Source organism: Miscanthus floridulus, chromosome 19 (assembly GCF_019320115.1).
Source record: "Miscanthus floridulus cultivar M001 chromosome 19, ASM1932011v1, whole genome shotgun sequence".
NCBI classification, from domain to species: Eukaryota; Viridiplantae; Streptophyta; class Magnoliopsida; order Poales; family Poaceae; genus Miscanthus; species Miscanthus floridulus.
Window position 1 is genome coordinate 15,981,301 of NC_089598.1, and position 72,089 is coordinate 16,053,389.

Here is a 72,089-nt window from a genome sequence, read left to right on the forward strand (position 1 = left end):
TATGCAAAAAGTGTTGATGGCCTCATTCTGAGCGTTCAACAGGTACACTCTCTACAAGTACATTTTCTTTTCTAGTTTCAACTCAGTCTAATTTTTTGAGTAGTAGTATATCATTATAACTAAATTTAATTTCATGAACAGGCCTTTCAAAATTTCAATATTATTCTCTCGTTGGTAGCCGACGCTTTGGAGAAGCTTGGTTCATGGAGGAACAACTAGACCTCGGATTAGTAGTTGCACAATTAGACTTCTTTGGTATTTAGGCAAATATGGATGTATGCATGAGACATTTTATCTTGATCGAACAAATAGTACTCTATCTTTACATCTCCTTTCTTTTTCATGTGCACACCCCGCATTGCTACTGTTCTCTTTGTCGAGGAGCCATGGCCATGGATGACTCATCCTCTGGCTTCGAGAGCCCACCTCCTCGTCCTCCTTGGAGGGTCCTGCGTCATCCTCTGACTCCTCCGTCATGACCAGCGACGTCCTACGGCATAGCTCGACGGACTTCGGCGGCACGACGTCCTGTGACGTAGATCGACGGACCGCCATGACGTCCTCCGCCACGATGTCCTGTGGCATGATGGCCTCCATGCGTCGCTTCATGGCCTCCATGTGCAGCACAAGCTCTCTCTCTCCATAGAGCCAAGCAACAGACTCTCTCTCTCATGCGTGGCGCAAGCGAATTAAGGGACGACAGCAAGTGAGGAGGCGCAATTAAATGTATCCTTGGGACTAGGCGATGCCGTGGCGGGCCAGGATACGAAACGGTGGGGGTAATCCCATCCAAAACTCTCTCCATGCGCCCAAAACGACTTCATTAGTGAAAACCACTCCACCCCCTAAAACGACATGATTTCTGAGTACGGAGGGAGTATGAGTCGTCGATGGCGTATAGTATATCTTACAAAGGGAAAAGTCAAATACAGTATTAGCTAGTCATCACACGTATATATATGATTTACCCATGCTATGGAAATCAAAAGTAACTTAAGATAGTAGCATGCTTAGACCTAAAAGCAAAGGCGGAGCTACCCATGTGGTAGGGTGGGGCAGCCACCCCACCTACTACCGGAGTAGCACCACTACTAGCCCCCATGTCTTCCTCCCTTCCGGCCAGGCAGCCAGCATAGTGGCGTGAATGGTGTCTGTCGCGACGAGCGACGAGCGACGAGACCTGCAGCCAGCCGCCCAGCTACAATGAAAAATGGCCCAATAAGCCCAGCCTGGCAACCGGCCAAGTGGAAGGGTGTGTCCCCAACCCTAAATCCCTAATTCCCAATCGGCAATTGTCCCAGCTTGATGGCTCCTCCATTCGCGCTGCTCCGCGCGGCTGTAAGGAAAATGGACCCTAAGCCCATTTACTTTGAATTTTGGTGTTTGATGACCAACACAACCAAATTGGACTAATAAATTTGCAAGTACATTTTGTAGTCCAACAGGGTGCAAGACATGACTTGGACGAAGGCGACGTGATGATCCAATGATCAACACCTTAAGCAAGACATTAGGAGCACAAGAAAAGACCCAAGATATCAAACAAAGTCCAAGCATGAAGATAGAAACCAAGCCGTACGCAAGATCGCAAAGAAACGGGCTCGCAGAGGCGACCGGACGCTGGACCGGTGGCTCGGTAGACAGGCGACCGAATGCGAGGACCGGACACTAGCGGCAATCGACCGGACGCAGAAATGCACCGTCCGATCGAGTACAGAGAGGTTCTAGGCGCACGAAACTACGACCGGATGCGTCCGATGGCAGGCGACCGGACGCTGGCAGTGTCCGATCGATGGTTCATGGCTGCAACGGTCAGGACGACCGGACGTGTCCGGTCAGGACGATTCAGCGTCTGGTCAGTAGCAGATTTGCGGGAGTTCGACCCCAACGGCTACTTTCTCAGCGGGGCTTATAAATACAACCCCCAACCGGCCATTTGAGGTGTGTGGAGCTGAGGAAACATACCAAGGGTGTTGATACACCATTTTATTGATCTCCACATGCATAGTGCTTAGTGTTTTATTAGGTTATTAGCATAAGTGCTTTGCGAAGTGCTTAGGTTGATTAGGCCACCACTCATGCGCTTGCTCTAGGTGTTTGCCTAGTGTTTAGTGAGGTTTGCATACCTCTTACCACCCCGTGCTTGCGAGCACAAGTGTTGTACATCGGTGGGGCTTGAAGTCTTGCGAGATCACACCAACCGTGTTTGTGGTGTGGCCGCCACCGTGTACCGGAGGGAACAAGGCCCACGGCATTTTGGCCGGAAGCTTGATAGTGAAGACGGCGGGGAGCATCCGGGAGAGGCTTATCGAGAGGCACATCGGAGACCCACTTACACGTGGGGAAGGCCCGAGGCTATCCATGGAGTTACCCAACCGGGAGCTTGGCCCTTGCGAGGGATTCCTTGCGAGGGGCTCCAACAAGGACTAGGGGAAGCTTGCACGCTTCTCGATACCTCGGTAAAAATACCGGAGTCGTCGACGGGAGTTTGCATATCTCTACCTTGCTCTTTAGCTTCCGCATTTACATTGATTACTTTACTACGTTTGTGGTAGAGATAGCAATACATTAGCAAAATCATAGTTGCACATCTAGATAGCTTATCTATTGCATATGTTTTGCTAGGGTTAGAAAAAGAGGCCATAGTTTAGAGTTATAATTTTAAGTTGCCTAATTCACCCCCCCTCTTAGGCGTCATGGTCCTTTCAATTGGTATCAGAGCCGGTTGGCTCATATTTGGACCTTTGGCTTAACCGCCGTTGAGCCGACGCTATTGTAGAGTGGTTGGGATGGATACCGCTAGGCCTCCACAATTTGACGGCACTAACTTCCCATACTATAAAGCTAGAATGGCTTGCCACCTTGTGGCGGTTGATTTGGGTGTATGGAGAGTCACTCGTGACGGGATGAAACCCATCAAGAATCCTAAAAAACCCATAAAGAGTGATGAAAAAGAAATGCATTTCAATGCTAGAGCTAAAAATTGCTTGTTTGAATCCTTTAGTATGGATGTGTTTAACCAAGTATTCACCTTAAATACGGCACATGAAATTTGGTTAAAACTCCAAGAGCTCCATGACGGCACAAGTAATATCCGTGAGCAAAAACATTATCTAGCTAAGCAAAATTATAATTCCTTTGCTATGAATGATGATGAGCTTGTTCGTGATATGTATTCTCGATTGAATCTAATTATCAATGAGCTCCATTCAATAGGATTATTAAAGCTAGATGATGCGGACATCGTAAGGAAGATCATCTCCGTTCTACCATAAAAGAAATATGCAAGCATCATCACCATCCTTCACAACATGGAGAACTTGAGCACCATGACCCCAGGCATTGTCATTGGCAAGCTAGTGGCATTTGAAATGTCATGTAAGATGGGTCAAGGAGAAGCATCTTCATCAAGCAAAGGCAAAGCTCTCGCTTGTAGCGAGAAGAAAAAGATGAAGGGCAAGAAAGTTGAGTCAAGCTCAAGCTCAAGCTCCTCAAGTGAAGAAGAAGATGAGGATGAGGATGATGATGAACAAGAATCAAGTGATGATGATCAATCTTCCTCCTCCACCTCCGACCTTGATGAAGAATCAATCAAATTAATCAACAAGGTGGAGAAGATGATCCAAAGGCTCAATGTCAAGGGTGTGCCCATCCAAATTCAAGACCTCGTTTTCACTAATCAAAGAAACGAGCAAAGAAAGAGGGGATGCTATGGATGCGGCGAGTTGGGGCACTTTGTGGAAGTTTGTCCAAACAAGTCCACACCCAAGACAAAGAAGAAGGTATGCAAGAACAAAGCCCTCACATCAATAAGGTCATGGGATGATTCTTCAAGTGAAGAAGATCATCACAAGAGGCAAGGGCGCAAGCACTCATCATCAAGCTCTTCTCGTGTGTGCCTTATGGCACGAGGTAATGAAAGCTCATCCTCTAGTGAGAGCGATAGTGATGACGATTTGCCTTCTTATAATACAATTGTGCAACAAAATCTTAAATATGCTAAAGTTTGCACTAGTCAATAAAAGAAGCTCAAATCTTTAAAAGAAGAGCTAGGTAGTTCACAAGAAGCATACAAGAATTTGCTTGAACAATATGAAAACTTTGCAAATCTCAATGTTGAACTATCTACTAAAATTGAGCAACTTGAGGCTAGTGCAACAACAAGTGCATGCACAATTAATGATAAGCAACTTGAAAAGAAAAATGAAAAATTAAAAGAAAAGTTAGCTAGCTCACAAAATGATTATCAAAGTTTGCTTGCTAAAATAGAAATCATGTGCAAACATTGTGATGAGCTAACAAATAAAGTTGCTAATCTTGAGGCCGTAAAAAATACCCCCACCAAGGCATCTAAAAGAAATGACATAATTAAAAAGGATGCATCTACCTCTTGCAATGATTTATGTTTAGACTCACCTTTGTGCAACCAAGCTTGTGTTGAGAAAGTGATTGTAGATACATGCACACATGAGGTTGCAAAAGAGAATGAGCAACTCAAGCAAGAAGTAGCTCGCCTCACCAAGGACTTGACTCAAGAGAAAGGCAAGGCGAAGCAAACCCAACTTCATCAAGATAACACCGTTAAGGGAGTGAAGAAGCTTGATGAAGGACAAACCGTGGTTTGCTACGTGTGCCACAAAGAAGACCACAAGTCCTATGAGTGCAAGGTGAAGAATGGGGAAGAAGGGGAAAAAGCAAACAAGCAAGCTCTCCAACACCTACACCAATAAGGTGGACAAGAAGGCCTCCACACCTTATCTCTTGAAGAAGAAAAATGATAAGGTGGTGGCCATCAAGGTGAACAAGTAAGCAAACAATGGGGTCAAACGCTTTTGGGTGCCAAAGGAAATTATTTCCAACATGAAGAGCACCAAGAAGGTTTGGATCCTGAAAGGGAAGTGAGAAGTCCGTCGGACCACGGGGAATTAGGAGACTTGGCAAAGTTTGGGTGCATTACATGTGGTGCATCATGAAGGACAAGGTCATTGCAAAGTAGGTTAGTGAATACTATAGACCCAAATTCCCCTTCCCATGTTAGGTAACTATATGTCATTACTTTCAATTAGCAGTTATTTCAATTGGTATTGTCTTTCAATTGGTATACTCTTAAAGCATCTAGTTATCTTTTATGCCTAATGTTTGCATTCACATGCTTAAATATTTTGTCATGCATTCAATAGGTATATCATATGGTAGACTTGATCGGTTTCATTATCAACCCTTGGAGCAAACCTACATGGTTTAAAATTGTTTAGGAGCACGGCACACAGCTTCTTTTACAATTAATTATCTAATATGTGCCAAAGTCCAAATTGTAGATAATCTCTCCCAAATATCATCTTTCAAATGGTATTTTGATACTTAAATCAATGTGCATAAATTTTACAAGTATTCAACACTTGTGTGCACAAATTTAGGGGGAACTTAATCTATAACTTGGATGCTTTGAGACTAACACTTTTTCAAATGGTATCAATTTTTCAAACCTATGTGTAGTAGTCTCATTGTAAGGAAATTGGAGTCCCCGGAGTTAAGCATCATTCCTTAATTGGCATCATCATGTTGTTTTCATTTCATATTTATATGCTTTCTCCATGCATTATATAGATTAAACTCTCTTGTGCAATAAGTTGCTAATTATGCATATGCTTTGCTTTCTACCATATGTATGCATACATTTAGGGGGAGCTTAGTCTATATAATGTGAGAGTCAAATTTTGTGATCCATTTCATTCTCTACACAAAGGATCACGAAATTTGACCCTCCCTTGTGCTACTAATGTCTTCCTTTTTGGTGTTTGATGCCAAAGGGGGAGAATTTGAAGGACCAAAGTCAAGCATCAAGTTGATGTCTACAAGCGGTAATGGTCCAAGAAATGGAGGAAAGTGGATTATGGATTAGACTAAGTAATGATAAAATTTGTAGGAATCCATAATGACACATAGGGACTTTTGTAAGGGCAAGATGGTCTTCGATTGGTATCTGAGTAGGATTTTCTAGCATCATATAACATTGCCCTTTGCATTGCATCCTAGCAAGTAGGTAGTTTTTAAATTTCAAAATCTCTATCATTTGTTTGCTTTGGTCGTGTTGTTATCAATCACCAAAAAGGGGGAGATTGTAAGGAAAATGGACCCTAAGCCCATTTACTTTAAATTTTGGTGTTTGATGACCAACACAACCAAATTGGACTAATGAATTTGCAAGTACGTTTTGTAGTCCAACAGGGTGCAAGACGTGACTTAGACGAAAGTGACGTGATGATCTAATGATCAACACCTTAAGCAAGACCTTAGGAGCACAAGAAAAGACCCAAGATATCAAGCAAACTCCAAGCATGAAGATAGGAACCAAGCCGTACGCAAGATCGCGAAGAAACGGGCTCGCAGAGGCGACCGGACGCTGGACCGGTGGCTCGGCAGACAGGCGACCGAACGCGAGGACCGGACGCTGGCGGCAATCAACCGGATGCAGAAACGCACCGTCCGATCGAGTACAGAGAGGTTCCAGGCGCGCGAAACTACAACCGGACGCGTCCGGTGGCAGGCGACCGGACGCTGACAGCGTCCGATCGGTGGTTCGTGGCTGCAACGGTCGGGACGACCGGACGCATCCGGTCAGGACGATTCAGCGTCCGGTCAGTAGCAGATTTGCGAGAGTTCGACCCCAACGGCTACTTTCTCAGTGGGGCTTATAAATACAACCCCCAACCGGCCATTTGAGGTGTGTGGAGCTGAGGAAACATACCAAGGGTGTTGATACACTATTTTAGTGATCTCCACATGCATAGTGCTTAGTGTTTTATAGGTGTTTAGCATAAGTGCTTTGCGAAGTGCTTAGGTTGATTAGGCCACCACTCATGCGCTTGCTCTAGGTGTTTGCCTAGTGTTTAGTGAGGTTTGCATACCTCTTGCCACCCCGTGCTTGCGAGCACAAGTGTTGTACATCGGAGGGGCTTGAAGTCTTGCGAGATCACACCAACCACGTTTGTGGTGTGGCCGCCACCATGTACCGGAGGGAACAAGGCCCGCGGCGTTTCGGCCGGAAGCTTGATAGTGAAGACGACGGGGAGCATCCGGGAGAGGCTTGCCGAGAGGCACATCGGAGACCCACTTGCGCGTGGGGAAGGCCCGAGGCTATCCACGGAGTTACCCGATTGGGAGCTTGGCCCTTGCGAGGGATTCCTTGCGAGGGGCTCCAACGAGGACTAGGGGGAAGCTTGCGCGCTTCTCGATACCTCGGTAAAAATACCGGAGTCGTCGACGGGAGTTTGCATATCTCTACCTTGCTCTTTAGCTTCCGCATTTACATTGATTACTTTACTACGTTTGCGGTAGAGATAGCAACACATTAGCAAAACCATAGTTGCACATCTAGATAGCTTATCTATTGCATAGGTTTTGCTAGGGTTAGAAAAAGAGGCCATAGTTTAGAGTTATAATTTTAAGTTGCCTAATTCACCCCCCCTCTTAGGCGTCACGGTCCTTTCAGCGGCGCTCGCTCACACAGTCACGCCGCGCCGCTCGGCCGCTCACTGCAGCCACCCGGCGCCCGCTCGCCCCGGCCACTGGCTGACCGGCCCCGAGGTGCGCCGCGCCGCCGCTCCCGGCCTCCCGCTCGGCGCTCGGCCTCTCGCTGCAGCCGGCCAGCCGCCCGGCGCCCACCCGCCCCGTGGCCCCCGGGTGACTGGCCCCGAGCTGCGCGCCTGCGCCGCTCCTGCTCGGCTCTTGGCCGCTCGCTACAGCCGCCCGACGCCCGCAGATCCCACGGCCCCGGCCCCCGACTGACCGGCCCCAAGCCGCGCAACAGCCGCGTAGGCGCGGGCGCGCAGCCACGCAGGCACCGGGGAGGCTGCTCTGATGGAGAAGGAGTTGCATGAGGATTTGGCCGGCGAGCAGATGACAGGCGCAGGCCACGGGCGTGGCCGTGGCCAGGGAGAAGCTGAAGGAGAGCGAGAGGGAGGAGCAGGTTGAGGTCGAGGCCGAGGAGCAGGCGGCCCCAACACCAACAGTCCTGCACTCTTCATAACTTTATTATTGCATTATAATTCATATATTACACACTAAGTCACTAACTGATTTTCTCTTCAAATTTACAAGTTTCTTAGCTCTTGGAATGTTGGATTTTGGTCTTTAATTTAGACACTTATTCTTGTTTGGTTGGTCTTTGTTGAATTAATGGACTACTATCTTCAAATTAGAGGTACCATCATCAATCGCTATTTAAATTTACCATAGATTAGCTGTTGATGTGCGTCCTTGTGTTGTCACTAAAAAGTTGTGTCTGCCATACGCCCCCACACCTAAATTTTTGTCGAGCTCCAGCACTGCCTAAACGGCCGCACAGGCACAGACGACGACTGACAAGTGATTAACTCGAATGGACGACTGGCGCCAGCGAAACCGTAACTTGACACGAAGATGAACCAGTGCTTTCGTCATGCTCTGAAAGTTGAAACCACCGACAAAGCTTAGGAGAGTACTACGTCTACGTGCACACAGGACAGAAACAACGTTCACGTAGAATTATTGAGTGAGCTAAGCCATACGCAGATGACGCCCAGGAGTACACTATACTGCTACTAGTAGTAAGTAGTGAGACTACACGTCGCTGCAGAGCCGGCGGACGCCGTCGGTTACGCCAGTATCTTGAGCCGCTCCACCGACCTCACAAAGACCCTGCAAGCAGCAAATCAACGCCGTTTCAAGTTTGCTGCATAATTGGATTGGGTTGTTGCCGTCGCACCATCGGTACAGACAGTTGTAATGACTGATCCTTACTCCCACGGCACATCATCTCCGACGAGCAACCAGTCCCCTTCGCCGTCCTCGTAGGTGACCACGTAAGGATGGCGACGGCGGCGCTCGTGCGAGTCCACCTCCTCCTCTTCTTCTGCATGATCTGCATCTGCACCTGCACCTGCCCGTGGTTACAGGAGTGCGACCAAGTTAATTAGCTGCGACCGAATGGGAAGCTACAGCGACAGCGAGGGCGCGTGTCGGGACCAGATCGACGGCGGCGGATGGTTACAAATTAGTTAAAGAAAGGCATCCGCAGCGCCGCCGGTCGCCGGCCGGCGGCCGGCTCGCCGCGGGAACGGGAACGGGAACGCACCTTGTTGGTTAGCCGAGGGGAACATGCGCTCGAGTGTGCGGAGGAGCTCCTGATACGAACCGTGGAGGGACACGTCCACCTTCCGCCCGATGGCCACCCCTTCCATCTTGACCTTCACGTACCCGCCGCCGCAGCTCCGCCTGCGCGCGTACTTCACCGGCGGCCACCCCACCAGCCTCTTCTTCCTGCGTACACACACGACGGATTTCGATGATAAGAAAAGAAGACCCGCGCGCGCAAAGAAAACGTATATATATTCTACTACTAAACGACAAGATCTCGGGTGTACGGACGTGGTAGTAGTCTAGTAGATTATGAACCACTGCACGCTACTCACTTGTTGCTTGGATCATGGTCGACGCCGTCGCGGTCGCCGCCGCCTCCGTCACCATCCTCGGGCACGAAGAGCGGAAGAAGCGTGGCCTTGGAGGCCCCGAACGCGTCGCCGAACACCCTCTTCTTCCCGCACGCGCCCGCCGAGCCGGCCAGCGGCTGGTGCGGGTTCGGCAGCGCGAGCCCGAGCTCCAGCTCCATCCGATCGATCACTTTCCCTTGATCAGCTCCGCGCTGCGTGCGCTCATATGCGTGGTCACCGCGAAGCTGACACTGACACACCCACTTCGATCGCTCGATCGATCCAGCTAGTAGTGTGAGACAGACGGGAAGGCACACGGAGAGGGAGAGCACGCACGGCACAGCAGAGCAAAGTCCTGCTAGGCTAGCTAGAGCATGAGCTAGTGCTACCCGTAACGCGATCGATTGATGAGATGACGATGGGTATATATACGTGCAGCGGCGCACATGCGGATGTGCGTGGGGATCGATCGATCCGGGCGGCGCCGTCGGCAGTGGGGGCAGATGAGATCTGGGGAGGAAACGAGGAATAAACAAGGGGCCGACAGGGTGTTGGGTGTCCAGGGGACCGAGGCGCGGGCGCGCTGTCCGCCTGCCGCCGCGCGGCGCGGCAGCGCGGACCGACACGGGCACACGGCCCCGTTCGCTGCCGGCCCCCCCGGCTCGCCCGCGCGCGCACCCCGGCCGGGACGGGGTGTTCGCTGCCGGGGGATGTTGCCGTGGAGAGTGGGCACACCGCGCTCGTTTGCTTTGCCGATCCAGCGCGGTTTTTCGGTGCGGACTTGGGTTTGTAGTGCCCTTCGTGCACGCGCGTGGGGCCAGCGAGCCTGAAATAAAAAGCGCCCTGCGGCCCTGCCTGCCTGGTGTACCCCGTAAGGTTCATGTCCAGTAGGACTGTAGGAGCGGTTTTCATGCACCGTCGCATATGATTGCCACTCCTACCTTTTTAGATGTATGATTGGGCATGTTAACCCTTGTGCGTCATCCGTCATGCCTACGTAGTAGTTCATAGCTGTAGGCGTCTCGATACTGTAGCAATACCTACACAGAGTATGGTCTTGATAAGGTGGTTTTCGATCCCAAAGAGATTTTTGAAATCCGATTTTCAAAATCTATCTATGAGCTAGATTTTTAGAATCTATGCAAAATCTGACCTATTTGTATGAGATTCTAAGATCATGAGATTACTAAATTCTCAAATCTCCGTCAATCCAAACGGGTACAAATTTGTGTTCATAGATAAGGACAAGACGTACCATATATACCAACTAGTTAGTAATACTTTCGTCCCATTTTTAACTAGAGCATAATTATTGACAGCATTAGAAATGAACAAAGTGAATAACCAACAATATTATGGTTTTGTTTAGACTACTCCAACTTCAAACTAACGTATTGTTTGGGTCCCTTGGTCTAAAGTTTAGTAGCTAAATTTTAGACCACTTTAGCACTTAAGGCTCAATAGGAGTTCTAAAATATTGGGTCTGTTCACTTGGAGGAATTTGGAGGAATTCGGATAAATTTGGAGGAATTTGTGAGAGGGTGAACAGTGATTTTCAGCCTCCAACAGTGAAATCTGGCTGAATTCTTCACCAGCCGAACAGCCTCATTGTCTAAAGCTTTAGCCAACCTCACAAAAACTTTGGACCATAAAATTGAGCTAAAGTGATCTAAAGTTTCAAACAAAACTTTGACATGCTAAACTTTAGACTAAAGGATCAAACAAGCACTAAGAGCTTTACCAGCACTCCATGCTTGCTTGTAGCCTCACATAGCCATGTAGATCAGATTTCAACTGGTAGTAAAGTAGTTGCCTCAAATGGTGTCAGAGATATCTCTGCAAGCTATAGAGGCTTGGGCATAAATGTGAGACCACAGGGAAGAAAAAAGCAGCTTATCTGTGGATCTATGAAACTACCGTGGGTTGAAGAGTTCTTGGTTTCAATTCGTCCATACCTAACTGGTACACTGTTTTTTTTTCTTCTGAAGCCAACATCTGGTAGCCGCCCACGTTGGCCTTGCCCTAAGTAGTTCGAATCACCTAAACTCTATAGTTTTCTACACGTAACATTATGTACCAACAAGACAACTTTATGTACCAACAAGACAAGTCTCGTAATTTATTTTTGTGGAGTAGTCCATAAAACATTAATGGATTTATGATAGCTTCAAACAACCGAAATTTTGTCGAACAAATGTTGGGACTTACTCCTGTAGGGAAAAATCGTTTCAGCACAACTTCTTCCTGTTAGAAAAGTACAAAGGAGTACTCAAACTCATAATCTATCCACTATCCAGCATTTGTGGAGTACTGGAGTGTGGACAGCGTTTGACATACTCCGTACGAAGAACTATTTGCCCCTAGTCTGGAGTAGACATACGCAGGCGGGCTACGCAGAGGCATGTGGGCGCGCTGCTGTTCCCTGTGAGTGCTGGGATTCCTGTGATGGCCACGCTTCCCCTCCAGGCGGTCCCCCTGCACACTGCTCTGTTGGATCTGCCACTCGCTGTGTCCATGCCCTGCAGTGCATCGCGATCTGCACGCATGGGCACCGCGCTTCTCCATGCCTCGGCGCGCCCGCTGCCGGCCCGGCTCTGTTCTGGACCTTCTGGTACACGCCGCAGTAAATTTCTCTGCAGATTTTCAGCGCCCAAACGATCGCTCGCACCTGTGATTTTTCTATCCTTCCGTCGTGTGCATACCCGGAGAGACACGTAGACGGTCTCCGGGCTTGTAGCTGCAGGGGACAAGGATTAAACGGATGTCAAAAAGTTTGGGCGTCACGGCTCCACTAGAAAAAAAAAAGTCGAGTGGTGTCGGATGCTGCCCGCATCCTCCGCGAGCCGTACGTACGTTTCCTGCGATGGGACTGGGAGCAGCAGTTTCCGTGCTGGTGCTGCACAGGCCACTGTCCTTTCCAGCTCGCAGACACGAGCCGGAGCCGGCGACACGACGGGATCTCTCCCTCGGCGCTGCCGGCTGCCGGCGATGGAAACATGGTGGCGTGGCGTGACGACGAGCCGATGAGTGACGGCCGACGACGACAGGCGACTCGTGTTCTCGGTTCGGCAGCCGCCCGGTTACGTGCCTTGGCGAGGTGGTTCATCCGCGTCACGTCGCGCAACTTTTAGCTTTGGATCAAAGAGCCACGGCGCCGGTGTGGTTTTTCCTTGTACGTACTGGACCATACAGCAAAACAAAACAAGCAATGTCGCGTCGGTTCAAGCAGCAGGAAATCTGCGCATTAACAAAGGTTACTCCTGCAGAGTGTCCGGGAACTCTGCTTTGACCTGGACGGCTGATCTGTGCTCTGCATCCGGTCCCTGGAACCCTGCTCTTGGCCGGAGAGGGTTCAGTGCTTGACTGCCTGGAGTCCATGCCTCAGTCTTTCAGACCACCGAACACGCGATACGCGTTCACGCAGTACAATGAACTCACGCCCGAAACCTATCCGGCTATCCCTGTCCGTCCGTCCGGGAGAGGAAGAACGGCCCGGCGGCCCGTTCTCTCGGGAACCAGCGTGTCCCTTGGACGTTTGGAAACAGGTCGCGGTCGCGGTGGCTCTGGCATCCCGAGTCCCGAGTGGGTCATTGTCCCAGCTATCCTCTGCACGATGCGATGCCGATGCACTGAACCTTGGGAGCGCAGACTAGCTCGTCGGGTCGCGGTGCGTGACAAGTGTCGACCCGCCCGTGCTCCGCTCGCCCGGTACCGCTAGCTAGCTTTGGTTTTTTTTGCTGGCGTGCAGCTGCGCCACACGAGATATTCGTGCCACGCGTACAGCCACAGTCCACAGTACTACTCCTAGTTTCCTACTCCTACAGTACCTTGCAAACAAGTTGCTGCTCTGCTGGATATGTGGAGGCGTTCATGGACTCGGAACAGGAGGGGCGCGAGAAAAAGAAGGGTGCCGTACCGGCAAGACCCCCTCGCAGGGCTGGATCTCCGGAACTGGCTTGCTCATCAGCTCGACAGCTCCTGCCCAATGTCCCATTGCCTGTTGTAAAAAAAAATGTCGCGTTGCTGTTATAACTATCAGTCTGTTTGCTTGCTAGTTTCACCCAGAATTTATCAGGCTTGATATAGTATTTTTCTCTCACGACGAACCAGTACCCGCTGGGCTTATCAGTTCAGAAACTGGCTAGCGGGGCTCTATTACTGCTCACCGTGTCAAAAAAAAACAATTTCTAGGACCTGACACGGATACCAAGGAGTGATGTCAAATTACGTAAATGCCCCTGTAAATATCAGTCCAGCTCAATCCCCTCCCTTGTTGTCCAACCGATCTTCCTGAAGCTTCGTCGGTCCCAAATTCCTCGATCTCTCTCCCGCCCCACGGCACTCGCGCCTGATTCATGGACCTCCCACGCTTTCGCGCCCCGCCGCCCTTCACGCGTCTCTCCACCGCTCTCGTCGTGCCTCCATGCGCCGCCGGCACCCACATCTTCATGGCTCCACCGTGTGGATTCCGGCACGACGAACCGGGGGAGGAGCACCGAAGAGGAAGGGGAACGAGGGCAGAGCCCTGTATTGGGGACGTCGTGGGGGAGAAGCATCGGATGGAGAAGGGGGAGCGAGGGCGGAGCTTTGGACGAGGGACGAGCCGAACCCGGCCACACCTCGTCGTACCCAGGTCAGGACCAGCGGCAGCGCTACAGCTGTCGCGTGTGTGCTCTGATAGTCTGATGTGGGCGGAGGAGGTATGGCAGGCCGATGGAAGTGCGAGGCAAGAGGCCGCTGTTGGGCGGTGGCAGATCTAGACGCAACACCAAGGGAGTAGGGCATGCCACCGGCGGCGGCCATGCAAGCGACATGGACGACACCTGGAAGGGGAAGAGGAACAGGGAAGCAGACGTGAGCGGGGATGAGGCGCTCTTGGTTGGATCTTTGGTGGATGGAAGGAGAAAGTTCGCTGGCGAAGGAGGTTGTGCATGAGCGTTCTGGAAGGAACGACGAGCGAGTGGACGGGAGAGCAAGTAGCCTCTGTTTGTGAAGGTTGTGGCCGATTTTTTTATTCGAGTGTTGTTTTGTTCTTGGGGGTCCCATGTTAGTTGTGGTCAACGTGTGCACTTTTTATGAGACAAATTTTGAATGATAGGATTGTGTGTTTTTTTTTTTGGGACGGAGAGAATACATGATGAGATTACATGGTCCCGACAACGTCATGCCGGTGTGGCACTCATCATATGTCGCCCATGTTCTACGAGCTGTACTTACAATCAAGCAAAAAAAAAAAATCTAGTAATATACTAGAGGTACACCTTTCTAGAGCAAGTGAAGACACGAGGAACCTTATATAGTTAGATACAATACGACCTTTACACAACCATCTCCGAAATCACTTCATAGGGCAAATTTAAACTCCACAGAACAAATGGGAACAAAAGCTTTCTTTAGGAAAAAATAATGGACAACAAAGTTGAGCAGAACAATAAGGACCTCTTTGTAGGGCTCCGACTTCTTACAACTCCTCGCATGGAGCCATGCTAAATGGGCGTATAAGAAACGGCTCCTTGCGAGGAGCCTCGAGAAGCTGGAACCCGTACAGAGGAGCCGAAGCTAAAAAAGAGCTTTTCCTTACTCCTCATAAACATAATACAAAATATTATAAAATTATCATTAGAGCCGTTTTTTTCAAACGTTTTCTAAAATGGATTTAGCTCCACTAAAGAAGCTGCTCCGCATAAGGAGCTAGAGCAAGAGCCCATTTATATGGTGCCGGAGCCCTACCAAACGGGCCCTGATATAATAACTTGCAGCCCATAGAGAAATGGGAGGGAGAAACACAATTAGTGACGAGTAACGGTTAGAAACAAGAATAAAATGAAAGTACTGCTTGAGTGGTTTTACACAATTAGAAACGGAGGGCTATCTGCTGTCGTTCTTATAAGCCATCAGATGCCAAGTTTTTATCACGAAAAGCATCCTCACTCCTTTTGTGGGGTTGGTCCTCTATTAGGTCCTAATTTCCAGTGGCAAAGCCAAAACTTGAGATTAGGGGAAAGGGGGCACTTTATCTTAAAACTGCTGCCCGTTATATACAGTACAACTCAATGCCAGTGAAAGTCTGCAAGTAGTTGTTAAATTGACACAATTCTCTATATTTCAGCGTGTGAAAGCTATTAGTAGAGCATGAATGTTGTTCCTTCGTGAGTGTGAAAGTTACCGCTGCTTGCAAAAGGCTACATAATTTATATGGCATATTTGATAACAACACTATGCAACGATTTAATGATATTACTAGCCTATGAAACTATGTATCGAGAGGGACTATTTCATTCATAAATCTAAATCCATAAAGCTAATGTAGTACTCTATTTGATCTTATTTTCGTAATGGGAATTTGGATTCTAGACTAAAAAATGAGTGTTGTTTGAATCCTAGATTATTATTAATTATATTTGCATAGAAACTCACCCTGTTCGCTGATGCTGAAATTTAGTTTATGCTGATGCTTATGCTGAAATATTGTAAGAGGAAAAACACTGTTCCATGGCTGAAAATTAGTTCTGAATAACCAAGCGAACAAGGCAACTATCTCCCGGTAGGATTTTGGCAGATAGTTGAATAAAAAAACTGTCCCTAGAATCTAATATTTGGATTTATTTATTACAGTATTTCTCTACCTCAGTTTTGTCTCCCAGTATTATTTCTCTACCTCATTGGTAGAGCTCAAACAAGGACCTTGCTCGGCCTCGTAACCACATTTTCTTATGATCATGATACACATCTACGATCAAGAAAATCAATACGACTAGATCTTGGATCCTGCAGGTACTATGAAAAGACCTTCACTAATCTCTATAAATGTGCTATAATAGATAACATTATTTTAGGCTATGAATTTAACTTGTCACCTTTTACAAGTTGCAATTTACTAAACCGTATCATAACCAAATGGAGGTGATAACATCATTGAACTGTATAATGTTTTAAATAATGTCTATTTGGAGGTGATGTCAACAATTGAACATGAGTTTATCTTAAAATATTACATTACATATGTTGAAATCATCATTATGTTCTTTCGTTTACACAATGTTCTTGTTCTAGCACTTTTACCACAGTTCGGCTGGGAGAGAACTGGCTGGCTGCCGGGCCTTCGCGACGTTGAAGAAGAAAAAATCAAGGGCCTTCGCGTCGTTTGCGACATAGATGAAAAGGGCCGGGACTGTGAAACTGGGCCTTCGAAGAAAAATTGTAAAACGTGGATGAAAAGGTCCGGGACTGAAACTGGGCCTTCAAAGAAAAAATGTAAATAAAAAGGGCCGGGACTTTGAAACTGGGCCTTCGAAGAAAAATTGTAAAACGTGCATGAAAAGGTCCGGGACTGAAACTGGGCCTTCAAAGGATTTTTTTTTAAAAAAAAAATACGAAATGCGAAATGGAGATGCAGGGTATCCATCCCCGTACCTCTCGCATAATAAGCGAGCGCTCTACCATCGCCTTCGAAGAAAAGTTGTAAAACGTGGATGAAAAGGTCCGGGACTGAAACTGGGCCTTCAAAGAAAAATTGTAAATGAAAAGGCCTAGGACTGTGAAACTTGCAGCGTGTTTAGTTGGTTGAAGTTTGGAATTTGGGCGGTAGTATTTTCGTTTTTATTTGGCAATTAGTGTGTAATCATAGACTAATTAGGCTCAAAACGTTCGTCTCGTAATTTTTAACCAAACTGTGTAATTATTTTTTTTTTATCTATATTTAATGCTTCATGCACGTACTTTTTTTGGAATTTTGATGGGAAATGAACACGGCCTTGGCCTTCGAAGAAAAATTGTAAAACGTTCATGAAAAAGCACTTGACCTTCAAAGGATTTTTTTTTAAAACAATACGAAATGAGAAATGGAGATGCGGGGTATCGATCCCCGTACCTCTCGCATGCTAAGCGAGCGCTCTACCATCTGAGCTACATCCCCATGGTGTTTAGTGGCATTAAACTGTTTATTTATTTGACTTTGGAAGGTGCAGATTCGTACTCGGATCGGCTGGGCTCTCGGCCTGGCGTAGAACCCATCAAAATCTTGCCCATTGGGTTGCGACGCAGTTTCGGCAAATGCACCAGATTTTGGTGGAGTGAACTTTTGGATCCAAACGATCTCAAAATCAATCCGGGACAGCTGACGGCGACGGAGAACGTGTGATCCATTTTCTTCCAAACACAAAGATCAAGGGCCACTTCAGTATGACTCTACCTCCTCTTAAGGCTTCCTTCGTTAGAAGCTAGGAATAGCCTGGAACTATTCCAGACCCGGAACAGTTCGAAGAGGAACTAATCCTGGCCTTGAATGGCCGGGAATGCCAAACCGAACGGCGCCTAAAAGAGATCTGACTCTTGCTGCTCTCGTGGAGTAACTTTTGTGATAGAGCTAAAACTGTTTGAAAAAATTGGCAAAAACAGTTTCAATTGTAATTTTTTTATAGTTTATAGTACCAAATTTATGATGAAGAGTTAGGAGAAGTCATATTTTTATGACCCCTTTGCCCAGTAAAAAAATGGCCCTAACTCCTTTGGAATTTATCACTCAAGTCATTTCTTGAATAGCTGTTTAGCAGAACTTTAATTGGATCTGGAGCTAGAGCAAGAGCCACCCCCGAAACCTTGCCAAACGAGCTAAAAAATCCACAGACCTAAAGAGGCCAACTGTCTACCGCAACATAAGCAGGCAAATGCAATCACAGCTCTAAAAAGCACCTAAATAAAAACACCAAAAAGGAAATGGTTGGCAACGGACCCAAAAGGACCGATTAAAGACCCCTATCAAATGCAGCACTACTTGCTACATCGAATTTATTCGCGTTGATTTTTCAGTCCCTGGTAGATTCCTCTACATGTCCTTGATGCCAGGTATGGGTGCAGGTGAACAAAGCCTAGCCGTACCTGCGTCCTCCCACTGATTGCTGTGGAAAACCGAAACATCTCGGATGCAATCCACGCGGAAAACCTTTCGGAATCCCCTCCGCGTACCAGACGGCCGGCCCTAGTGATCGTTGTGGTCGTTGCCCGTGTCCGTGTAACCACCACCACCACCACCACCTCCAGCTCCAGGGTTTGCACCGCACGGCAAGCAGCGGCGTGGGCTGCCGAACCCTAAGTCTGCGAACACAAGGTTGACAAGTACCCTTGTGTGTTCGTTTTGTGATGAGTGATTGTCAATGTGATCCACGAAGTAGGTTGAGTGGTGACTAATCCTACCATGGCGAAAGCTATGTGTGCGACATGTCTTTTGGCTTGTGTTGTGCAGGTGTGGAGCTCGGATGTGGTGGTCGACGACGAGGTGAAGGTCAAGGAGGACGTGCCGTGCCGACAGACCGGGAGCGGTGAAGGACGGACGTGAGGCTTGGACCGAGGGACCCAGAGGCCGGGTGACTAGCCACGGTGGCTGACACTTGGGACATCGACAAGTGCAAAAAGACATGGAGTGACCGTGTTGACCGGGTCAAGACGGCGGACGCGTGAGTCGAGCGAGGCTCAGGAGGACTTGGCGGGCCGGCCGGTCGAGGACGGCGGTGACACGCGTCGGATGGCGGGGGACGCGTATGGAGTACGCTACTCGCGGACGGTTTGATGGTTTGGACCTCAAAACCATCGGATGGACGGTTTACGGGTTTGGGCCTCAAAACCCGGGCGGAGGTTCCGAGGAGGGACGGACGACACGTGGCGGCATCGGGGAGTTCGCGTCGAGGCGAAGCTACCGGTGAGAAGGCGCGGTGGCCGTCGGATCAAGATTACACCGGGTTGGACAACAACGCCCTTGGGCTTAGCGGTTCAACTCATTTGTATCCAGGGGCAAAACTGGGAATGTGTAATAGCCCTGTTAAATAGGATGAGGGAGCCCCCATCTCCCTCACCTCCTCCAGTTTTCATTTTCTCCTTTAGGGTTTCTTCCTCTAGTTTGCTTCCATGTATGAGAGAGGTCCACAACTCAAATTGTGACTTGGTTTTGAAGGAATCGGTGGCCGTAACCACCGTATGTCCTCCGAGATTCATGATTTAGTTGTGTTCTTGATGTGATTTTGGTGTTCTTCACGAGCTCCTTTTGTCCCTTCTTGTTTCCCCTCTCGTTTCTTCGATTTGGGACGGTTTTGGTTCGTTCTTGTTGCCTTGGATCGATCAGTGACATGAGTAGAAGCTTTCCACCGAAGGAAATCCACTAATTCCTCACGAGATCGCAGATCCGGGCAATTTTAGTTCTTGACCTATTTCTTGGGGGTTTTCTTCAATTCCTTCGATTCACGGAGTTAGAGTTTGTCTCGGGCTATGATCTTTTAGAGGTTGCCTTTCTACTCGCTTGTGAACTCTTGTGCAAAATTTCAAGTCATTTGGAGTTGATTTGATCAAGTTATGGCTTGATTTAATTTTTCCCGAGAAACTGCTCGTTCATACCGGACGTGTCCGATATCATACCGGACGTGTCCAATATTTCTCACTTTGGAGTTTTGAGCTGAAATTTTGTGGAGACCTTACCTTGGTGTCTAAAGAGCTATGGTTAAAATTTCATGATTTTTGGACACCGTTTGATGGGGTTTTGGATTTTTCTCCTTTGGTCAGCTTGCTGCTGAAAATCCCGGACGTGTCCGATATCATACCGGACGTGTCCGGAAAATACCGGACGTGTCCGATATAATACCGGACGTGTCCGATATTTGCAGGAGCAGTGCTGTTTTCTTTTGGGAGTTTGCTCGTTCGGGCTTTGATCTGTGTTCCGTTTGCTCTGTGGTGACCCGCTGTGTTCTGAGGGAGCATCCACCCTTCTCTAGGGTCGTGGTCATCAAGTCTTTCATGTATGCTTTTTGGGGATTGATGTTGGGACAGTGGTCAAAGATTTCGAAAGAAATTTGAGGCTCCCATTCACCCCCCCCTCTGGTCGCCGTTTTCGGTCCTTCAATTGGTATCAGAGCCGGTTAAGGATCATTCCACCTTAATCGGTCCGTGATCCACGAAGGCGACATGGAGCGTGGGTCTGGCAAACCACCGTACTTCGATGGGTCAAACTATCCTTATTGGAAGATCCGCATGTCTGCGCATCTCCAGGGGATTGATTGGCTCGTCTGGGAAATTTGCGAGGATGCTACTTACGTTGTGCTCCCTACCGCGGCCCGTACCACCCAGGATCACAAGGATCGGCACAACGCAAATAGCAAAGCTCGCAGTGTGCTTTTCTCGAGTCTTTCGCTTTCTGAGTTCGAGCGTGTCTCCGATTGTACTACAGCTCGAGAGATCTGGGTGAGGCTTCAGAGCTATCACGAGGGGACCGCACAGGTCAAGACCAGACTCTACGAGACGTACAAGCGCGAGTACGAGAACTTCTCTCAGCTTGATGGCGAGTCCATCGATGCCATGTTTTCCCGCTTTCAGACTATCGTCAACAAAATGAAAGCGAACAAGGCCAACCTACCTTATAGTGATCATGAGAGGGCGCTCAAGCTTCTCTATGCCCTTGATCGAAAGGTATGGGATGTGAAGGTGTCGACGATCATCGAGTCCGCCAACTACGACACCCTCACTGTTGACGAGCTTTTCAGCAAGCTCAAGTCCACAGAGATCGACTACCAAACCCAAGCCAAGCTCAAGAATCCCTCTGCACCAACCATGGCTTTGGTCTCAGGTAGTGGTTCAAGTTCATTGACTAACCCTTCACAAGCTTCTTTCTCTTTGTCGTGCTTGATGTCAGTCACAGAGGAGCAGCTGGAGTCTCTTGGGGATGATGAGTTGGCACTCGTCATCAGTCGGTTCTCTCGGTTTCACAACAACCGTTTGAATCGCCGACGCAGTGGTGGCCCGAAGGAGGGATGCTATGGATGTGGAGATCCGGACCACTTCGTCGCGCACTGCCCCAAGAAGAAGCCCTTCATCAACAAGTACGACTCCGGCAAGCGCAAGGATAAGCGCGACTACACCTCTGGCAAGCACAAGGCCAAGGGCGGTTTCGACAAGGAGGCGATCAAGAAGGCGTACTGCAGGAAGGCCAAAGCTCAAGAACGCGCCTTCCTCGCCTCCCTCAGCGACCTCGACGACGACTCCGACGATGATCACTCTTCTTGTCCCTCGACCGATGATGAGTCCGAGAAGAAGCGCGAGGACAAGCTCAACGGTCTCTGCTTTGTCGCCGGTGCAAACCGTGGTGGGTTTTGCACTATGGCGGTTGACGGTGGAGCAAAGCTCAAAAAGGACGTCGACGTCGACGACGACGAAAACGAGGTACCGCCCACACTTGACTCACTTATGCTTGAGCTTGATACTATGAATGATACATTGATGAGTCAAGATAAGTTGCTTAAGCGTGCTGCCCGCGAGAGAAAAGAGTTTAAGGACCAGCTAGAGGTTGCTTTGAAGGAGTTGGAGCTTGCCAAGAGTGGTGTAGTGGTGTCAGAGGAGGAGGAGTGCGATGAGTGCGCTATACACATGTCTAACCTCTCTGACTTGCAATCCAAGTATGCTGTTTTGCTTGATGAATGTGATGAGTTGAAGTCTCGTTCTGGGTTGCTCGGTGCGTGCAAGTCCTGCTCAGGCTTGCAATCTGAGTTGGCAGAGAAGGTTGCCAAACTTGCTAAGTTTGAGAAGGCCAACTTAGATAGCATCACCACTACATGTGTTCGATGTGAAGCTTTGGTGTTGGAGCTTGAGTCCTGCAGGCACGACAAGATGGGAACCGAGGAAGAAAACACACAACTTCGATCCATCTTGAGCTGGGTGTCGTGCAGTGAGCCCTAGTTGGGCATGATGGTGAGCCAGTTCAGGCGAGGAACTGACTCATCGGGAGTAGGCTTTGCTATAGGTGGGAAGGGTGAGCATGTCTATGGCAAGGTTGGTGAACATAGCGGTTTGAACCCAAGTGAGAAACCCACCAACACTCCCAAATTGATCAGGATCCCTCCACCAGAGTCTACTAAGCCTATGATCAAAGATGGTGTGTTTGAAGAACCACCAAAAGCTCCACCATCCAAGCAAGTTTGGGTTCCCAAACCGAACCACTTTCGGAACTCACTCGATACTCTACCCAACATCTCTAGTGCACCCCTTCCTAAAGCCAAAAAGCCTCAGAGAGTAAACCACATCCACAAGAGAGTGAGTCAACCACCATCCAAGAGAGAGGTGAGGTACCACTGTGACTATTGCCATAGAGATGGTCATTTGGCTGAGTTTTGCTTTAGGAGGAAGAGAGATGAGCGGCGTGAGTACGAGTTGAACAACCGGAACATGTACCGTCCTCCCCATGGCGTACATGTACCGCCTGTTCAGAGGCACAGTGTTAGGCCTAGAGGTGCAATGCCTCAAGGTGCTAGGCCTCAGGTGGCGAGACCACGTGGTGGTCGTGCCCGGCGTGGCCCAAGTCATGATCTATATGACTCTGGACCTCGTGACCGTGGCTTTCAGTCCCACACTCCTAGCGGACCACGTTTTCCCCCACGTGGTGATCGCTTCTCTCTAATGGGACATGGCATGTATGGTGTTTTTCCTAACACTTTTCCAGGGCAAATGACTCAACACTGGTATTCTCCTCATTTCACTAACCCCAGTGTTGTGCCATTTGCTCACCCCCTGTCTTTCTATTGATGCAGAGCGGAGGCCTGGAGAACACGTGGCTTGTTGATTCCGGCTGTTCGCGCCACATGACCGGAAGTTCCAAATGGTTCTCCAGCCTCGACCCCATGCAATACAAGGAGTACATCACATTTGGGGACAATAGCAAAGGTAAGGTGCTGTCTCGTGGGACCATTCGGGTCAATGAGTCTTTTATCTTGAAGGACGTTGCTTTGGTTTCAAGCCTGCATTTTAATTTGCTCTCTGTTTCGCAACTCCTTCAAGATGGGTTTGAGGTGCGCTTTAAGACTGGACTTTCTCGTGTGCTCAATTCTCAGGGACATCTAGTTTATCAGATCGTTCCTTTTGGCCGAGTTTTCAGAGCTGATTTCTCTCAGTCTTTCGGTTCTTCTCGCTGTTTGGTTGCCGGATCTTCTTCTGATTTGTGGAAGTGGCATAGGAGACTTGGTCACTTGAGCTTTGATCTCCTAGTGAGGTTGAGTTCTCTTGACATGATCCGAGGATTGCCCAAACTTAAGTTTGAGAAGGATCTGGTATGCCATCCCTGTCGCCACGGAAAGATGGTGGCTGCTTCCCATCCTCCAGTGACTCAGGTCATGACCACGAGACCCGGTGAGCTACTCCATATGGACACTGTTGGTCCGGCTCGGGTTCGGTCAGAGGGAGGGAAGTGGTACGTTCTAGTGATCGTGGATGATTTTTCTCGTTATTCTTGGGTGTTTTTCATGGAGGGCAAGGACGAAGCGTTTTCTCATGCTCGTGACTTGATCTTGAGGTTGCAAACTGAGTTACCAAAGAATGCCATACGAGCTATCCGCAGTGACAATGGCACTGAGTTCAAAAACTCTCAGTTTGACACCTTTTGTGCTTCCTTGGGTCTTGAACATCAGTTTTCTTCGCCCTATGTCCCTCAGCAGAATGGTGTTGTTGAGCGCAAAAATCGGACTTTGGTCGAAATGGCCAGGACGATGCTCGATGAGCATAGGACTCCTAGGCGTTACTGGGCCGAAGCCATCAACACCGCCTGCCATGTTTCAAACCGTATTTTTCTTCGTGCTTTCTTAAAAAAGACATCCTACGAATTGCGGTTTGGGCGTCCACCCAAGGTGAGTCATTTTCGAGTCTTCGGTTGTAGGTGCTTCATTCTTAAGCAAGGTAATCTTGACAAGTTTGAATCTAGATCTTCGAACGGTATATTTCTCGGTTACGCTTCTCATTCACATGCGTACCGTGTGCTTAATCTTGAGACTAACCGTGTCATGGAGACTTGTGAAGTCACCTTCGACGAAACCATGCCCTCTTCTATTTTGGTCTTTGAACGTGCAGGTGATGAAGAGATGGGTGATAGCATTTTTGTTGAGGATGACGATGACGTCGATTGGGATGATCCCAAGCCATCTCAACCGGCTGCCCCGATCGAGCCAGCTTCGACCACTTCGGCTCACGGCCCCGAGCCCTCCACCTCTACTTCATGGGGTCCGTGCGAGCCGCTTCCTCAATCGACTGAGGAGGCCCCAGCTGTGGATGAGGGGGAGGCGAGCCATCCTCCTCAGACCATGATTGGCGACATCGACGAAAGGGTAACGTGTTCCAAGTCTTATCATATTTCCCATTTCGCTCATTCTGCTTTCGTAGCTTCTTTTGAGCCTCGAGATATTGGACACGCACTATCTAATGCCGATTGGGTTAATGCTATGCACGAGGAGTTAGAGAACTTTGAGCGGAACCAAGTGTGGGTTTTAGTTCCACCTCCACCAGAGTGCCACCCCATAGGTACAAAGTGGGTTTACAAGAATAAGCAGAGTGAGGATGGGGTGGTGGTGAGAAACAAGGCGAGATTAGTGGCTCAGGGTTTTTGCCAAAAAGAGGGAATAGACTATGAAGAAACCTTTGCTCCTGTTGCCCGTCTAGAAGCCATTAGGATTCTTTTAGCATTTGCAGCTTCGAAAGGGTTCAAGCTGTATCAGATGGATGTAAAGAGTGCCTTCTTGAATGGGTACATAGAGGAAGAGGTTTATGTGAGGCAACCCCCTGGCTTTGAAAATCCAAAGTACCCCAACCATGTTTTTAAACTCCACAAAGCCTTGTATGGTTTGAAACAAGCCCCGAGAGCCTGGTATGAGCGTTTGAAAGCTTTCTTGCTTGATAAGGGTTTTAGGATGGGTTCCGTAGATAAGACTCTGTTCCTCCTCAAGCAAGGCACAGACATCCTTTTGGTTCAGATATACGTGGATGATATAATCTTTGGTGGCTCTTCTCATGCTCTTGTTGCCAAGTTTTCAGATACTATGAGCAGGGAATTTGAGATGAGCATGATGGGCGAATTGACTTTCTTCCTTGGGCTGCAAATCAAGCAAACTCGTGAGGGGACGTTCGTGCACCAAGGCAAGTACACCAAGGACGTGCTCAAGAAATTTGATATGGGTGAGGCCAAGCCTCTTTCGACGCCCATGTCAACCACGACGGCCCTGGATGAGGACAAGGAGGGAGAAGCAATGGACCAGAAGGAATACCGAAGCATGATCGGGTCCCTGCTGTACCTAACGGCGACGAGACCGGACATCCAATTTGCAGTCTGCTTGTGCGCGCGTTTTCAGTCTTCTCCGCGCACGTCTCATCGTCAAGCCATCAAGCGGATCCTCAGGTACCTTCGTTTCACACCCGAGTTTGGTCTTTGGTTTTCAGCTTCCTCCTCCCTTTCTCTTTGTGGGTATTCTGATGCGGATTATGCTGGTTGTCGTGTTGAGAGGAAGTCCACTTCGGGGACTTGTCAGTTTCTTGGATCTTCTCTTGTGTCTTGGTCTTCTCGCAAGTAGTCTAGCGTTGCCCAATCCACCACAGAAGCTGAGTATGTTGCTGCTGCTGCTTGTTGTTCCCAGTTGCTTTGGATGATAGCTACTCTGAGAGACTTTGGGTTAGAGTTTAGGCGAGTGCCTTTGTATTGTGACAGCACCAGCGCCATAAGTGTAGCCAAAAACCCAGTCCTTCACTCAAAGACAAAGCACATAGAAGTTCGCTTTCACTTCTTGCGTGACCACTATGAGAAAGGTGATATTGATCTGCACCACATTAATACCCAAAACCAGCTCGCAGATATCTTCACCAAACCACTTGACCAAGCCCAGTTTGCTTGCTTGCGAGGGGAGCTTGGAGTTTGTTTCCCTTTTTAGAGGAGGGGAACTTTGGTTGTTGTATTCTAGTTTTGCTTTTCTTTGTAGTTTAGTCTTTGTTTTTGTTTTTATATCATACTTGCATATCATATCATCACGTATCATATTGCATCCTGAGCTTCATCCTTATAGTAGCTAGATTGACACTATGCTCTTGTTGGGGATGTTTATGGATATACATGATGTGCTTTTGGCTTAGGCTCCTCTTGATCAATTGATGCATGTTATGAGCTAAGCTTATTTTCCAAACTGTGAACTTGATTAAAACTTGTTGAAACATGAAATATGTTCACCACTACTTGTGGCACTAGCATGTGTAGAATGTGTTGAGATCTTTTTCTTGCTTCATGTATATGCTTAGTTGCTACGGCTCATACTTTGAGTTACACACTTGCTTGAGAAACTTGAATTTGTGCTAAAACTTGAAAATCAAACTAAGTGAATTGAAAAGATCGGGATGGGTCTGTACTATCCTATGTCAGAGTATCGAGACAGCTCTAAATTGCACTTATTGGTGAACTTGAGCTCTGTAATGGATACCGAGATCATTGTCTTAAGCTTCTGATTGCTTTTGGCATAGGCTTGACATGGTCGCTAAGTCAGGTTTTGGTGGCACAGATAACCTCCCGCACACACTTGTCTGACAAACTTTGGTAATAAGCTGCATAACTCTGATAAATTTCAATTGGTGTCTAAAATTTGATCAAACCACAAGTTTGTCTCATGATATGATGTGTGAACCTTGTTTGGGGTAGTTCACTTTGCATACATGTGTAGCACAAGGTCGATCTCCTGTCTATTTTTGCTATGTGCTCCTTTGGTGGTGAACCCTCTTTTAAAATTGCTCAAACTTGATCAAAATTGCTTAAATGTCATATTTTGTCTCATTTGGTCACTTTGAGCATTTGCTAGCACTTGTATGTGTTGCTATATATACATGACAGCATCAACTAGAGCCTCTTTTCAATCTACTTACTATAATCTTGAAGCTTCTGCATTCGTGCATTTCTGCATTCATAGCATAATTTGAGGGGAAGATGCAATCTTTGGGCTCTAGCTTGATAAGTGCATGTGTCAACAAGGGGGAGAAGTTTCCACACTCACAATGTCACCTAAAGTTGAGCGATATGCATTCATTTGAGAGAGATTGCACTTGTTCAGGGGGAGTTACATTTGAGGTGTTTTGCTAGATGTGTTGAGCTTTTGCCTCTTCTGGAGGGTCTAGCAGTTTTGCATTTGAGGTGTGTTGCTAGATGTGTTGAGCCTTTGCCTCTTTTGGAGGGTCTAGCAGTTTTTCGGTTTTTCGAGCTTTGCTAGTGGTGTTGAGCCCGTTGCCTCTTCTTGAGGGCTAGTTTTGTTTTACTTGGTTGCGTCGAGCCGTTGCCCATGTCTTTGGGGACCAAGTTTTGCTCACCTTCAAATAACCCAGTTTTTGGCTTTTCTTTGGCTTTTGGTCATTTGGGTGAGTTCTTTCTTTTCTCTTCTTCTTCTTTTTCTTTTGCTCAAGTTGTTCGTGTATTGGTGTTGACAATGCACTCATCAAGGGGGAGATTGCGAACACAAGGTTGACAAGTACCCTTGTGTGTTCGTTTTGTGATGAGTGATTGTCAATGTGATCCACGAAGTAGGTTGAGTGGTGACTAATCCTACCATGACGAAAGCTATGTGTGCGACATGTCTTTTGGCTTGTGTTGTGCAGGTGTGGAGCTCGGATGTGGTGGTCGACGGCGAGGTGAAGGTCAAGGAGGACGTGCCGTGCCGACAGACCGGGAGCGGTGAAGGACGGACGTGAGGCTTGGACCGAGGGACCCAGAGGCCGGGTGACTAGCCACGGTGGCTGACACTTGGGACATCGACAAGTGCAAGAAGACATGGAGTGACCGTGTTGACCGGGTCAAGACGGCGGACGCGTGAGTCGAGCAAGGCTCAGGAGGACTTGGCGGGCCGGCCGGTCGAGGACGGCGGTGACACGCGTCGGATGGCGGGGGACGCGTATGGAGTACGCTACTCGCGGACGGTTTGATGGTTTGGACCTCAAAACCATCGGATGGACGGTTTACGGGTTTGGGCCTCAAAACCCGGGCGGAGGTTCCGAGGAGGGACGGACGGCACGTGGCGGCATCGGGGAGTTCGCGTCGAGGCGAAGCTACCGGTGAGAAGGCGCGGTGGTCGTCGGATCAAGATTACACCGGGTTGGACAACAACGCCCTTGGGCTTAGCGGTTCAACTCATTTGTATCCAGGGGCAAAACTGGGAATGTGTAATAGCCCTGTTAAATAGGATGAGGGAGCCCCCATCTCCCTCACCTCCTCCAGTTTTCATTTTCTCCTTTAGGGTTTCTTCCTCTAGTTTGCTTCCATGTATGAGAGAGGTCCACAACTCAAATTGTGACTTGGTTTTGAAGGAATCGGTGGCCGTAACCATCGTATGTCCTCCGGGATTCATGATTTAGTTGTGTTCTTGATGTGATTTTGGTGTTCTTCACGAGCTCCTTTTGTCCCTTCTTGTTTCCCCTCTCGTTTCTTCGATTTGGGACGGTTTTGGTTCGTTCTTGTTGCCTTGGATCGATCAGTGACATGAGTAGAAGCTTTCCACCGAAGAAAATCCACTAATTCCTCACGAGATCGCAGATCCGGGCAATTTTAGTTCTTGACCTATTTCTTGGGGGTTTTCTTCAATTCCTTCGATTCACGGAGTTAGAGTTTGTCTCGGGCTATGATCTTTTAGAGGTTGCCTTTCTACTCGCTTGTGAACTCTTGTGCAAAATTTCAAGTCATTTGGAGTTGATTTGATCAAGTTATGGCTTTTTAATTTTTCTCGAGAAACTGCTCGTTTATACCGGACGTGTCCGATATCATACCGGACGTGTCCGATATTTCTCACTTTGGAGTTTTGAGCTGAAATTTTGTGGAGACCTTCCCTTGGTGTCTAAAGAGCTATGGTTAAAATTTCATGATTTTTGGACACCGTTTGATGGGGTTTTGGATTTTTCTCCTTTGGTCAGCTTGCTGCTGAAAATTCTGGACGTGTCCGATATCATACCGGACGTGTCCGGAAAATACCGGACGTGTCCGATATAATACCGGACGTGTCCGATATTTGCAGGAGCAGTGCTGTTTTCTTTTGGGAGTTTGCTCGTTCGGGTTTTGATCTGTGTTCCGTTTGCTCTGTGGTGACCCGCTGTGTTTTGAAGGAGCATCCACCCTTCTCTAGGGTCGTGGTCATCAAGTCTTTCATGTATACTTTTTGGGGATTGATGTTGGGACAGTGGTCGAAGATTTCGAAAGAAATTTGAGGCTTCCATTCATCCTTCTCTGGTCGCCGTTTCCGGTCTTCAAAGTCCCCAACAGCGTCGGCGCGTGGGAATCGCCAGAAAAAGGCGACGAACAACAGCCGAACAGGCCACACCGAAAGCGCTGTTGCGAGGCTGGTCTCCGCTGTTGCGTCTCTGCTGCCCGCCTCTCCCCTCCACCCTCCCTCCTCTAGTCCATTCCAAGTCCCCCACCGGCCACCACCACCACCACGCCATCCAGCCCCACCACTCCATCCGAGTCTTCGACTCCAAGCCGCCGCCCCTGTTCCTCCTCGGTTCCGCGCACCGCGCCGTGCCGCCGGCGGAAGGAGAGGAGACGGGTCAGGGCGACGCCGATGCACCCCAAGCTGTCGCGGGCCGCCCGCAGGCTCCTCTGCTGCCGCGGGGCCGCCTCCCCGGAGGACCTGTAAGTCGCCAGCTCCTTGGCCAGCCTCCCCCGCTTGCGTTGCTCCCCCTTTTGCGTTTCTGGGCTTGTCTGGGTTCCGCTGAAATCAGCCGCGGGGTGTGAGCGCGGCGATTGGTGTTGGTGTCGATAGATGTTTGGGGGGTTCGTCTGGGGACATGATGGAATTCCGCGCTTGGCTGCTCGGTTCGCGGCGTTTTCTTCTTCATTTTTTTGACCACGCCGGATGCTACCGGGAAGGTTGCAAGTTTGTGCTAATACTAGTTCGTTTCTTGTTCGGGTTCATGTGAATTTTCCAAATACTAAAGGGCGGTGCAAAATTTAACTGATCCGGGCTCCAATTTGGTGGAAAGTAGACACCTTGTTTTATTTCAGTACTACTGTTTGTACAAGCGATGGCGGTAAGGTGAAATTACTAGGGATTTGGGCGCTCCGATTTTTGTTGTTTGTTTAGTGACACTAAGACCAAGGGAAAGTTTAAACTTTGGTGGCAGACGATTCCAGTTTTATTCTGTTCCCCAGCTTCAGAAATAACTATGAAAAGGTGTGGAAATTTGGCATGTTGGTCTTGTTTGATGAACCATCCTAAAATTCATGTTCGATTTTCTATGCTCGGATTAGGCAAATTTGTTCTAGGGGCACAAGGGGATTTATATCAGGGGAATTGGATATGAGTTGATCACCTATTCTATGCTTGTAAGGTCTGTTGATAGTAGCTCATCATGTATTTAATTGCTTTGCTTTGTCAGGTCTGATGGAGGAAGTGGATCATTGAGGTGGGTGTTCTCACTGAGAGAGCTTCGATCAGCAACAAACAGCTTCAATTACGATAACAAGATTGGAGAAGGTCCACTTGGGAGTGTGTATTGGGGACAAGTTTGGGATGGTTCTCAGGTTTGTGCTCCGTGCATCTTCATCCTTGCTGAGAATTAAAATTTCAACTTTACTGTCTTTAATTTTCTTGCCTGCCAGTCAACAAAAAAAAAAAATTATATGAACTGGCTACAGGTTTGCATATCTCCATCTTGTGTAAATAAAAAAAAAATGCCTGCATTACCCTGTCATGGTGCCAACTATTGGACGTGTCTTCTTTAAAATTATGATTGAGGTCTCATGATCCTGTGGAGTAGCCTTCTTTTTAAGCATATGCTTAATAGACAAATAAAACCCATCTCTTAGGTATGCTATGTTCTGTGTCAACACTTATTCTTTTGTATATGTACTTGTGTCCATATTATGCAAATTGAGTGGCTGGGAATATTGTGACAACGTGTCATTCCATGCATCATTCTCTGTATCCAGCTTTGATGTTATATAAAACTAAGTTGAATTCAATGCAACCTACTGATTGACTTTACCAATCTTTTTTGATGCAGATCGCTGTCAAGAGGTTAAAGAATGCAAAGAATGGCAAAGAAGTGGAATTTGCTTCAGAAGTTGAAATATTGGGAAGAATAAGACACAAAAATCTCCTGAGTTTTCGTGGATATTGTGCAGATGGACCCGAACGCATTCTGGTGTATGACTATATGGCGAACTCAAGTCTCTATGCACATCTTCATGGAACACATTCTGCAGAATGTCTCCTTGACTGGCGGAGGAGAGCATCTATTGCCATTGGCACTGCTCGAGCTCTCTTGTCAGTGAGCGTCCTCTTTATGTTTGCTCATAACAGAACAATATTGATAACTCATACATTGTTGCTTTTGTTAAACACTGTGACAGACATAACTCAAGTACTTTCTCACAGGTACCTTCATCACCATGCAACACCTAAGATAATCCATGGAAGCATCAAGACCACCAATGTGTTACTGGATTCAGACTTCCAGACACATGTTGGTGACTTCGGTCTGATAAGGCTTATTCCTGATGGAATGGACCATGAAAAGATAACCAACGAAAGTCAACGAGGCTATCTTGCTCCTGAGTACATTATGTTCGGCAAACCAACTGCAGGCTGTGATGTATACAGCTTCGGAATAATACTATTGGAGCTTGCGAGTGGCAAAAGGCCAATAGAAAAGTCGGGTTCTGTCAAGACATATGGAATTCGAAACTGGGTGCTCCCGCTGGCAAGGCAGGGTAGATACGATGAAATTGCAGACTCCAAACTCAGTGACAAGTTCTCTGAATCTGAACTTAGAAGAATGGTGTTAGTTGGGCTAGCATGTACGCATTCAGAATCTGAAAAGAGGCCAACAATGCTTGAAGTTGTGCCATTGCTGAAAGGCGAATCAAAAGAGACCCTTCTTAAGCTTGAAAGAGATGAGCTGTTCAGCTCAGACTCGATGGTGAGTTCGCAGGGAACACCAACCCCAGATGGGAGCACAGACTCTGTGCCAAAGAAAGATCAAGAACTGGCTGGGGCGTGAACTGTGATATATTGCTACTGTAGGCGATGGTAGGATGCATATTTGTGGTATTGATGATTGGTTTGTGCGGTTTGACATGAATGGAAATTGTATAGGCATTGTTTTCTGTAAGGAGTTTTTTTCTCTCTCCCTTTTGAGAGAGCAAGGAAGAGCGAGGGGGGTGGAGATAGTTGCTATGCCAAGTGCTTTTTGTATGCACCGCATAGAAAATTCACATGTTTTCCAGATGTTTGTATATTTCTCTGATCATGTTGTTCTCATATTAATTTGCCCAGAATGCTCGTCCTTTAATTTGCAGATACCAATATACAATAAGAAGATTGAATTATTTCACTAGCTAGTAGCTATTTCGAGACTGAAATTTCGCTTTGGTTTTTGTTTCCCGTGGTCGCAATTTCCATAATGCATGCTGTCTCATGTCGCATTCAGACCTTGTTGGCAAAGTGTCCGTTCAGTTTTCTTTTCGTTTTCTTTCTTTTTTTTTTGACGAAACAATTGTCCGTTCAGTTGCAAGCCACTCTTTGCAAAACCTTTATGTCAGGTCTGGCACTACATGGCCAGTTCGCAAGAAACTAGACCTCTAACAGACAAAACAGCAACTGTCTTAGGCAAAGCACATCAATAAACGTGGCCAGTTCTCTTTAAATTTAGTTGAGATGTGAGACACGGTTGGCAGGGTACGTGCAAACAACTGAAAGGCGCGATGGCACCCAGCCTTCGTAATATTATATATCCATGTACTAAAGCATAAAAAAACCACAAAGACCAATCAGCAGCAGTAGTTGAAGGGCAAAGCAAAGGAGCCGCCACAAAACAGTTTATTTTGTTAAGTAAAAAAACCAAAAGCGGCAAGCGTAGCGTCTGCTTTTTCCCCCGTCATGGCCCCATCCAACTCCTTGATTCGATCGAATTGGGATTCCCGCACGCTTTTTCCTGTAGCGTCGTCCATCCCACTTGTTAAGAGAAAATTTCTTATTCGGCCCTAGTTTAAAGTTGTCTTTCTTCCTTGGCCTTGTAACAAAATTTCTTATCTATTTGACCTCATTCGAAGTTTCGTTTTCCAATCTGGCCTTACCGTCATCTCCCGCCTCTAACACCGTTAAGTGGCACGTGAAAAGACCAAACTGCCCCTGAGACATTATGAGAAACCAAAGATCACCTAGCAGCATAACAACATAATTTTGAGCACTTTGAATCCAATTTTCATAACACAAATTTTATGTTATGAAAATTGGATTCAAAGTGCTCAAAATTATGTTGTAATGCTGCCTAGGTGACCTTTGGTTTCTCATAATGTCTCAGGGGCAGTTTGGTCATTTCATGTGCCACTTAACGGTGTTAGAGGCGGGAGGTGACGGTAAGGCCAGATTGGAAAACGAAACTTCGAGTGAGGCCAAATAGATAAGAAATTTTGTTTCGACTAAGGAAGAAAGACAACTTTAAACCAGGGCCAAATAAAAAATTGCCCCACTTGTTAAAGGTGGTAGTGATATATGTATGCATTAATAGCCGCACGGATCTTAGGGCATGTTGATTCTATGAGACGAGTGGTTCTATTTGATTCTTTATGTAAGCTTTCAAAATCATGATAAAAAATCACTTTACATAATTAGAAGAAGCTACTTTTTTCGATCTCAGCCTCTTAATATGTTTTAAAGAATCATTTCGTAGAATCAGCAGAGAATCACTTATTTCTGAAAAAACTATTTGGCAGAGCTCCTTCTGAATTCAGCGGAGAATCAGTTCTGAGAGCTCTGTCAAACGGGCCTTAGTTAGGGCAATTGACCTACACTAGCTACTTGTGGCTAAGTAGAAATGAAGCTACTTTTGACAAATCACTAGCCAAATGTTTTATGTAGGTTATCTACATGTGGGACGTACTGATTGTTGACATTGGGCCTTGCTAAGTGATGAAAGGAAAAGACCAATGATGTTGAGATTTTTATTTCTATATTTATATATATATTATTATAAAGTTAATCTCCACTATAAGTTCATCTCAACATGCAAACGGCCCACATCATTTCTTGCTAACTATCTACATCATCTTCCACTAGCCATGTTATCCCACTAACTTCCAACCACTTAATTGCAAGCTATCCACATTATCTCCACTTAATTTCATTTTAAATTCTACGCAATTTCCATAAGTTATCCACATAATATCGACTTAATTTTATTCTAAATTCTTCACAATCCCCACAGCAACGAGCAAGGTATCTTCTAGTCTCTTATAAAAGCAAATCTCACTATCTTTCAATTTACATATACAAGATATCTACATGTCATACCCCACTAAGTGCAACATCATCCCCTATAGTGGCTGAGCTAGGGGGCTAGCAGGGGCCATGGCCCCCTAACATTTCACAACAAATTTTTTTACTAGTGCAACTTTATATATTTTTTTATTTATATTAAGGGGGATAATATACAAAATGCTTATCATGTATATCTATTAATATCTTCTAGATAATAAAATCATAGGAAACACAACTAGATAATAAAATCGTCCCTTAAGCATCTTCGAAAGATTGAGTCGATACTTACGATTTATAAAGTCATCCTAGACGTCTTGTCATCAACGGGCATATCACTTATCACTAAAAAAATAGTGTATTAGATCCTAGGATACATATAAGAAAATGTGAGCACTCGTCAAGTCAATGAATTAACCTGGCCGGTCACCATGAGGAACCTAAGCCAGTTGCGCTCAGTTTTTACATGTTGGTTCTTTTTGGCCGCCCCCTAAGTATTATTCCTAGCTTCGCCCCTGATCCCCTAGTAAGTACCACAACATCTTCCACTAAATGCAATTACTATTTCTGGTCTATCATCATACAAAGCATCCATGTTGTACTATTTATTTGGCCGTCACATTCTCTTATAATTCGATCTAATATTCTACAAGTGTTCTATTTGATTCTTCCATGAGCTTATCCAGTTTTGATATCATATCTCACAAAGTGCCACATCACCCCGGTGCTAATACAACATCATCACTAAATGCGACAACTATTTTCGGTCTATCACCATACAGAACACCCAAGTTGTACTGTTTATTTATTTGGCATTCACATTTTTCTATAATTTGGTCTAACATTCTATAATGGTTTTATTTGATTCTTCCATTAGCTTATCCAGTTTTGATATCATATCTCATACAAGTAATGATACAACTATTTTATTTCTATGAAAATCCCATGACAACTCATGGGTATTTTTCTAGTATCTTATAATCCTAAACCCCATGAGAGGTTCTATCTCAACATGCAAGTTGTCCACCTTAGCAGTCCACTATAAGATACAATTACAACTCACTAGCTTATGCAATTATGATATACTAGACGTCAGCGAGGTATATCATCCACTAACATACAATTAGTTGTCCACATTAGTGTGCCATGCCATCCACTAACATTAATTTGTGACAATTTATCCCTCCCAAGAAGTAGTTATATATAAACTAATATTATTCCAAATTATTCATAATTCCCGTAGCAACACGCGGCGTACGACCAGCCCAATGGGCTCAAGTAGTGCCACAAGATGCAACAACTCAATGCAATGCACTAGAAGCTCAACAATCTCACTCAAATGATGAAAACAAATGTGCAAGTGAGTGGATTGTGTTTCTTCAGCTCTCAAATGGTAAGCACAAATGTATGAGGGTCCAAGAGAGTGGCCATGGCCGACCATCACCTCTATTTATAGCCACACAAGCAAATAGAGTCGTTGTACCCCTTGGGCAGAATCTGCGTGGGCATCGGACACCACTATGTCACATCAAACAAGGGGTGGTGATCTCCCAACGGTCGAATTTCAATGGCTAGTTCAAACTAGCCGTTGGGGTACCTGGCATCGGACAGAAGGGGCGGTGCCATCGCCCTGGGGTGACGGTGTGAAAGCTCTAGTTTGGTTTTGGTGAATTGATGAAACCCTAAGTGCTAACCTAGTTTATCAAAGTGATCATGAGATACGTACCACATTCCAAGTAATGGAGCAAGTGGTGAAGATCATGATGATGGTGTGACCATGGTGATGATCAAGTGCTCGGCTTCGAAAAGAAGAAAGAGAAAAACAAAAAGCTCAAGGCAAAGGTGAAACTTGATAGGAGCTTTTTTAGTTTAGTGATCGAGACACTTAGCGAGTGTGATCCCATTTAGAATCGGTAGCCGTACTATTAAGAAGGGTGAAACTCGTATCAAAATGTGATTGTCAAACTACCACTAGATGCTTTAACTCATTGCATATGCATTTAGATTCTAGTGAGTGCTAACACCTTTAAAAATGTTTGTGAAAATATGCTAACACACGTGCACAAGGTGACACACTTGGTGGTTGGCACATTTGATCAAGGGTGAAAAAGTTGGAGTTGAGAAGGGGCTGTCTCAAGGTGACCGGACGTTGTTCTAGCAGCGACCGGACTCAGCAGCCGTGTCCGGTCAGTGGCACGCAGTGAAGGCTGCCATTGGTCCTTTGACCGGATGCTAAACAGAGAAAGTGACCGGACGCGTAGGGCCTACGTCTAGTCAGGCTATGACGTACGTTGACGCAAGCATCAGAGTGAGGCAGTGGTGACTGGACTCACCGACACGTCCTATCATGCGTGACCTGATGCGTCTGGTCACAATTTTGCCTCTCTGGATGCTTACTGGAAGTGACCAGACTCTAGGCGACGGTGTGTCCGATCATCTCCGTAGTGCGTCCAGTCTCACTTTAACCTCATTGACGTTGGAACTCGACCGTTGGGATTGGTCGGTAGAGGTTTAAAGCAGGGGACGCGTGGAGCACATCCAGTGACTGAACGCTGGGGGTCTATGTCCGGTCAGCTTGACCGGTGCATCTGGTCACCCTGGGGAAGCTATAGTGAGGAGCCCAACGACTCTATTAGTGGGGGCTCTCTATTTAAGCCCCATGGCCGGCTCAAGCTCACTCTCTTGGCCATTTGCATTGACATAGCAACCATGTGAGGTTAGCCAAAGCCCTCCCACTCATCTCCATCATTGATTCATCATCTTTATGAGATTGGGTGTGAATCCAAGTGTATTGCTTGAGTGATTGCATCTAGAGGTACTTGGTGTTGGTGTTTCGCTGCGCGATTCGCTTGTTACTCTTGGTGGTTGCCGCCACCTAGACGGCTTGGTGCAACGAGGATCGTCGAGCAGAGTAAGGTGTTTGTGAAAGGACCTAGGATGCCGCCTAGAGGGGGGGGGGGGGTGAATAGGCATTTCTGAAAATTAACACCTTTAAATGTGAAAATGATTAGTAAAGAGAGTTTCCAAAATGGAAACTCCAAATAAAGAGTAGTACCACCCCTCACAAGCTAGCCACAGAGTATACAAGGTATAAAGAATATATCTAGAAGCTACAACCCTGCAACATAAAGTTAGAATAGAGAATGAATATATTCAGCACAGGCAGGAAATACCGGACATGTCCGGTAGGTATACCGGACGTGTCCGGTATGCACGTGTTCTACAGAATAGCCTGGCACAGTGATCAATACTGGACGTGTCTGGTATACACGATTTCTACAGAACAGCCCCAAACTTGCTCCCTTCGATTTATATCTTCAAACCAATCTACAGGTATCTACTAGAGATGATAATATACATAAAGAACCTGCGCAAGAGCTAGAGCAATACAAATATCAAATGAAATGCGAATTGAGACACGATATTTGTTTTACCGAAGTTCGGACTCGTTTGAGTCCTACTCTCCGTTGAGGGGGCTACGGGCGACCCAGTGAAGCCCTAGAGGATACCACAAAGGTCACTCTAGCTAGAGTCTTTTTCAACTCCTTTTTCTCCTTCCACTAGTTGATTCCGAGGCGGCGGAATCGACTGTTACAAACTTTCTGAGGCACACCACAATCTCTCTGGTGCTCTCCGGCAATGCCTAACCGTCTAGGACCGAAGAGTCCAAGAATAACAAATGCGAATCACGGGATTGACAATATGCACAAGTGCTCAAGTGGTTGGATTGCTCTCTTTTTGAATTTCACTCAACCCAAAATTTGATTTGGCAAATTTGATCAATCACTCACTAAGAGAGGGTTGGGAGAGTTGGCAAGGCTCAAAAACGTGTGTGTGTGTATCAGCAAAATCAGCAGCCTCCAAAGGTGGAGGCTTGGGTGTATTTATAGCCCCCTTGGAAAAACTAGCCGTTGCCATACCGGACACGTGAGGTATGCATACCGGACATGTCCGATATGACTTACACTGCCCCAACGGTAACTAAGTTACTGTGATAATGTGAGGTGCCGGAACTCTCGATGAATACCGGAACTCCCGACTGTCAGAACTCCTGACTCACGTTGGAACTCCCGACCCTCAAGACTTTTGAAAACTAGCCGTTGGCCTATGGTCATGCATACCAGACACGTCCAGTATGACCAGGACAGTGAACCCTCCAACACAGTTAAAGTACGAGACGTCGGAACTCCCGACCCTTGCTGGAGCTCCCGATCGTTGGAACTCCCGACTTACGTCAGCACTCCCGACGAACCAACCCGAGAACAACAATTTTACCACTGCTGGGTAAATACCGGACACGTCCGGTATTGCCAGACCAGCAAAAATAAAGTTAGCTCTTTTGTCGCTCAAATACTCAAAACTCACATGGGTTGGCTTGAGCACTTATGAAACATTATCTATCAACATGATGCATCTCTCTTAATAGTACAACATACCTATTAAACTCAAGATAAAAGGAAAAATGAATTTATACCACTTGAGTTGATCTATTTTGAATTGATGCCGTCTCTTTCAATCTTCATCAAATAGGGGTGCTAACATGTTGATAATGATCTTTTCACTTGAGCATACCCATCTTGAGCACGTGACTTGATTCCATTCATTAAATTTGAATAATCACAAATGTATCAAGTCACTTCCATCAAATACTACAATAGTGATTTGATCCTCCACATTAACGTGGCCATCATAGCTTGATTAGTACCTCAACTAAATGCAAGTACTTCCTTCTTCACCCTAGCTAGGTTCTTCGGCCGCCAAGCCGTCGCTGCCCTTCACCCTTGCTTAGTACCTCGAAGCCTTTGCTTGCTATCTTCACCATCTCAAGCCATCAAGTCACATCTTGTGTTGAATCATCTATTCATGTATTGTTATCTTTTCATTTCAATTTAGCAAGCTTCAAATATGAGACCAATCCATATGCAATCCCTTACGTCTCATTAATTATTTCTTACAAACTTGCTTTCACATAGTACATGGAAATCCCATAATAATTAAGCCTTTGTATGAATTCCATTTGCATTGTTGTCTTGTGCTTGAACTAGATTGTTTACACAACAACACATCATTTTGGCTTTCATTAAGTACCTATGCGATAACCTATTACCTGTCCACACTTAGCAAATAGGTTAGTCCTTTAATCATGTTGTCATTCAATCATCCAAAACCCACTAAAGGGCTAGATGCACTTTCAATCTCCCTCTTCTTGGTGATTGATGACAACTTGATTAAAGTTTACAAAAGAATATAAACATTTAAACTTTTGAGTTCAATGATTTATGAGAGGCTCCCCCTTAATATGTGCTTATGATTAGAATTCACAAAATGACCTCAAATGTCAATTGCACATACTAAAACATGTAGGAGACTCCCCCTAAATCATTGCATCCGTGGGGTGCATGTGTTTGTAACAAAGTGAAACCGTGATGCATATGACAAGATATATCACACAAGAATAAATATAAAGGCATCACATCAAGTCTACAACTTTTCTCAAGTCCACAAGCCACTAATATATAAATAAAGATCACGTCTCGAGAGATACATAGATAAAGCATAAGTAAGTCTCATCTCTCACATGATACAACATGATACAATCTATCTCAAATCCAAGATACATCAATGAAGCTCAAAAACAAGAAACTACAGCCTGCAGTGCATATCTTTAGGTACAAAGATAAGCAAATGAAACTATCCTAAAGCTTTAATCAGTCTCTCTCCCCCTTTGGCATCTATCACCACAAAGGTCCAACAATGACATACTAAGGACAAAGGGGCTACAAGCTGTCACTAAAAGTTGAGATCACTCATCATCATCTTCATCTCTACCAGCATCCTCGTCATCTGAGCATGTAACACCGGCTAGATGAGAACCACCCGCACCAGACGGGTCATAGCCACTAGACCTGTAGTAGCCGCCACCACCTGTGAGGTCACTCCACCAATCTGAAGCATAATTGTCTGTAGTACTGGGACATGGCTAAGAGTGAGTAGGCACATGAGCCTAAAGTGGTAGAGTGTCAGGGTGCTCAGGTGCCTGCTGCTGCTGTCTCTGAATGAACTCAACATACTCTTTATCGTATCTGGCCTGCTCCTCCTCCTCAGTCTTAGGCTCACTAGCTGCCTCATCTGATAGTGGAGACCTAGGAGGATCAAGCTCAAGCCTAGAAGCAATTTTCTTCAAGGTTTGAGTATCCTTCCTCCTAGCCTACCTCTCCTTCTGCTGCCAGGTCTGGATGTCCTGGCACATCCCAAATATGGAGCTGAAAAGCCTATGGATAGGTGAGGGAGGACTGCCATGGCATGAAGTAGAACGTGAAGGAGCACGTGGTGGAGGTGAAGCTTCTGCTGCTACACCACTCTCAGGTGCATCTGCCTCAGCTATACCTGCTCCTCCTCTTGGACCTGCTAAAGGTAACCCTATCTCAGGCAAGTCTGCAACAATCTTCAGGGTTTTGTGAATCTTATCATACTCGAACATGTGCCCTGTCACCTGCTCAATCATATACATGATATAAGGAGCAAAACCATAGCCCTTAAGGGGCCTCTCTCCCACACTCCTGATCTCGGACCAAATAAAGTCAAACACGCTGAAGGGCCAAGCATTAGGTGCCATCCTATGGAGTAGGTTCTTGGAATAATCTATAATGTTGCCCTTGTCTCCACCCTTATAGTCAATAATCTTCCTAAACATCATGTCCAGGTATCTGTAGGTAGGGTGAAGACCTAGAACCTTCCCCACTGCTCCTCTCTCACCTCCTAGTGGATACATATAGGCAAGCTGCTCAGGGGGTAACACCTGCTCGGTGTGAATCCTGTCTCTTTGGAGGTCATCCTCTGAGAAGCCAAGCTGAGCGGCAAACACTTCATAATCTACACTGTACCACTGGCCCTTAAGCATCCAGTGCATCCACCTATCATCCTCCTCAATGAACAGAGTAGCATAAAACTGAGCTACTACCTCTGTGTTCCAGTCATGCTGGAACTCCATGATCTCATAAACTCCTGTGCGCTGGCAAATGGTAATAGCATGATCAACTGAGGCCTTTTGCAACTCCCTAACATACTGCCAGTCAATCCACTGAGACCTTGCAATTACTGGGTTCCTAGTGAGGATCACACTAGAGTAGAAGTCCATGTGAAAGGGTGTCTGGAAGCGGTGATCATACTAAACCTTAGGTAAGCCTCTTGGATCTACTCTCCGCTCATCTCTTGCTTTCCTAGTCATACCCTTTCCCCTATAATCAACTCTGGAAACATAAGAGGGCACATTGGGTAGACGTGTCTCAAGGAGACCATAATGCATACCCTGATCAGGCTGGTGCTGAACTGGAGGAACTGGCTCCTCCTCCTCAATCTCCTGCTCCTCATCTGAGCTATCACCTTCTGAGCCCCTATCAGTGCTCTTCCTCTTTCTATCTTCTCTAGACTCCACTCTGAACTCATCAGTGTTAGTGTCAGAAGAAGAGCTCCCTGACCCCTCTGCATACTGAGGTGCTGCACTAGAGGCAGCTCTGGTAGACCTCCTGCTGGTCGGCTTAAATCCGGGATGCATTTCCTGTCTTGCCTTCTTGTACTTTTCAAGTGCAGGATCATGCCTGTGCTTGGACCTCGGCTCCTATCATCCACTCATGGCTATTGTTCTGTATCTAAGGATTTTCAAGAAATTTTAGATACATGCCCAAAATTTAATCTCAAATTGCAATTTAGACATAGAATCTTTGATCCATGGTTTTACATCCATTTTGACACACAACTGTCAATAAGTTTGCAAAACATAGATACAAAAGAAGCTAAGCCTAACAAACAATTCTATGCTTGGATTGAATCAAAAGGGAGTAGAGGGTCTGCTCTGCTAGGCCATACCGAACATGTCCGATAGCATACCGGACATGTCCGATATGGGCGCCCAGCAACCCTAACCAGGGTTCCTCGATTCAAACCATCACGGATCAATTCCAAACTTTGGGCATTGCTTCTATATCACCAATGCTGCATATTGACTGAAGGAATTTCAATATCAAGGATTAACCATGTAGATCGGACGAGGTCCGCGATTAGGGTACCTTGAGAGAAGAGATGAGAGAGCGATGTGAAATCCAAATCCACAGGCCTTCAATCCTTGATGCAAGCCTTCTCCAATGCAATCTCCCTCTCTCCCTTTTCTTGGTGAAATCCCGGTCGCCCCAGGAGAGGAAGAAGTCAGCAGCTAGGTTGGTTGGAAGGAGACAAGTTTGTCTAGGCCAAAGGGGTACACTCGGTTTTATAGCCCCACTCATACCAGACACGTCCGGTATACATGGGCTGGCCCAAATAATTCCAAAAAGTGTTTTCTCTCTTTCAATCCCCTTTTCTATTATTTCTCAGTCCAAAAAGGTATATAATCTTGATCCAAACTGAGTATCATCACTTTCCTTATCCAATGCCATAAAAATGATTTTCTCTTTTCCAAATATTTGGCATATACAAGATTTTGCTTACTTGAGAGAGATAGAGAGAGATATAGTAGATTGTGGACTTAAGAAAGCCATGTCATGTGTGATTAACCAGTCAAACAATCAAGGAGAGCTATAATCATCACATGACAAGGCTAGGTCACAAAGACCAAGATTCAAATAGTTTTTCAAATTCACACCATCTACACATGCTAGTTATGGGTTTTGAAAAATATCTCTTCTCTGTCACACAAATGCACATTCTAACATATAAAGGGTCTTAGATGCACTTACAATGTATGTATGTAAATACATACCTTTGCCTTGAGCCCACAAGAATACCACTAAGAAGATAAATAGCATGATGATCTTTATGTTGACCTCAATTGCCAAATAATCATGCTAGATACATTTTCATCCAAAGAACTACAAAGAATGCTAGATAAATTTGTTAGTCCATAATGGTGAAAAATAGAAACTTAGCTCCCCCTAAATAAGTGCCTCATGTAATTTGAATGACTTTGAACAAGCACTTTATTCTATTAAGAAATTAGGAGTCAATTTTCTATTTTTAACCACAACCAAATAATTTGCCATAAGTAAATTTGAGTATAAGAGATGCTCACAATCCACTTAGATTTGGTAAACCACAAGTTTCTGAGTAAATTGAGGATATATGAAAATATATGGGTCAAAAACTCACTTGCTTATCCAATTAGTGTTTTGGTTCCTACAATACCGGACACGTCCGGTAGGTATACCGGACACGTCCAGAATACAAAGAACAAAAACACTCAATTTCTATCCCTGGCCATACCGGACACGTCCGGTAGGTGCAGGACAGACACAATTAATTCGCTGCTTGTGATTCTTTGTTTAGCTTTATTATTTATTGTATACTAGCATCTCAGCAAATAAATTACTCTACTAGAGAGCGATCAAAATCATCATATGGCAAACATGATAAATCTCAAGTGAAATTAATTAGCCACATTTAATGTTTCACAAATATACCTATTTGTGACCCTATTGAGCACAAAACAAATAAAGTGACTATCCTATGAGGTTTAGGTACTTGTTACCAATGGTGAGGATGAAATATATGATATATTCATTGAATTATCTTCGGGTCAACCATATAAAGGATTATGATAAGAATTGGTTGATAGATTGAGTGAATATTGTCGAATTGCTTGCTCAACCACCCCGAAGCCTTCATCTCATCATCAAGTACCTACATCATTAACCTAAGCATACTTTGGTACCCAACTCTTGTTGGGTCCTTTTGAGTTAGTCAACAAGTGCTTAGGCACCCAAATGGCTCTAGCACTAGTTTGTGGTGAACACATCACCTTGCTAATGCTAACTCCATTTATGGTCTTCCTAAGCATATCATTATAAACAAATGTGTTCGGCTTAGGTGAGTTACCATTTGGGCATTCATAGCTTAGATGCCCCTTTCTTCTACAAGCATAGCATATGCGGCCTTTGTTTGCTCTATGCTTGCTTTGCTTGTATGGACATCTATCAACCTTATGGCCCATCTCATTGCATCCATAGCATCTTCTTGTTGCAACTTGGGCTTCCTTTCTTGCCTCTTTGTACATTGGGCATTTCTTGGTAGGATGCCCCAATTTCTTGCTCATGAGACAAGTGCTTTGTCCATCACTCTTTATTTGCTTGGCCTCCTTGGTAGAAGCCTTTTGATTGGCGGCTTCAACCTTGTCGGCCCAACTCTTGTGTGGACACATAGCCCACTCATGTCCATACAATCCACAACCATAGCACATCCTTTTTCCATGTTTCTTGCTCTTGGTTGTGTTGGCCTTGCTTGAGATGTGATTCTTTTGTTGGGCTTTGGAAAAAGCAAGGTTTGAACCCTTCTCAAGCTTCTTCACCATGTTATCATGGTTATCTTGAGAAGGTTGTGCTTTCTCCTTACCCTTCAATCGAATCACATCTTTCTTTAATCTTTTCACCTCTTCTTTGAGCTCTATGTTTTCTATGAGATTTAGCTCAATCAAAGATTGGCTTGCTTGAGGAGCACACTCATTAGTACAAGAAACATTTAATTGAGATGATGTACTAGTGAGTGGATGTGTGAGAGGTTGAGAAAATGTTACCGATGTAATCACAACCTCATGAGCCACCTCAAGCATGATGCTTGATTCTACTACTTCCTCATGAGAGCACTTTAGATGAACATAATTTGCTTGTAGCACATTATACTTGCTTGATAGTTCATCTAGCCTTGCCTTGAGCTCCAAGTTTTCCTTCTCTAGTTGTGAAACACTAGAAGAGGAGTTAGTAACTAAACTATGCTCAATTGACAATTTTTCATACCTTTCACTTAGAGCCTTTAGTTCTTCCATCTTGGAGATGAGAAACAATTCTTGCTTTTGAAGTGATTGCTCTTGCTTCTCAATATCTTCTTCAAGCTCATCATTCTTTTCAACTATCTTCATTATAATGAACTTGTCTTTGCGGTTGAGATGATCAAGGTTGTAGTTGTCTTCAACTTCAACATCACTCTCATATTGATCATCTACTTGTGCTTTCTCCTTTTCTTGATCTTTCTTGTTACTCTTCTTCTTGCTTTTCTTGGCCATGAGACACAAGTGATGAGTATCATGAGACACTGAGGTTGACTCATCACTTGGTCACCACCGGGCTTGAGCATCGTTGCAAATAGCTGCTTGCTGCTCTGCTGCCTCGGCCATACCGGACATGTCCGGTAGGCATACCGGACACATCCGGTATGTGCAGGCAGACAGTAGGTCATGCGCTGCTTGCACTTCTTGCTCCGGCTCGACGCTCTTGAGGTCTTGTGAGGCTTCTTTGCTGTATGATGACACAATGGACATACTTTCCATTGACTCAATCTCAAGTGCATCATCACATTTGGATTTTCCATATAAATCAAAAAGTCTCGTCCAAATGAGATGAGCACTCTCCGGAGGTGGTTGTCCATTGAAGATTGCCTCATCTTGAACCTCTACACTCAATGTACTCAAAATAATATTAATAGCTTGAGCATTGAGTTGCACGCATATCTCTTCCGCTTTTGACAAATTTTTGTAGTTGCTCCAATCAACTATAGAAAGAGGTATGCTTGCATCCACAATATGCTCAACAAAAGGACTAATGTCTCTAAAAGCATTGAGTACATGTATTGACCAAGGTAGAAAGTTTGAACCATCATTTTGGAGAAGCACCGGCTCCAACTCGATAGGCGTCGACATCCTTTTCTCACGGCGGTGAAGCTTTAGGTGAGAACCTTTCTCTGATACCAATTGAAAGGACCTAGGATGCCGCCTAGAGGGGAGGGTGAATAGGCATTTCTGAAAATTAACACCTTTAAATGTGAAAATGATTAGTAAAGAGAGTTTCCAAAATGGAAACTCCAAATAAAGAGTAGTACCACCCCTCACAAGTTAGCCACAGAGTATACAAGGTATAAAGAATATATCTAGAAGCTACAACCCTGCAACACAAAGTTAGAACAGAGAATGAATATATTTAGCACAGGCAGGAAATACCGGATATGTCTGGTAGGTATACCGGACGTGTCCGGTATGCACGTGTTCTATAGAACAGCCTGGCACAGTGATCAATACTGGACGTGTCCGGTATACACGATTTCTGCAGAACATCCCCAAACTTGCTCCCTTTGATTTCTATCTTCAAACCAATCTGCAGGTATCTACTAGAGATGATAATATACATAGAGAACCTACGCAAGAGCTAGAGCAATACAAATATCAAATGAAATATGAATTGAGACATGATATTTGTTTTACCGAAGTTCGAACTCGTTTGAGTCCTACTCTCCGTTGAGGGGGCTGCGGGCGACCCAGCGAAGGTCAGCCCTAGAGGATACCATGAAGGTCACTCTAGCCGGAGTCTTTTCCAACTCCTTTTCCTCCTTCCACTAGTTGATTCCGAGGTGGTAGAATCGACCGTTACAAACTTTCTGAGGCACACCACAATCTCTCGGGTGCTCTCCGGCGATGCCTAACCGTCTAGGACCGAAGAGTCCAAGAGTAACAAATGCGAATCACGAGATTGACAATATGCACAAGTGCTCAAGTGGTTGGATTGCTCTCTTTTTGAATTTCACTCAACCCAAAATTTGATTTGGAAAATTTGATCAATCACTCACTAAGAGAGGGTTGGGAGAGTTGGCAAGGCTTAAAAATGTGTGTGTATCAGCAAAATCAGCAGCCTCCAAAGGTGGAGGCTTGGGGGTACTTATAGCCCCCTTGGAAAAACTAGCCGTTTTATAGCCATTGCCATACCGGACACGTGCGGTATGCATACCGGACACGTTCGGTATGACTAACACTGCCCCAATGGTAACTAAGTTACAGTGACAATGTGAGGTGCCGGAACTACCAATGAATACCAGAACTCCCGACTGTCGGAACACCCGACTCACGTCGGAACTCCCAACCCTCAAGACTTTTGAAAACTAGTCGTTGGTCTCTGGTCATGCATATCGGACACGTCCGGTATGACCAGGACAGTGAACCCTCCAAGACAGCTAAAGTGCGAGACGTCAGAACTCCCGACCCTTGCCGGAGCTCCCGACTGTTGGAACTCCCGATGAACCAACCCGAGAACAACAATTTTACCACTGCTGGGTAAATACCGGACACGTCCGGTATTGCCAGACCAGCAAAAATAAAGTTAGCTCTTTTGTCGCTCAAATACTCAAAACTCACATGGGTTGGCTTGAGCACTTATGAAACATTATCTATCAACATGATGCATCCCTCTTAATAGTACGGCATACCTATTAAACTCAAGATAAAAGGAAAAATGAATTTATACCACTTGAGTTGATCTATTTTGAATTGATGCCGTCTCTTTCAATCTTCATCAAATAGGGGTGCTAACATGTTGATAATGATTTTTTCACTTGAGCATACCCATCTTGAGCACGTGACTTGATTTCATTCATTAAATTTGAATAATCACAAATGTATCAAGTCACTTCCATCAAACACTCCAATAGTGATTTGATCCTCCACATAAACATGGCCATCATAGCTTGATTAGTACCTCAACTAAATGCAAGTACTTCCTTCTTCACCCTAGCTAGGTTCTTCAGCCGCCAAGCCGTCGCTTGTCCTTCACCCTTGCTTATTACCTCGAAGCCTTTCCTTGCTATCTTCACCATCTCAAGCCATCAAGTCACATCTTATGTTGAATCATCCATTCATGTATTGTTATCTTTTTCATTTCAATTTAGCAAGCTTCAAATATGAGACCAATCCATATGCAATCCCTTACGTCTCATTAATTAATTCTTACAAGCTTGCTTTCACATAGTACATGGAAATCCCACAATAATTAAGCCTTTGCATGAATTCCATTTGCATTGTTGTCTTGTGCTTGAACTCGATTGTTTATACAACAACACATCATTTTGGCTTTCATTAAGTACCTGTGAGATAACCTATTACCTGTCCACACTTAGCAAACGGGTTAGTCCTTTAATCACGTTGTCATTCAATCATCCAAACCCCACTAAAGGGCTAGATGCACTTTCAGTTTGTCTCTGGCTCCGATTGTGGTGATTGTGAGGGGTTCTTGACCTTTCCCCGGTGGAGAGTCAAAAGGTAGTCTAGTGGATTGCTCGTATCTTATGTGATCATCATCTTGTGTTGGTTGTATGGCACCCAGTTGCGGGCTTGGCGTGTGATGCTAATTAGCGCGTGAACCTCCAAGTGAGTGAATCACCACAACGGGGGCTAGCTTGCGGCAAGCAAGTGAACCTCAGAGGAAAAATCATTGTGTCTTAATTGTCTCCTTGGTATTCATTGATTGATGTCTTGCCACAGCGGTATACCTCTCTACCACTCTCTTGTATTACATTGTGCCTTTACTTGTGTAGAGCTTGTGGTAATTGAAACTAGTTAGTGTAGCTCTTAGTTGTAGTTCTCTTGCTAGCTTTCTCACCTAGGTGTAAATTAGTGACTTAGCCTTGTTGTGATATACTAGAGATCATAGTTTTTAGAATTAGGTAGGTGGCTTGCAACACAAGTGTAGTGTTAGCGCAAAATTCAATTCACCATCTTATTTACTAATCACTTGCCTTAGTGTTGTTGTAAAATTTTTAATAGGCTATTCACCCCCCTCTAGCGGTGGATAAAAGGAGCTTTGCCAGCGGTGGTGGCATCGGACCGAAGGTGGCGGTGCACCGCCCACACAGGGGCTTTGTACACCAAACACGGCGGTGCCACCCTGACATCATGTTGCGCATTAGCTGCAAACATTGCCATGTTTTTGACCCATGGACAACACGAATAACTCTCCACAAGCGATGCTAACTCTCAAGATGTTTTTCCAAAACATATTAGAGCCAAATTAGCATTTCCAAAAACATTTTCATAAATATTTTTGCTTGCTCCTCGACATGCACTAGGCCTAAATGCAATGCATGAATTCCAATACCTAGTGGCACTAGATGACCGAACTATCTAAAAGAGCTCCCCTCTTAATAGTATAGCCATCTATCCTAAACCCGATCACACTCTCTAGTGTCTTGACTGGCAAAAAAATCCCTATTTGATACCTTTGCCTTGATCTCCATAGGATTTTGTTTCTCTTTTTTCTTTTCCAAGTTGGAGCACTTGATCATCATTTCATGTGGCCATCTCCGTCACTTGAGTGCCATCTAGCTCCATCACTTGGACTTGGACCAACCTATCTCATTCACACTTAGAGCATAAGGTTAGTCCAAATATGTTTCATCAATTATTCAAAACCAAACTAGGGCTTTCACTCAGCCTACATGAGAGGTCTTCTACCTTAAGCAAAAATGCTTCAGGGTGGGGGCGTCTTCTCCACCGTTGATTGAGTTTTTTTTTCGTTTCAGTAGTCTAAAGGCCGTTCCTTTGAATTTTACAGCCATGGTACCTACTTTTTTATTTGCAATATGTTAGATCTGCTAGATAAATATTTACTGCATTTTTGTGTTCGATGATTTGAATTATCGTACTTTTTAGTATTTTTTTTTATTTCTTGCATCACAATGTGAATTTAAAATATATATATATATATATATATATATATATATATATATATATATATATATATATATATATATATATATATATATATATATATTGCATATGGCTCCCATCACAATGTGCATTCAACAATGCTAACCTAGTGTTTTTGTAGTTTGTTGACTTGTTCTGAAACACAGGATATGTTCAACTGTAATAGAGTGACAAGGGTGGTTCCCGTAATAGCTTCCTCCTGTAGGAGGAGCCCATGCTGCTGTAGCAGATGATACGGTTAGTGTGTGTAGACAACGAAGGCCACTACACGAACATGTGGGCAGAGTTCCGCTTCGACAGCGCTCCATCATCAACCTGGTAGCTAAGTGGCAGACCGTTTGGAGGAGAACTCGTGGGAAATTGTCATATGCGTACGTCTAGGTGCTTCGGGAGGCTGATCCCTACTTGAAGTTCCCGCAAACCATTTTATGGCAACTTACTGGAAATGCATTAAGGTACAAGTCATCATCTTTGAGTGTAATATCTTATTTTGTGCTGCAGGATCTAGCTGGTGGGGAAACTCTTTATTCTCCTATCCATCTATTCTGATGCTGTGAAGGCAGGTACAAATCCAGTTGAAGGAGCTCTCTGAATCAACAGGTGAGAAGAAACTAAAACTTCGACATATCTTAAAATTTGTATGGTTACACTCAAATTTCATTTGTTACTATGGTCCTTAGTTCGTAATTTTAGTTGTCCAATAATCTTGATGTTTAAGGTCAAAGTAACACCAATGAGGCCACGAATGGATTTCTAGTTATTCCATGTTTAAAACATAACTGCTGAGGCGATGGTGCACCCAACATTTATTCACTTCTATGCACTTGATACAATAATGACTCACACTTGTTTTTTTTGTGACTTTCTATGGCACTCTACTCTTCATGGTGCCTTTGTATGCCAAATGAGAGGAGGCCACCCCTGTATATATACATAACCATTGTATTGGCACGAGGTGGCAACCGTACTGTAAGGAAAATGGACCCTAGGCCCATTTACTTTGGATTTTGGTGTTTGATGACCAACACAACTAAATTGGACTAATGAATTTGCAAGTGATTGTTTTGTAGTTCAATAGGATGCAAGACGTGACTTGGACAAAGGCGACGTGATAATCCGATGATCAACACCTTAAGCAAGACCTTAGGAGCACAAGAGAAGACCCAAGATATCAAGCAAAGTCCAAGCATGAAGATAGGAACCAAGCCGTACGCAAGATCGTGAAGAAACGAGCTCGTAGCAGCAATCGGACGCTGGACCGGACGCTGACGGAAAGTGACCAGATGCTCCGATTAGTGGCTCGACAACAACAGGCATCAGCAGCAGTGACCGGACGCTGAACAAGTGAATCGACCGGACGCACCGATGGCATTGTTCATCAGTCCAGCAACACACTCAGCATTGATCGGACGCTGGCGGCAAATCGACCGGATGTAGGACAACAGCGTCCGATCGAGTACAGAGAGGTTCTAGAGTGGCGAAAATGCGACCGGATGCATCTGGTGGCATGTGACTGGACGCTGGCAGCGTTCGATCAGTTGATCGCAGCTCCAATGGTCGGGACGACCGGACGCATCCGATCAGGATGACTCCAGCGTTCGGTCAGTAGTAGAAAAGCGGGATTCCATCCCCAATGGCTACTTTCTCAGTGGGGCTTATAAATACAACCCCCAACCAGTCATTTGGTAAGTGTGGAGTTGAGAAAATATACCAAGGGTGTTGATACACCATTTTAGTGATCTCCACTTATATAGTGCTTAGTGTTTTATTAGGTGATTAGCGTAGGTGCTTTTGTGAAGTGCTTAGGTTAATTAGACCACCGCTTATGCGCTTGCTCTAGGTTTAGGCCTAGTGTTTAGTGAGGTTTGCATACCTCTTATCATTCGGTGCTTGCGAGCACCATTGTTGTATATTGGAGGGGCTTGTAGTCTTATGAGATCACACTAATAGAGTTTGTGGTGTGGCCGCCACCGTGTACCGGAGGGAATAAGGTCCGTGGAGTTTTGGCCAGAAGCTTGATAGTGAAGACGGCAGGGAGCATCTGAGAGAGGCTTGCCGGATGGCACGTCGAAGACCCACATGCGTGTGGGGAAGGGCCGAGGCTATCCACAGAGTTACCCAACTGAGAGCTTGGCCCTTGCGAGGGATTCCTTGCGAGGGGCTTCAACGAGGACTAGGAGGAAGCTTGTGCGCTTCTCGATACCTCGGTAAAAATACCGGAGTCATCGATGGGAGTTTGCATATGTCTACCTTGCTCTTTAGCTTCCGCATTTACATTGATTGTGTTACTCCTTTTGCGGTAGAGATAGCAACATACTAGCAAAACCATAGTTGCACATTTAGATAGTTTATCTTTTGCATAGGTTTTGCTAGGGTTAGAAAAAGAGGCCATAGTTTAGAAGTTAGATTTTTAAGTTGCCTAATTCACCCCCCCCCTCTTAGGAGTCATGGTCTCCTTCAATTGGTATCAGAGTCGGTTGGCTCAATTTGGACCTTTGGCTTAATTGTCGTTGAGCCGATGCTATTTAAAGTGGTTGGGATGGATACCTCTAGGCATCCATACTTTGACGGCACTAACTTCCCCTACTATAGAGCTAGAATGGCTTGCTACCTTGAGGCGGTTGATTTGGGAGTTTGGAGAGTCACTCATGATGGGATAAAACCCATTAAGAATCCCGATAAACCCACAAAGAGTGATGAAAAGGAAATTTATTTCAATGCTAGAGCTAAGAATTGCTTGTTTGAATCTTTTAGCATGGATGTATTTAACCAAGTATTCACTTTAAATACGGCACATGAAATATGGTTAAAACTCCAAGAGCTCCATGATGGCACATCTAATGTCCATGAGCAAAAGCATTGTCTAGCTAAGCAAAATTATGATTCCTTTACAATAAATGATGATGAGCTTGTTCGTGATATGTATTCTCGTTTGAATCTAATTATCAATGAGCTCCATTCTATAGGATTAACAAAGCTAGATGATGCGGAAATCATGAGGAAGATCATCTCCATGCTACCACAAAAGAAATATGCAAGCATCATCACCATCCTTCACAACATGGAGGACTTGAGCACCATGACCCCTGCCATAGTCATTGGCAAGATAGTGGCATTTGAAATGTCATGCAAGATGGGTCAAGAAGAAGCCTCTTCTTTAAGCAAAGGCAAAGCTCTCGCATGTAGCGAGAAAAAGAAGATGAAGAGCAAGCAAGTTGAGACAAGCTCAAGCTCAAGCTCCTCAAGTGAAGAAGAAGAAGAAGAAGATGAGGATGATGATGATGATGAAGAAGATTCAAGTGACGATGATCAATCTTCCTCCTCCACCTCTGACCTTGATGAAGAATCAATCAAACTAATCAACAAGGTGTAGAAGATGATCCAAAAGCTCAATGTCAAGGGTGTGCCCATCTAAATCCAAGATCTTATTTTCACAAATCAAAGAAATGAGCAAAGAAAGAGAAGATGCTATGGATGCGGCGAGTCAGGACACTTTGTGGAAGTTTGTCCAAATAAGCTCACACCCAAGACAAAAAAAGAAGACATGCAAGAAACAAGCCCTCACATCAATAAGGACATGGGATGATTCCTCAAGTGAAGAAGAACACCATCACAAGAGGCGAGGGCGCAAGCACTCATCATCAAGCTCTTCTCGTGTGTGCCTTATGGCACGAGATAGCGAAAGCTCATCCTCATAGTGATGATGAAATGCCTTCTTATGAAGAAATTGTGCAACAAAATCTTAATTATGCTAAAGTTTACACTAGTCAACAAAAGAAGCTCGGAAAGATTAAAGAAAAGCTAGATAGTTTACAAGAAGCATACAAAACTTTGCTTGAACAATATGAGAACTTTGATAATCTTAATATTGAACTATCTACTAAAATTGAGCGACTTGAGGCTAGTGCAACAACAAATGCATGCACAATCAATGATGAGCAACTTGTAAAGAAAAATGAAAAATTAAAAGAAAAGTTAGCTAGCTCACAAGATGCTTATAAAAGTTTGCTTGCTAAAATAGAAACCATGTGCAAACATTGTGATGAGCTAACTAATAAAGTGGCTAATCTTGAAGCCGTTAGCACAACCCCCACCAAGGCATCTAAAAAGAAAAGTTCTATCATTAACACGTCTAAAAAGGATGCCTCTACTTCTTGTAATAATTTATGTTTAGACTCACATTTGTGCAACCAAGTTTGTGTTGGGAAAGTTGTTGTAGATACATACACATAAGAGGTTGCAAAGGAGAATGAGCAACTCAAGCAAGAAGTAGCCCGCCTCACCAAGGACTTGACTCAAGTAAAAGGCAAGGCGAAGCAAGCCCAACTTCATCAAGATAACACCGTCAAGAGAGTGAAGAAGCTTGATAAAGGACAAACCATGGTTTGCTACGTGTGCCACAAGGAAGGCACAAGTCCTATGAGTGCAAGGCGAAGAATGGGGGAGGAGCAAAGAAGAAGGAGAAAAAGCAAATAAGCAAGCTCTCCAACACCTACACCAACAAGGTGGACAAGAAGGCCTCCACACCTTATCTCTTGAAGAAGAAGAAAAATGACAAGGTGGTGGCCATCAAGGTGAACAAGCAAGCCAACAATGGGGCCAAACGCTTTTGGGTGCCAAAGGAAATTATTTCCAACATGAAGAGCACCAAGAAGGTTTGGATCCCGAAAGGGAAGTGAGAAGTCCAATGAACTTCGGAGAATTTGGAGACTTGGCAAAGTTAGGGTGCATTTCATGGAGTGCATCATGATGGACAAAATCATTACCAAGTGGGTTAGTGAATACTATGGACCCAAATTCCCCTTCCCATGTTAGGTAACTAGATTCAATTTACTTCAATTGGTATTAGATTTAAATTTTCCTACAATTGGTATCTTTTAGTATCTAGTTACTCTTCATGCCTAGGTTTGCATTTGCATTCTTATATATTTTGTCATGCATACACTAGGTATTTCATATGGTAGGCTTGCTCGGTTTCATTCTTATTCCTTGGAGCAATCCTACATGGTTTAAAATTGTTTAGGATCACGACACATAGCTTGTCCTTTAATTGTTCATCTAATATATGCCAAAGTCTAAATTGTAGATAATTTCTCCTAAATATCGCCTTCAAAAATGACTCACATTCACGTGATGTCATCTTTCAAGTGGTATTTTTTATTCTAAAATCAATGTGCATATTTCCTACAAGTATTCCATACTTGTGTGCACAAATTTAAGGGGATGTTACTCTACAAGTTGGATGCTCTGAGACTAACATATTTTCAAGCTTATCATGTGTGTAGTAGTCTCATTGCAAGGAAAATGAAGTCTCCGGAGTTAAGCATCATACTTCAAATATCCACCACCGATTGCAAGTGGTAGAAATCAAATTAATTTCTACATGTGGTATTTCTAAACCAATATCATCATGTTGATTTTATTTTGATATTTATATGCTTTCTCTGTGCATTATATAGATTAAATTCTCTTTTGCAATACTTTGCCAATTATGCATATGCTTTGCCTTCTATCATATGTATGCATATATTTAGGGGGAGCTTAGTCTATATAATGTGATAGTCAAATTTTGTGATCTATTTCACTCTACACACAAAGGATCATAAAGTTTGACCCTCCCTTGTGCTACTAATGTCTTTCTTTTTGGTATTTGATTCCAAAGGGGGAGAATTTAGAGGACAAAAAACAAGCATTAATTTATAGTAATGGTCCGAGAAAGGAAGGATAGTGGATTATGGATTAGCCTATGTAATGGGAAGAATTTATAGGAAGCAAGGCTTAAATCCATAATACCGCATAGGGACATTTGCAAGGGCAAGATAAGTTTTTATATAGTCTTACAAGTAGTATCTTTTAGCATCATATAACCTTGCCCCTTGTATTGCATCCTAGGAAGTAGATAGGTTTTAAATTCAAAATTTTTATTATTTTCTTGTTTTGGTCGTGTTGTCATCAATCACCAAAAAGGAGAGATTGTAAGAAAAATGGACCCTAGGCCTATTTACTTTGGATTTTGGTGTTTGATGACCAACACAACCAAATTGGCTAATGAATTTATAAGTGATTGTTTTGTAGTTCAATAGGATGCAAGATGTGACTTGGACAAAGGCGATGTGATGATCCGATGATCAACACCTTAAGCAAGACCTTAGGAGTACAAGAGAAGACCCAAGATATCAAGCAAGTCTAAGCATAAAGATAGGAACCAAGCCGCACGCAAGATCACGAAGAAATGAGCTCGCAACAGCGATCGGACGCTGGACCGGACGCTAATGGAAAGTGACCGGACGCTCCGATCAGTGGCTTGGCAACAATAGGAGTCAGCAGCAGCGACCGGAAGCTGAACAAGTGAATCGACCAAACGCACCGATAGCACTGTTCATCAGCCCGACAACACACTCAGCATTGATCGGACGCTGGCGGCAAATCGACCAGACACAGGACAGCAGCGTCCGATCGACTACAGAGAGGTTCTAGAGCAGTGAAAATGCGACCGGATACGTCCGGTGGCATGTGACCGGACGCTGGCAGCGTCCGATCAGTTGATCGTAGCTCCAACGGTTAGGACGACCAGACGCGTCTGATCAGGACGACTCCAGCGTCTGGTCTATAGCAGAAAAGTGGGATTTCATCTCCAACAACTACTTTCTTAGTGGGGCTTATAAATACAACCCTCAACCGGCCATTTGGTAAGTGTGGAGCTGGGGAAACATACCAAGGGTGTTGATACACCATTTTAGTGATCTCCACTTGCATAGTGCTTAGTGTTTTATTAGGTTATTAGTGTAGGTGCTTTTGTGAAGTGCTTAGGTTGATTAGACCACCGCTTATGCGCTTGCTCTAGGTTTAGGCCTAGTGTTTAGTGAGGTTTGCATACCTCTTATCATTCGGTGCTTATGATCACCATTGTTGTACATCGGAGGGGCTTGTAGTCTTGTGAGATCACACCAACCGAGTTTGTGGTGTGGCCGCCACCATGTACCGGAGGGAACAAGGCCCGCGGCGTTTCGGCCGGAAGCTTGATAGTGAAGACGGCGCGGAGCATCCGGGAGAGGCTTGCCAGAAGGCACGTCAGAGACCCACTTGCGCGTGGGGAAGGCCCGAGGCTATCCACGGAGTTACCTGACTGGGAGCTTGGCCCTTGTGAGGGGCTCCAACGAGGACTAGGGGTAAGCTTGCGCGCTTCTCGATACCTCGGTAAAAATATCAGAGTCGTCGACGGAAGTTTGCATATCTCTACCTTGCTCTTTAGCTTTCGTATTTACATTGATTGTATTACTCCTTTTGCGGTAGAGATAACAACACACTAGCAAAACCATAGTTGCACATTTAGATAGTTTATCTTTTGCATAGGTTTTGCTAGGGTTAGAAAAAATGCCATAGTTTAGGAGTTAGATTTTTTAAGTTGCCTAATTCACCCCCCCCCTTGGCGTCACGGTCCCCTTCACGTACAAACATACCACACAAAATATCCTAATTCTATAACATTCCATGCTTCACCACATATTATGGTGAACTAAATATCTATCTTCTACATTATTCCACACTTTTCCATGATCTTATCCTTATGCATGGTCAGATGTACACTTGTAGTTTCCAAAGCCTTCTAAACTTCTAGTCTTTCTTCCTTTGCTATGAAGTTAGCTCTAAAATTTTGCATGGTAAATATCTTTTCTTGTAAGATCCACATCCTTGTAGGAGCTTCCAAGTATGCATTGCTATTTTTCAATGGGAAATAATCTCAACAGTAAGTATTCTCTACATAATCATGTCACTGTTGGATGCACTTCAAATACCTATATACTTAAAATACTTTAAAGGTAGCATGGACAATAATAGAGAGTTGCCACCACCAAGCACATATTATATCAGAATGATAGAAGAGTGCAGTCCATCTATCACTAATTAGTATTATCAGTGCAGAACATGAGCATAGGCCAAAGTGCTAAAATACACAGATCACAAAGCAAAAAACCTTGTGGCATTGTTTGACCAAAATAGGGTGACCCAATTTGAACCTAGTTTTCTCTCTTTGCTCCCAAGAAGGGGTAAACTTCACCCTTATGTTGCGATGGATGACTAAGTTTACAAGCAAACAAGCATGTTGCTTACATTCAAGTTTGATGGACCCTTTAAGATATTACAACCTGTTGGCAAAGTGTCTTACAAGTTGCAGCTTTCAGAGTCATGTAAGAGACATTTGGTCATTCATGTGTCACAATAGTCCTTGTTTTAAGTTCGGTTTTTCCAAAGGCAGTTGTTGCTCATCTGAGGCTTCACTATGAGCTGACTGATGCATAGAGGCATCAGTGGGTGATGTAATCTTGTATAGAGGCACACATCATGAGGTCCATGAGTTTTGATGATGAAACACACTTCATTGGAGTGATCTCAAAAAACATTGTAGTTATTGATGAGCTTGATGGCCCATGTGGACTGGATATGGTCTTTCTTGATGCTCCCATGGAAGCAGCAGCTCAGATGGTAGTTTGGGCAACTATGGTCATCTTGTGTTCAAGTGCTCAAACAACATTTGTTTCTACTTATTAGTCATGACTCTGAGCAGTGAATATTGTGAGTGTCACTATTTTCTTACGAGCAACGGTGGGGTGGGGCACCATTAGGAATGACTCAAGTATAGAGGGGGCACTGGGCCACTAGCGCTGCCATGCTCAGGGTTTTAAATTTTGGTTTACAAATATATTTTTACCTGCGACAGCTGAAATTACCGAAGAATTCCGGTCCTAAATTTTGGTCTAAGGAAATAAAAAAATGGATTGGTGCTCCAAAGTCACCAAAAATTGGATGGTATGAGATTTTATCCACACACCTCAGTTTTCCACTAGACTAGACACAATTGAGACAAAACCTATTCAACACCTAAATACTGGTATTTCTAACCGAAATCCAATTTTTCGGTCGCCACCGAAGACATCAAATTCATGATTTTTGGTCGGTGTTTCACCAAAATCTCGAACCTTCTGTTGGTCTACCGTGTACGATAGCAAGACATGCACATAATTTTGGAACAATAAATCATGCTTTCCTGACGAGCTTAATTGTACCTTAGTAGGTTGGTTTTCTAGTGTTGGTTAAAATAAAATTATATATGCTATAATGTGTATTACATAACTTTAGTAGGGAAAACCCACGTTGGACGCCCCTTGCAACCTTGTGGACGCACAGTTCAACAATAAAGGAGTTACGTCCCATCTCTCATGTTGGAGACACCACAATCACAAAGAGCATCTACTGTCCAATGTTTGTGGTCATAGTCACACACAAAGTAGATGCAATCCTCCTGAGCTCCATATTCAGAAGCAGTGAGAGACTTTGAGTGTGTGCCAACAAATTAGAGTGCTTGGTCTCCCAAGGTATTGAACCGTCTCCACCTACGACGGGAATTGGTGGTCAAGTCCAGCTCAAAGACTTGAAATGAAAGAGTACGGCCATTCTCCATCCTATCTTCCTTTCGAAGAGTGGATAAGGCTCCAATCAGTCGTCTTACATGCAACAATTTACCATTGGATTCAACAAGATAACTCCAATACGTGGCTGTGTATGTCTTATCTGTAATGGATCGATATACAATCCTTGGATCCTTCACGGCTTTGGCTACGCGTTTCCTGGATGAGACTCTTGGCTTTCCTTCATAGCTTGAAACAATCTCAAAGGCGAAGAGCATTTTGAGTGAGAGAGCATACAATTTCCCATTAAAGAATGCGATGTCAAAAATGTAACTTGGCATTCCGAGTGCAATGGCAGCCGAGGGCCACCGGCAAATAGAAATTACACTCTCAAATGTCTTGGCCGTCGACACCATCACGCGCGAGACTAAGGGGCCTTTCTCATTTCTCAACGAGCTGTTTCTGAGCGTGGCAAGGAACAGATCGGTCGTCGAGATGGAAACGACGTTGGTATACAGTGGTCCATGTTGAGAGAAGCAGAGAACTAGCTAGGGGGACGCACTAAAAATTTATAGCTCCGGCCCCGACCGGTGTCAAGCGGACTCGGGCGTCTCACGGAAGGGCGTGGGACGCTAGCCCCTTGTCTGGAAGGCTGCGCCGCTACCCGTCCCCGTCACGCGTCCTCCACCTGCCCACCTGCATCTCGCCTGCTGCGCACGTTCGCAAGCATGTGGGGCCCACCCGTGCCATTGGGGACCGTCTCTGCCTTTCGGCGTCTGACACCGAGGTGAGACAACAGAAAAAAAAAATAAAGAGGAAGATGCAGCACTCGATCTAGTTTTGAAATATCGAGATGCAACAATTGCAATATACGTCTAAAAACAAATAAGACATTTGAAACATACGTATGAAACACTTACTAAAACACCTTAAAAACACTTGAAACCATTGTAAATATACACAACATCCAGATAAAATACTTACATCATAGGTGTAAAAACATATGCAACATCTAGATAAACACACTGTCAATATACGTCGGAACAAAATAGATAAAACATTGAGAACACAAGCTTGCAACATACGTGTACAACCATTGTAATATGTGCAATATCCCGATCTACTGTTACAATATCCGTATGAAATACTTTCAACATACCTCTAAAATATTTGAAACATTTAGAACAGACACTAGCAACATGCAGTTTCAGCGCAAATACCTCCTTGCTGTTTGGGAGAACATAGGCTCGTCAGCCAGTGACGGTCTCATGATTTTGAGGGTGGGTATTCAAAATGTAAAGGGGTATAATTTTTTTTTTTGACAATCAAAGCCTAATATTTGACATGTATAACGCTGCATAGGTATAATTGCATAATATATAGCAAATATATATCGCATAATTGAGCATGAGCATATTTTGAAATTGTCTAACATAAAAGATACTAATTGCTCAGCTTTTGATCCATAGCCTAATTAACTGGCGTTTCTTCCACACAGAAGGATGATAGAAGATGCTAATCCAGCTAACCTCGATGGGCTAGGGTTGTTTCCTAGTTGATGGCCACAAGTCAATACAGGTGTGGCAGCATGCGTTTGCAGATAGAGAAAGAGAGATGCTTAGGCCATATTGGTTCGTATTGGGCTGTTGGACCATCTGGCGGGGAATGAGGAGGGAGGGAGTAACAACGTTTTTGGGCTAAATTCTTCACAGATTATTCATTTACTCTTATTTCTTTCTTTTTTAGTGCATATAGATATATACACTATATGTATAAAAAATTGCTAGAAAATTTGGGTATTCAACTGAATACCCTTGCATATAGCTGGGCCTACCCCTGTCGTTGGCATGTGAGGTTCGCCAGAGGCAGCGGCTCGATGGTGGTTGCGCGACAGGGGAGGCAGCCGCCTCGCGCCGCGTCTAGCAGGGCCGGTATTCGAGCGCCTCGACTCCGAGGGGGGCGGCAACAACCCTGTCGCGGCTCGCAGGCAGCCGCACGCCGTATCTGGTAGGGCTAGTAGTCGAGCGCCACATACAGGAGCGGACCCGAGCGCCGCGTGCTGGAGCGAAGCAGAGAGGCGTGCGGGAGTTGATTTTATTTTTCAGAAATGCTATACAACACACATGTGTTTTAGCACAAAAAAATATGGATTTTTTAATCTCTCTTCCTCTCTCTTTCTCACCAGTGACCACCAGCGCTGGCGCTGGTGACCGGCGAGCTCGCCCACGCCCGGCGCGCCTCCCGCGCCCGCGCCGGCCATGGCAGTGGCGACCGCGGTGGCGGATCTATGATTTGTCCTTTCATAGAAAAAAAAATTATGATCTGTGATCTGTGATTCGTGGAGGTTGGAGGTAAAAGAAAAGTTGAGGCTATTGGATCTTAATCTTATAATGCAAAAAAAATCATATATTGAAACTGTATAAAACATATGGTTGTGCAGTAGAGATACTCTTCTTCTCTTTTCTTTGATGCTGCGGAGAGGAGTCGCAACTGGTGAAGGCCGAAGGGCGATAGGTCGGTTGGTTGCGGAGCATGCCACATTGCCATCTGTTTGCTGGCGGGTGGGGCCACTCAAGGCGATGGAGGCTGCATCTTGTCGCCACTGGCACGTAGGGCCCACAGAAAGAATCCGACTCAATCTCTGGAGCCGACGAGCCGTGCGTGGTCCGTGGAACGCACGCACGCAGGAAGCGGCGCTCGACCCAGCTTTCCATTCCTGCGCGCGTCCGTCTCCTACTCTCCTGTCTCGTGCTCCCGATCTCCCGTGGCAGGTTGCATGCACACACTAGCTTCGCGAGCGCTATCCATCGCCACCGGGAGCATCCTTTTGCAACCAACCTGGCACTGGCAGGGTGGACTCTGGACTGCCGCATCGATGTCAACAGCGAGTGAGTGTATCGACGGATGCGAGCACACCAGCGAGGCGTCGTCATCCAGCGTTGTGCTGGGGTTACGCCGGCAGCCAGCTACGAGGGCTTCCCCTGCGCTCCATGCTGTGTGCTGCTGTCCTAGTGTTCACCTATGCATCAAGGTTCTATGTCATATAGGTTGGTGATCTTGCATATAGTCATGGGACTCTATAAAAGAACTATTGACTTAACTGACAAAGTGCATCTGATAACGTCCAAAAAAAACATGAGAAAGCGGTGGCCCGAGAGATGAGAGGAGAAAAGCCGTCACATGTAGTGACATGCATGCACTTTTTCTCTTCAGGAGCAGGGGGAGAAAAGCAAGAATGGATAGACGGTAGTTTTGACTTTTTTTCAGTCGTGGAACTAACTTTAACAAGGGACTAAAACGGATGTATGCCTGCGTTATGCGTAGGGCTGGATATGCAGCTTAGCTCGGTTCGTTAATATTATGAGCTAGAGGGATAGCTTAGCTCGGCTCGTTAGCGAGCTCGAACTGGCTTGTTTAGCTCGCGAGCTACTAAAAAATATGACACACATATTTATAATGTTTATACCATAATAATTCTAGAAGGTGACGTCCACCATTTTGCAACCATACATGATTAATACATATCAGGTTCATCAAAAGTATCAACCATGTAACAAAGCCGGTCCATCCATGATCCATACAGTTCCAGCATACTTACTAGTTGCTTGCCACCACACACTTAAAAAAGTCCACAAATTCAATGTCAGCATCATCATCTTCTCAATGGAAAACAACCCATAAATCAACATTTAAGTACCACAACAATTATAAAATCAAAATTCATATGAAACAGCTGAAAATAAGGATTACATATCAATGGAATAGTTGTACACTTCTAGGTCGGCATCATTATCTTCTGGATTCATGGTCGTGGGCTGATAGGCCTCAACTCGTTTGAGCTCGTGAGCTGGCTCATTAAAACAGCGAGCTAGACTTCCAGCTCAGCTCGCGAAAACGTTAAAACGAGCCGAGCCGAGCCAGACACTAGTCGAGCGAGTTGGTGAGCCACGAATATTTTGTCTAGCCCTAGTTATGCGTGCCCTCAGGATGATCACAGTATGGATGTATTTAGTTTCCTGGCTCTTTCACTATCTAGGATCCATGGAGCCAGTTTAGGCCTGTTCAGACCTCAGCTCCTAGCAAGTCCGTAACTAGGCACCCATGGGCTCTAAGCCTGGCTTGCTAGAAAACGGAGGAGGTGGGTGTTTTCGTGGAGCCAGGTTTGAGCCTGTGCTCGCCTCACTTCCCGGTACGACGGCACCACACTCGCGCACCCGCCGCCGCTCCTCCACCGCCTCTCCATGCTCGCGCGCCGCCGCACCTCCATACCCCTTCCACGCTTGCATGTCATGGTGCCTCTACACCCCATCCTCGCTTGCGCCGACAGGTCGTGCCTCCACACCCATCGGTTGCTGCACTCACGCCTCCAACCCCACTAGTCACAGTCCCATCAGATGGGCACGAAGAAGAGAACAACTTGGGTCTGTTCGGCTGGTATTAAAGCCGGCTGATAAGTCGACTGAAGCTGATTTATTGTGAGAGAAAAATACTGTAGATTCTAGTTGATAAGCCGGCTGATAAGTTCTAAGCGATCAAGCCCCTCTGGAAGGTGATTTGAGCTAAAACCCACCTCACCAGAAAATAGCTGAGGAAATGCAAGCTAAACAAGCACTAAACACAGTCTTAGACAAAACAAGACTTCACTGGTACAAGTAAACCAAACATTGTGAGAGCAAGGCTAGGAATGTCCTAGTCAGGCTAGGTCTTAAACACGAACCAACCAACACATCCTATGTGTCATCGTGTGCTATGTGATGCATAGGTCGTTACGTTTTTACCGTTCTGACGGAACCCAGAACATAATGGCATACAATACAGACATGCACTCATTGTTTCCTAAAATTGTGCAGATGATTAGAAAAATCTCTGTTCTGAGAGATGAAGATAGCAAAAAAATTCAAACATCCGCTTCTTGTTATCAAAGGAAAAATGTTGAGACATGCACCCTGATGTCCCTTCTTGGTCATGCTGGGCCGTTGGGGCTCCCCTGCCGAACAAAACGTTCACCGGAGCATAGCCCAACCATACACTGAAAGTCTTCTTAAAAAGTATTTTTTAGAAAGGACGACAAAAGCTTTGCCGCAGATTTTATTAGATGATAGAAAGAAGAAAAAGCAATTTACAAGTATTTACAAAACAGAAACAACCGCTATAGAGCTACCTTTCCCTTGCGCGCGACTACTAAAACACAAGAAAAAAAAGACTACTTGAGAAAAGAAAGACAACCAACACAAGAGAGGGACAACAAGGCACTCTGAAGATCCTAAACATCCTGTACTGCATAATGTCATCCTTGCATAACGTGGCCCTTTGAATTGGGTTGAGAGCCTTCTGCTGAAATTCTTCTCAGAAAGCATATCCCGACGCATTTGCTCAATATATCAAGAAACGGGGAGAAGGAAGTTCTGTGCACAGCATCATCTCATACAAATATGACATAACCATGATTTTCAATTCATGGCTAAAGCTCTTCTTATTCTGAAAGTTAAAGTCAATAAACACGGACTCTATTTGTTTGATGTTTCAGGATTCTGACACTACACCAGATTTGGACATCACTGCCGGCATCATTACTGCCGGATTTGTGAGAACCGGCAGTGATGTACCTTCATTGCCGGTTATGAGCTTGAAAATAAGAAAATGATTGGGGCTGGGTTAAAACCGGCAGTGAAGCACCACATCACTGTCGGTTCTAGACAAGAACCGACGGTGATAAGCCTACAGCACAAAAGGCCGCAGCCGTCCTCTTCTTCCTCCTCTCTTCCATCCCGAGAACAGAGGCGCACGTTTGGGCCCTTCCCTCCATTGTTGCGGCTGCTCTTCACCATGAAGCTAGCGCTTGGATTTTGAAGAATGACTGGTCTTTTTGCTTTAAGGTTAGTAACAAACATCCACTCCTTTGATTTTGTTGCTTAATTAGCTTCGTTTTGATGGCTACATTGCTTGATTCTTATTCTAGTTCTTTCTCCATTCTAGAGAGCACTTTTTCAATTGGATATTTGTGCAAGGCTCAAATTATGGTGAATCCATCATCCAAACGGTTGGTGTCTATAAACACATTTAAATTCCTAGCTAATTATTCCATGGTGGTCAAGATCATCATTGTTAGTATGTGATGCTACAATTAGTTCTTAGAAATAGAGTAGAATAGTTGTTCTTCAATATTGTGCAATAATTGTTTTTTACTATTATTTTCAATTTACAGGGCCGGGGCTACCAATTTTAATTTTCCAATAATTAGTGTACAATAATGTTTTCTAAAAATGGTACTTTCGAGCTGCAATTGTTGTTCATGAAGCTCGATTTCTTATTAATTCTTTATAATTACTGTCTCAGTATTTTTTGTGCAGAGATGGATCGAGAGTGGATGCATCTGTCCCGAATGGACAAGCGGTACATGCATGGCGTCAGCCAGTTTATCACCGATGCCAAAGCCCATGCTGGAAATGGGAACCCTGTCTTTTGCCCATGCAAAGATTGCAAGAATCAAAGGAACTTTCGTCAAATTGAGTCTATACGATCACACTTGATTACCAGAGGGTTCATGCCAAACTATACGATATGGACTATGCATGGCGAGATTGGTGTGAATGTTCTACAGGAAAACGATGATGATGTGGACATGCCTGACGTAGCCATCCACGATGCTGACGAGGAACCCGGTGTCAACACAGAACCTATGGCCACAGTTAATAATGTGTTTAGGAACACGCTAGTTGACGACACCGAGGATAACGATGGCACTTCTCAGCTGCTACGTAATGTAGAGACCGGATGTCTTAGTGAAAGACAGCTGAGAAAGCTAGAGAAAATAAGACAAGATGGTAAAACACCATTGTATAGGGATTGTCCTATGAGCAAACTGGAAGCCGACATCATGTTGTTAGAGTTCAAATCGACAAACAGATTGAGCGATAAAGGCTTCGATCAGTTGTTAGGTATAATAAGAAAAATGCTCCTAGAAAAAAATGAGTTGCCAAAAAAGATATACTTGGCCAAGCAAATAATCTGCCCCATCGGCCTCGAGGTTGAAAAAGTCCACGCGTGTTCCAATGATTGCATATTGTACAGTAGAGAAAAATACAAAGACTTGGACAAGTGCCCCAAGTGTGAAGCTCCATGGTACAAGGAAGGGCTGTCAGATGAGGGTACCAAGACCAGAGGAGGTCTCATAAAGGTCGTTTGGTATTTCCCTATAGCTCCCCGGGTGCATAGGTTGTTTACATGTGCAAAGTCAGCCAAGCTATTGCGCTGGCATAGCGAAGAGCGTAAGAAAGATACAATGATGAGGCACCCCACCGATAGGCATGACTGGAGGATTGTCAATACTATGTTCTATAAGGACATCGGTAGAGAGGTAAGACACATTTGGTTTGCTTTGAGCACAGATGGGATGAATCCTTTTGACCAGGTTAGAAGCAATCATAGCACCTGGCCAGTGATGCTTTGTATATACAACCTTCCACCTTGAGTCTGTATGAAGCGGTCGTACATCCAGATGCCACTACTAATCCAAGGGCCAAGACAACCTAGGAATGACATCGATGTGTTTCTAAAATCAGTGATCGATGAACTAGTGGAGATGTTTGAAAAGGGTGTGTTGGATGTTTGGGACGAATACAAAAAGGAACATGTCACGATTAAGGGAGTACTTATCGCTACAATCACTGACCTACCAGGTCGAGGTTCATTGTCCGGAGAGAAGACAAAAGGCTATACTGGATGTGTCGAGTGCTTGGATGACACCGATGCGGTAAATCTGCCAAATAACTCAAAGATAGTTTATATGGGACATCGTAGGTTCCTACCTAAGGATCACCCTTACCGTAGGAACATAAAAGATTTCAATGGTACTATTGAGAAACGCTTAGCTCGAAAATATCGAGATGGGCCTACGATACTTCGAGAACTCAACAAACTGGAGGTTGTCTTTGGGAAGGGGGACAATGCAGTAGCAGCACCTGATGGGAGTGTTTGGAAGAAAAAATTGGTTTTCTAGAAACTACCTTACTTGCCATTTCTGAGTGTACGCCACTGTCTTGATCCCATGCACATCACTAAAAATGTGTGCGCTAACACTCTTAACACCTTGATGGACACCGGGGGACATCGAAGGATTCACTAGCCACACGCCTAGACATGCAACACTTGGGAATCAGGAAGGAGCTGCATCCCGTGGAGCCAGAGAATGGCCAGTTCGAACATCCAGTTGCATCATGGACATTGAAGAAGGAAGAAAAGCGTGTGCTTATTTCTTTCTTCAATGAACTCAAAGTCCCGACGGGTTATTTTGTGAACCCGAAGAGGCTAGTGAACATGAGAGAACTCAAGTTCAACTATAGCCCTATGAAGGCCCATGACTGTCATGTCATTATGACTCAGCTGCTCCCTATTGCCCTGCATGGTATCCTCCCCCCAAAGGTCCGCGCCCCAATCATAAAGCTTTACTCGTTCTTCAACGTGATATCAAAAAAGGTCATTGATGTGTCCACGCTAGAGCAGCTACAGCGGAACATAGCCGAAACTCTCATTAGGCTTGAGATGCATTTCCTACCACTTACTTTGATATCTCATTGCATCTGCTCATTCATCTTGCTGTCCAAATTAGAGCCCTTGGCCCAATGTACCTGCATCAGATGTTCCCTTTCGAAAGATTGATGAAAGTTTTTAGGAGGTATGTTAGGAACAGATTCATGCCAGAAGGGGGCATGGTTGAAGGATGGTCAATGGAGGAGGCCATTGAGTTATGCACATATTATCTAGACATCAAAAGGGTCAGAGTTCCAGAATCTCGTTTAGAAGGAAGACTACGTGGCAAAGGAACGATTGGGGAGAAATCTGTTATAGTAGACGACCCTGTTTCTTTAAGATAGGCACAGTTCGCTGTTCTCCGGCAAGCCAAGGGTGTGATGCCATACATTGATGAGCACAGGCAATCGCTGCAAACTCTTTATCTGAGTAGGTCACAGGCTTGGCTGGATAAAAAACATAAGGAGGAATTTATCAACTGGTTGCGACGTCGCTTGCTTGGAATAAAGTTGGGTAATCAACTAGATGCCTTAGCCAAGGGACCTTCGAGTACATATCTTAAGTACCAAGGGTATGAGATCAATGGATTCACATTTTACACAAAAAAGCAAGATGGAAAGAGCACATACCAAAATTATGGTGTTCGTTTTGATGCTCACGACGAAAACGGCAACGTGCAGGCGACATACTATGGTTTCATAGAGGAGATATGGGAGCTAGCCTATGGTCCATTGAAGGCAGCTCTTTTTCGCTGCCAATGGGTCTGGCTCGAGGAAATCAACACTGACAGCGAAGGGTTCATTACCGTTGATCTCACTAAGACCGCATACAGAGACGACCCCTTCGTCCTTGCAAGAGATGTTATGCAAGTCTTCTATGCAAGGGACAACAAAACAAAAGGAAGGCTAAAAGTAGTCCTAGAAGGGAAAAGGAAGATTGTCGGTGTCGATGGAGTGACGGACGAAGAAGACTACAGGGGCTATCAGGAAATGCCTCCATTCAAGGCAAACGTACCCCTACCTATCCTTCAAGAGGGTGACGAACCTGCTTACGTATGGCTTGATCACAATGAGGCCCTCATTGTTGATGCATGTAAAGATAGTTAGATTATTGTTAACTATGTAATCATTATGCACATAACCGTGATAGATGTTTGATCCTGATGAAACTCTCATCTCCTCTCTCCTCCTCGTTAATACTCTACCGACTCAGCAAATATGCCGATGTATCATAGCAATTAATGAGAATGAAAGTTATTTAAAACTACCATTGAGACTGACCTTATTACTATTCAAACACTTGATTAGACACTGGACGTAACATTTCTAAACTTTACTCTCTGAATTTAAATACCGGCTAAATATAAATATAAATATATATGTCTAGACTTTCGATAGAAGAACATTGGGGCGGCCATTCTCTTCCGAGCTACTACTAGTAGTGAGGGATCCACAGCTCCTCTGCGCCACTTGATGAGGACATGACACCCATGCATATTACCATGTTTGGCGCATGGTATGGAGGGGTAGGAGGCTAGCAAGGGTGTCCAAGTCAAGAAGTTTACACAATTAAAACAAGGCACTAGCAACGTGCACTGACCCTCCACAAAATAATGTGACAATAGATGGCCAAATTCCTTTTGTCGTATGTTTCCTACACCAACTAGAAAAAAAAATAACCTAACATTACCAAAAGGAGAACTCAGCTTTCCTTCTCAATGAATCCCGTTCGGTACAGACCCCAAGCAAAACAACGTATTTTCCTCGCTTCTCACTTCAACAGAGATCGATCTCTAATTAATGGCGATCAAAAAGTATCTGTATTCTTTTCCTACTATCACGAAAGAAGCCAAATATGTTTACTCCAAAGGAAACTGCTATTGCGCAATAATTTTCTTCTCCCTTTTTCTGACTTGCACAAGAAACGTCAAGCTACAGCCATGGAGATGAAACTGAGATCTCATAGTGCACTCTATACTAGATATCCGTGGCTATAAAATATGCCAAGCACAAAGATGCAAACTCACTCAAATTAAAAGAAGAGGAAAATCTAAAACACCGAGGTATTATTGACCACCGGCGACCAACTTTAGGTGCTCAAATAGACTCAAACAAGACCAATGACTCGATTAAACACAGCAACACGATGACCTATGAGGGGCAACGGTTCAATAAAGCACTAAAGTTAAAAATATTGCAATAGCACAATGGGTGATGGGATATGAGAGAAAAACAACGATGAACACATATTTTTGTGGGGCAATTTTCTAGATTTATAGGACAAATACAAAACAAAACTAGGGTAATGATAAACCTGACGGTAATACCTAAAGCTCTGATTACCACTTAATGGGAACGGGGATCCCGATCTTCCGTTAGGTAGTGATAACTATCGTTGTGGCGGAGAATGACACATCGATCTGGCTTCAAATCGAAAGATCGAACCCTGCAATCTTAGCATCACAACTCCTCTGGTAATCAACCGAGACACGGATCCGGTTGACCTCACCAAGAAGGCTAATCCCTACCTGCACAATGAAGAATACAAGCAAGAATAAGAAAGAAAACAACCAAATTGCAGATGAATGATTAATCTCACGAAGTTGGGGTCTCACAAACCGATGAACGACAAAACTGTTCTTGACAGATTAATCTAAGCAAAACCCCAAAACCTAATGATGGCAGCGGCGTATGATTATAAAGGTCTTAGGATCGTCGCCTACCCTGGACGCGCCCCCTAATGGGCCCAAACACGATACACGGTCCAACGGACCAAAAGACGGTGTCGCAGCACCCTAGCAGATTCTAGATGCTGACTTATTTTGATGATTCCCGTTGATTCTATAGGTATTTTGATGTGAGACCACTTGGATTGACTTCCTTATCAAATTAGCTTTCCAACGATATGTGGATCATCGAAAACAGAGTCCGAATGCGTCCTAGGTGACCAGTTTAAGGCAGACTGGCCCTGAAGGCCGAGGCAGACTCGAACTTGAGTTGCTTTGGGCCTCCACCTCGGGGACTTGAACCGAATTTGCCTTAGGCCTCCTTCTTGACTTGGATACCCTTGCTGGCCTCCTACCCCTCCATACCATGCGCCAAACATGGTCATATGCATGGATATCATGTCCTCATCACCACTGGTCCCAAACCAGTTTGTAGTCCCTGCTTGCAATACTCGAAGGAGCCCAGCCCACAGTAGGCATTGAGCAAAGGTGTAGTAGCTCCAACCTTCATTGATCATTGATATATATGCTCCTAGAGATGTGAATTGGAATGTCTGTGGCTTGTGTGTTGACTGTTGAGTGATCCATTTACCTGATGCGTGTACAATTCCAGTCTCTAGATCAGGCCAAGATGAAGAGGAACGCTAAGAAGGCCACTGAGAAAGAAGGTGCACAGAGAAAATTCATTTAATAATTTATAAAATTGAAACAAAAATTTTGGACCATTTGGACTCCAACACGGGTCTCGGGGTCTAGTTGAGGTGTCTTAACCATTGAGCCAGTAGGAGGAGTTCGAAAGAAAATGAAAAGTTATCATACTTAACACCTAACTGCTACATTTTCAAAAAAAATGCTACACCACATCACTGCCGGTTTGGGCAATGAACCGGCAGTGATGTACCCTCATCACTGTCGGTTTATAATGAGAACCGGTGGTGATGAGTTGTTTCCCGAATTAATTAAATAATTTATAAAATTGAATAAAAAAAATAGGCAGCCTAGGACTCGAACACGGGTCTCGGGGGCTAGGTTGAGGGGTTTTAACCATTGAGCCAGTCAGAGGAGTTCGAAAGAAAATAAAAAATAGTCCTACTTAACACCTAACTGCTACATTTTTCAAAAAAAAACTGCTACACCAAATCACTGCCGGTTTTGGTTTTAAAACCGGCAGTGATAGCTTCTATCGCTGTCTGTTGCTCAAACCGGCACAGAAGGCTCCATTCACTGTCAGTTTTTAAACTAAATCCGACAGTGATGTGTAGATGCTCCTCATATGCCAACAGTGCTCCCACTGACAACAACAGTTGGAACACTGCTCCCACCTACCCCGACAACTTTAGTTCAGAAATAAAAATGTACCATGACTGTTAGCCCCTATAAAATGGCCCTCGGCTA

The 72,089-nt window shown here is 45.1% G+C and overlaps 2 protein-coding genes and 1 non-coding gene across 4 annotated transcripts; 1 reads left to right on the plus strand and 2 right to left on the minus strand.

Annotated features, from left to right (window-relative positions):
• Positions 1-8,398: 8,398 nt before the first annotated feature.
• LOC136529829 (auxin-responsive protein IAA20-like) lies at positions 8,399-9,847 on the minus strand. 2 transcript variants are annotated; one of them, XR_010777428.1, is made up of 5 exons: positions 9,453-9,847; positions 9,116-9,300; positions 8,782-8,920; positions 8,550-8,679; positions 8,399-8,445 (listed from the first exon to the last, which is right to left on the minus strand). XR_010777428.1 is itself a non-coding variant. In XM_066522889.1 (4 exons), exons 1-4 carry the CDS (start codon positions 9,647-9,649, stop codon positions 8,637-8,639), a joined length of 564 nt encoding a protein of 187 aa, XP_066378986.1. In that variant the 5' UTR covers positions 9,650-9,847; the 3' UTR covers positions 8,421-8,636. The 2 variants fall into 2 exon arrangements, 1 of the variants encoding a protein (XP_066378986.1); XM_066522889.1 differs by having other exon boundaries at positions 8,421-8,679.
• A 7,465-nt stretch (positions 9,848-17,312) lies between these two features.
• Positions 17,313-17,385, minus strand: TRNAA-AGC (transfer RNA alanine (anticodon AGC)). Its single transcript has one exon. It is a non-coding gene; the product is annotated as a tRNA-Ala (tRNA).
• Positions 17,386-29,525: 12,140 nt separating this feature from the next.
• Positions 29,526-32,628, plus strand: LOC136527587 (PTI1-like tyrosine-protein kinase At3g15890). Its single transcript, XM_066520370.1, has 4 exons — positions 29,526-29,901; positions 30,648-30,792; positions 31,275-31,537; positions 31,649-32,628. The coding sequence occupies exons 1-4, from the start codon at positions 29,831-29,833 to the stop codon at positions 32,271-32,273; spliced, it is 1,104 nt and encodes a 367-aa protein (XP_066376467.1). The 5' UTR covers positions 29,526-29,830; the 3' UTR covers positions 32,274-32,628.
• The last annotated feature ends 39,461 nt before the right edge of the window (positions 32,629-72,089 follow it).

Bases quoted from the DNA above. Each gene is read 5' to 3' on its own strand.
- LOC136529829 (XM_066522889.1), bottom strand. From the start codon at position 9,649: ATGGAGCTGGAGCTCGGGCTCGCGCTGCCGAACCCGCACCAGCCGCTG. The intron at 9,301-9,452 runs GTGAGTAGCGTG...GTGTGTACGCAG, and splicing joins GACCATGATCCAAGCAACAA to GAAGAAGAGGCTGGTGGGGT. The intron at 8,921-9,115 runs GTGCGTTCCCGT...AACCACGGGCAG, and splicing joins CCCCTCGGCTAACCAACAAG to GTGCAGGTGCAGATGCAGAT.
- LOC136527587 (XM_066520370.1), top strand. From the start codon at position 29,831: ATGCACCCCAAGCTGTCGCGGGCCGCCCGCAGGCTCCTCTGCTGCCGC. The intron at 29,902-30,647 runs GTAAGTCGCCAG...TTGCTTTGTCAG, and splicing joins GCCGCCTCCCCGGAGGACCT to GTCTGATGGAGGAAGTGGAT. The intron at 31,538-31,648 runs GTCAGTGAGCGT...ACTTTCTCACAG, and splicing joins GGCACTGCTCGAGCTCTCTT to GTACCTTCATCACCATGCAA.